Source organism: Quercus robur, chromosome 1 (genome assembly GCF_932294415.1).
Source record: "Quercus robur chromosome 1, dhQueRobu3.1, whole genome shotgun sequence".
Lineage (NCBI taxonomy): Eukaryota > Viridiplantae > Streptophyta > Magnoliopsida > Fagales > Fagaceae > Quercus > Quercus robur.
In genome coordinates, this window is record NC_065534.1 from 53,901,509 (window position 1) to 53,973,285 (window position 71,777).

Sequence of the window (71,777 nt, forward strand, 5' to 3'; positions counted from 1 at the left end):
AGGGTTTCCCCCTCGTGCATAGACAAGGATAGTAATGAACTAAGGGGTCGAGGGACTCTGGTGTTTGTGATAAAACGGGAGCAGAAAGCCTGAGTGAGCTGCTTGTAGGAGCCTATGGAATTTGTCTTCAAGCTGTTAAACCACCTCATCGCCATCGATCCCAAGCTGGATGGGAAGATCTTACACATTAGGGCTTCGTTTTGGGAGTAGATTGCCATTTTCTGGTTAAACTGGCTCACGTGCTCTACCGGGTCTGCTCGGCCATTATAGATGACGAATGCCGGCTGGTTGAAGCGTCGAGGCAGCTTAGCCCCTTCAATTCTATATGTGAAGGGTGATCTCGAAACCTGGTCCAACGCCTTCTTCATAACATCGTTCCTTGAACCCTTGCTGGACGGGTTCTCATATTTCCGTACAGGGCGTGGTTCCCTCTCGTAGGAAAAGGTTTCGCTTGGGGGGGTCCTTGACCTCCGTCGGTAACTTGCATCCTCCGCATTAGAAGATTCGTCTGAGTCAGAGTGGGATTTCTTTCGCTGCACACGTCGTAACTCCCTTTTCAGGTCGTCTATCTCCCCCTGCATGGCCTGATGACTATTTCGCCTCTGGGACACATGACTACCTGTGTGAGTGTGACTCTAGCTCGTCCGGATAGTATGCACACTTCCCTCACGATTCCCCCTGCCGCCTGGGTTGGTGGGGTTATTTTGCCTCTGGGACTCGACGGGTTGTGTTTGTTGGGAGTTTGCCTGGTGGGAATTCTCTTGGAGTGGGCCTAGTTCTGCCATACTCGACCGTTGTGCCAGCTGATGCTCTAGTTCTTCCCACAGACGGCGCCAATTGTAGTTGCACGATTTTTCTGGCCCAAACCCTTTTGATCAGGCCCTGGCCCAAAGCGCAATACACAATAAATGTTTGTAGAGGATGGGTGAAAGAACTTAGCCTCAGTGAACCTGGTCGGCCTTGGGTATGGAGAAGGTTGGAACAATGATAAAAACACCAGAATGAATATTCCCCAGAAGATTTTATTTCCTAAGTGATGAATACAGTTTTTTCCGTCCCTTCCTTTGAGGGATTCTATTACATTATATATAGCTCTATTATTCTTATCTGAACCTTACACTTGTTGATCATCTAAGCCCCCACTTGAGCACCTGTTCTATCAGACACCTTTATCATCCCCTTGTGAGTTGCAATGGCCAAGGCAGTACTGTTCAGGGGTCTTTTCCTCATTAATGCGCCCAAGAGGGTGGTTGTGACACATTTAATGTGTCGGTAGCTGCTTTCCATGAGATATTTTGGGTTTTATTCTTTTTATATGCTTGGAGGATGAGCTGCAGTGGTAGGGGCGAGCTCTTGGCCTGGACTTCGTAGCGTCCGAGGAGATGTTGCTCCTCGGACAGGTTTCTTTTACCATAGTTGGGCTTGAATAACGTTTTGGCTATGACTTCTCCTCGGAAATGATGCTTTTCGAACAGGCCTGTGTTTAGGTAGCCCATTGTTTTGGGCCGGGCCCCACAACAATCATCTAAGGTATCTAATCATAGCAATTGCATATTAAGAACAAGACATAATGAAACATACTAAGCATATTCATGCATCAAACAAAAACAAACTAATTAATGGAAAAAGAAAAGAAAGAAGAAGAACAGAATACCTCTTGCATGAGCGTACTCTTCTAATGAATGAATATTTTAGAAATCAAAGAAGTTTATTCACCCTTTTGAGGTCTAAAATACCTTACTTACAAAAAAGAAGTTCCTAAAGCACAAGTCTCCAAAACGTCTTTAACGTAAGGGGAATTGAAAAGACCTTAATTCTGATTTGTTTCCTCTATTTATAGAGGTTGGGATGCTGAATGAGATTAGATACGAATTGGAACACGTCCTTATCTCTAAAAAGTTGAAAAAGATAGGCTTTATCTTAATCAGGAAGTCACTGGGCTAGGCCGAGCTGCAAATTTGGGCCAATCCAGGAAGTGCCAATCGGAACTTGCCATGTGCCAATCGGCACTCGAAGAGTGCCGAATGGCCCTCTTGGGTGCCAGGCCCGCATTTGAGTTTTGTTCCAATTTGGACTCCTTTTTTGAGGATTTTTTAGCCAAGAATCGTACCTAGATGCATTTTTAATCCGTATTCTAAAAATTAATCCATTTTTCTCGATATTCAGGTCTTTAAAGTGATAATCATCTTGTAGATAAATATTCCAAAGAAAACCTTGATTTTCCACAACTTCTTTGTTATCTGATTATCCACTTTAGTCCCATGCAAGTAGGCCTATTTTTGACACTAACCAACAACCAATTACAAAATTATTTAATTAAATTTTATTGTTTAACCAATCAGAATTAATTTAAATTCATCATGCGTGATTGGCTCCACCCAAACAAAATGCATGCAAATTATGAAAACTTGATCATGTGTTATCTTTCAATTCGACAATCCGATTTGGAAATCGGACATATAGTCACGATCGTTAGAACCTCAAGATCATTTTTATGATATGCAATGAATGAATTAATGCATGTAATGCAACTCTAAATTTTGGGTATATGAATGGTCACTTTAGTCATCTTCCTAGATTAAATTATGGGTGCAAAATTGAGTGTCTACGGAAAGCATGCTAGGTTGTTAGATTTCCTGCTTTCTTTGTTTTTCTATTTAGAGTTTTTGGGTTAGGGTTTTAGGCGTGTATGCGTGCGCATGCTTTATGCATATGTATGCAAACTCGAAGTGTGTGTACGCATACAGTTGGGATATGCACGCATACCCTATGTATGTGCATGCACACTCGTGTCCAGAAACCCCAATTCACTTCTATTTGGTTATTCTTTATTTTCTTTTACATGTTTAGCTTCTGTTTAAGCCTGTCTTTCATATCTTTGGGTACCCGTTCTTCTGTTTTGTCTTGCTTCATGCATGTGTATGCAAACTCAAAGTGTGCGTACACATATAGTTGGGATGTGCACGCATACCTTATGTATGTGCACGCACACTCATGTCCAGAAACCCTAATTCACTTCTATTTGGTTTTTCTTTGTTTTCTTTTACATGTTTAGCTTCTGTTTAAGCCTGTCTTTCATATCTTTGGGTACCTGTTCTTCTGTTTTGTCTTGTTTTGTTTTGTTTTATTTTATCTTCTTAATGTTGATTAAGGTTTTAGATTGTTTGAATGCCATGAACATGCATATGAATATAAACATGAATTGATGCATAGGTGTAGTGTTGCAATGAGGTAAGTCATGCATAAATCACATGAACATGCATTCTAGCTTTAAAATATGAAGTTGCATAATATGCTTGGTTGAATAGCATGAGTTTTGATGCTTGGATGTTTAGATGATTTGTTCAGATCTGCCTTGAGATGTTTCTGCCTTTGGTGATGTATGCTTAATGCCATAATAGATGAATGCTAGGCTTGGGGATGATATGTCACGCTGTTTGCTTTTAGATGCATGTTAGTATGTGTGTGTGTGAGTTAGAATAACATGTTAACTATGCCTTTAACGAGATTAAGACTTGGAACACAATGAGTAGAGGCCGACCCACAAGTCGGGTGGGGTTAGGTGCCTAACACCTTCCCATACTCGTACCTAAACTTCAGACACGTGTTTTGGTAAAGATCAATCATTCGACAAGGGCACTATATTTATGGTTCCTAGACCTAAATTAGGTGACGACTCCATTTACACCCTTCACCGTGGTCCACCCTAGGCCAAGGCATACTTCCCACAATTTTTTTGGAGAAAACTCCTAAAAAAGACTCTGTTGCAAGCGCTTGCACCCACAGTAGCGATTCCACTAGAGATAGAGAGTTTGACTCTAATATATTCCTTTTCTTGATCTTGATAAAGGCTTGTTTAATATTGTTTGCACACACTTTCAATTGGTTCTTTTGTCCTTTTGCCATTGTTGGTGATGACTGGAAAGTGGGGGCCCTATTCGGGTCAAGACTTTCCGAAGTTCATCCCACCAATTCATGATCCGTGCCATTACCTATGATGGGCTTTGAGTACATTAACGACTTGCCACCAATCTATTACGGTCCGTAAAGGAGTTTGAAAGGCTGCTACATTGCCGTTCACCCTTGATTTTCTCATTCATATATTCTATAGAATTGTCAGTAGATGTAGAAGTGAAGCAATTTGGTGCACTGGCCATGTTATGTACCGTCTCTCACATAATAGTGAATCTTTACATATGGGTCTCTCACACATGACACAGGGAAACCAAACCAAATCTATATAAGAGATCCCATAATAAATAAATAAATAAATCTATATAAGAGGAATGTGTAATAATTTTCCATGGAAAAGTTTCCCCACAATGAGAGTAATAATTTTCACATTTACAAGTTGAATTTGAAAATATTTCAAGTTTCTATCATGTGGCTAAAATATGACTAACCACATTTGTGTGTTCTTTTCTTTTTATGAATTTTAATTAGAATTTTAAAGCCCAAAATAAAATGCCTATTATCAATAGAAAATAGAGAGTTTTCATATATTGAAATCTCCCTAGCACTCTACCTTTGGAATAGGCCAAATTTCCTTACCTTCAATAGATGTAAATAAACATAATTTGAGACAAGAGGAATAAATCATTTAACATTTTCAATTCATAAGGGAAAATAAATAGTGTATGACATTTATTTTTCTTTCTATTTAGTAGGTCTATACTTTGATACTTCATTTTGATTTTGGAAGAAAAGAGTGAGCAGGTTTAGTGAAAGCTAAAACATGTTGTAAAATTTCCTTTAATTTATGAGTGATACTAGAGATACAAACTATTTTATGAACTGCTGATGTGGCGAGTGCTTATTGGTAAATGAAAAAGTGATGTTAATGATAGGTCTAGATGAAAACCACTAAGTTAACCACTGTTGATGCCCATTTTTGCAAATCCATATCCAAAAGCCTATGAGGAAGAAAGCCCAATGAAAAAGCAAGGCCCAAAGGCCCACCAAGAAGACCAAAGAGTAAGAGAGGTCCAAAGAAAGAAATGCAAGGAAAAGCAATCTATAACAAAACATAAATCTGCCGCAGAATACAGATCTGCCGCATAATACAATTTCCTGGCAGAATGGCTTTGGCAGACAAAGACAAATTGAGCCCAAGATCCTTTTGATCCAGTCAACATTATCTAGCCCACAAAGGCCCAAATTCTTTTGCATAAAAGGATAAGCGTGAAAACTGATATGAAGAAGCACGATGAAAAGAAACAAGGAATGGCAGGAAGTGTCAGTAGCAGGAATCATGTGAAGGAAAGAAAAGCCAAACCAAAGGAAAATGACAAACGTAGCAGGAAACGAGTGAAGAAATAAGATAAAACACGCAGCAGACCAAAACAAAGCTAATCTGCTACGGCAGAAATGGCGTGGGAGGCAAACACAGAAGATAGCAGAGCAAGCACAGAAGGGCCAGGGCACTACCAACCTGTACCCAGCCAATAAAAGGGAGGTGGGCCCACGGTCAAGGGGATTTAGAAGGCGTGGTTTGGTGGTGGGGGGAAAAGGGGGTTTATATTTGGTTTCTTGCCGTGACTTCTTTTGGGGAATATATCTTGCTGGGATAGTATCTTACCCAAAAGAAGTAATAAATGGTTGGGACCATCTGATGCATGCCATAGAGCTAGGTAGTGAGGTAGAGGTATACAGCAGGAACAAACAAAAGGGAATTTTGTCGTGAAATGGGTAGTGGTGCAACAGATATGAACTGAACAATGGCAGTGGTCTGGGCAACCAATGGGTGAGTGGGTAATCTTGAAAGGATGTCCACAACAAACCAAAAACAGTTGGTGAAGCCTTAGGGGTAAAAGGGAGAAATCCCATTGCATCGGTTGGCTATAAAAGGAAGGTAACCAGGCAGAAAAAAAGGGAGGAATGGAAGAGGAAAAACAAAGGAAGAAAAGGAAAAACAAGGGAAGAGAGAAAAAACACTGAAAGAGAGAAACCCAATGGAGGGAAGCACTTAAGGGAGGAAAACCCATGATAAGAGAGTAGTAAGCACCCAGAGAGAGGTACCCAGGAAAAGGAAAGACCAAAAAGGGGGAACAACTCACGGCAGGAGAGTAATAAGAAACTAAGAGTAAAGAAAGAACGGAGAGAAAGAAAGAAAGTGGTAAAACAAAGAGAGAAAATACGACAGAAATAGGGGCATGCATCAATAGACCATCTTTTCCTTTCCTCTTAGCAAACCCACTCTTTGATGTCCCCAAAAGTAATAGCTAGTAGCTATTTAGGCCTATTCTCCAAAATGCACAATTTTGATGGCAAAAGCCTATGACAAGGTTGTTCAAGTTGGGATTTGGGTTCTTTCTTGGTTTACTTATCCTATAGGAAGATTCAATACTTGATTTTGATTACAAATATACTTAATTTATCTCATTATAAATTATATCTGCTGTATTTAGTTATTCTGTCGTAGAACGTTTTTATCATGTCTGCTGCATCAGTGGTCCTACTGTAGTATCTTTACTTTTTGTACTAGTTATTCTACTGTAGCACATTCTCATTATATTTACCTTGTTAGTTATTATACTAACTAAACATTTTCTGTGGAATCTTTCTTCTTTATTTGTTATTACCTTGTTAACTATGCCTTTAATGAGATTAAGACTTGGAACACAATGAGTAGAGGCCGACCCACAAGTCGGGTGGGGTTAGGTGCCTAACACCTTCCCATACTCGTACCTAAACTTCAGACACGTGTTTTGGTAAAGATCAATCCTTCGACAAGGGCACTATATTTATGGTTCCTAAACCTAAATTAGGTGACGACTCCATTTACACCCTTCACCGTGGTCCACCCTAGGCCAAGGCATACTTCCCACAATTTTTTTGGAGAAAACTCCCAAAAAAGACTCTGTTGCAAGCGCTTGCACCCACAGTAGGGATTCCACTAGAGATAGAGAGTTTGACTCTAATATATTCCTTTTCTTGATCTTGATAAAGGCTTGTTTAATATTGTTTGCACACACTTTCAATTGGTTCTTTTGTCCTTTTGCCATTGTTGGTGATGACTGGAAAGTGGGGGCCCTATTCGGGTCAAGACTTTTCGAAGTTCATCCCACCAATTCATGATCTGTGCCATTACCTATGATGGGCTTTGAGTACATTAACGACTTGCCACCAATCTATTACGGTCCATTTCGGACTAAAGTTGGAATCATGGCCCACCTAGTAGTGAGTGACCTATGATCTATCCTTTTTAACTTTAAAGAGCTTACCCACACATAGAGAGATCCTAGATCCTATCAAAAGAGGGTACCCTTTATATCTCTTGTTTGTTCAACCATATATCTTGTGTTCACCTAACTCTAAAGGACAAATAAAAGATGTAAAATTGAAAGGATCGCACAAAAGTTATGGCATACCCTAAGACATTGGGATGAAAAGAAAAGAAGTTCTCACATATAAGAGGCTTATCCCAAAATTCAAAGATATATCTTGACTTGAAAGGTTCATAAAATCATAGCATACTTGCTATCGTAATCCGACTTGGTGTTGCCAAATGCGGATGGCTATCCATCTTGCTTCTTCATTAATGGGGATCTTCTAGTGGACCAATTTCTCAGTGGCATTTTGATCACCATGTTCATGCACGACTATTTGACAAGTGACCTTATGTACATTAAAGTTCTTTCTTCATATTCGGTCATATGATGCTTAAATCCTCAAGCCTTCAATGATTCATTCATCTTGAAGGCCTCATTACTTCTTTGGACTTTAGATTCTTAACCTCAATTGATTTTTGAACCATTGGAATTGCTTGCTCTCACGTATTCAATTTGTGGATCACACTTGGATTGCAATATCTTGAATCATAGCTAGCACTCTCCACAAGTCATTACAAATGGGTATCAAAGCAAACTTGGTAACCACGTGTGGCTCAGGGGCACTGTAACACAACATGAACTCTATTGATGACGTTAATACTTTAAGTGGGGGAGATTATAATACCTCAAATTGAGTGGATCGAATTGTTTAAGTGTGTACTGTGCAGATGTACTATGAGTCCCAACATTATCGCTCCTTTTTTGTTTATCTTTCTCAATCCCAAGGGTGGGAGATAATCAAATTTTTATTAATGTTTTTTTCCCAATTCCAACATTATCGCCCTTTTGTGTCTATTTTCCTCTATGATATTATTAATATTATTTTTTTTAATGACTAAATTTTTGATAAATTAGATGAGCACATGTTTTTTTTTTTTTTTTTGGGTCTACTTTTAGGGCAATTAGATAGTGGTCATTAATTCACACTCATATACCCTTATTTTATTTATTTATTTATTTTAAGAGAAAATAGAAACAATAACTTCATTTCATTTAACTTGAAAGAAAACATTATAGAGTTTCATTGGCAATTATAACAACATTACATTAGGATGGTTCTCAATCCATACATTCTCTAAATTAAAAATAAAAAAATTTATCGCATTTCAGGCCATCCAATGAGCAGCTTCTTTACCCTGCCTTCTCACATGCAAGAATTCCCGTTGTCCTACTCCTCTGTCAGCAAATTTCACATCCTCAATTACAGAATATACTGAGGCTTAGCATTCCTCTTGATCATTTAGAACATTAATAACATAAACGTAGAATCTCCCTCGAATATGACATAATAGAAACTTGTTTCAGCCGCTAGAATGGTAGCTCTCCTCATAATTGCAAGACACAAATAATCTCGCGATTCAAACAGAAAGCCTCTTGTAAAGACAAGGCTTTGAAGCTACCTGCAGTGTCACTAACCAAATCAATATCTCTATGGACTTAAAGTATTTGAGCTAAACTAACATATAAATACCTGTACAAAATTACTCCAACACTAAGTATATGAAGCAAATCTAAACCTTGTTAAGAATCAAGGTCAAATTATCTTCATAATAAAATCTATAAAATACAAGTATCTTAGCAATTCCATATAGAAAATAACATAATAGAAATCTCTAATGACAAAAGGTCTCCAAATGCAATGAAAATTTCCAAGCATTACATAAATAGCTAATAGCCCAGTCTCTGCAACTCAACAAATATATGATTACATCAATTCTTCCCTCAAAGCTTTAAATCTCAAATATAGGAATGGGAGAGTTTGACAACTCGATTAGTAAGAAAAAACATGGTACTCAACAGGATAGACCACATCAAGTTGGATTAGTTGATGTGGAATAAGGACAAACATGATAATTTCTTTCAAATAGCGAATGGATGAATTATTGCTAAGGAGTCCCAAAGATCATGCATTCTAAAGTGGCTGTCATAGCAGATATAAATAAAAGATAGCAATAGGCTTGGCTTAATGAATTGAAATTCTAAAGTTTGCTTCAATTAATTGGCCGATCAATTTGGTAATACAAATAGAGATTAATAAATATATCATTACTCATGTCACCTAAAGTTTAAATTCTGTCTTCATATACTGATTGAATTATAAACTGAAGATCTATTTCAATTTATTCATCACAAATCGTTGAACAATAGGGACCTTCTTACATAATAGAAAATACCAGTGTTGAGCAATCTAATATATAAAGCTATGAATCTTTTTATGCCTTATTATTTTCTTTTGGATATCTATTTTAGGAGTTTTGAAGAATTTTGACAAGAAAAGGGTGCTTTTAAGAAGGCAAAGTCAATAAAAACTATAAACATTGATACAAAATCCTTGACGGTGCTCCCTAGATATTTACACTAACAAATATGAAGAACATAAGCTCATTGTCAAATCTCAACATGTAAAATACAATGACTTCGTTATGACATTACTTTTCCAGAGAAACTAACTTGGTATTCCAAACTGTGCAAATTCTAATAGGCTTGCACATCAGGAGTTCTTCTCTACAGGGAATGAATTCCTTAAATTACACAATAAACTACCTCTCTTACCTATTGAAGACCAAAAAGACCCTCTTGAAGCTTTCTTTGATATGGTAGCCTTAGGAGAAGTTCGCACTCTATGACCATTAAGCTTTCTTGCATGATTTCATTTTCTTTCTATGAGGTGGTGTCCTCTTTGCAAGATCTTCTAAGCACTTCACACTTGCTAGAGATATAAAAGACTGACAGTGATCCTAATTTTAAGGAGAGGGCACAAAAGGCAGTGGTTCGTCTCCATATGATTTCTTTACTTTTGTAGCTTATGGACTGAGGTTGATCTCTCAGATAATGCAAAATCAATTTGCTGCACATCCTGATGTATAGATATTTGGAAAGGGCATCTTATAAGTAATAAGTTTATACTTCAAAGAACGAGAATATCATAGACTAAAATTCTAGTGACTAATGCAACTTCACTGATATCAAATCAAATATGGTTAGTTTTTATGTTGGACTCTATCTTCAGCAGGAAAAGTGAGGCTTTATTATCAGAAATATCTTAGATCCAATAGATCCAAATCCATCCAAATATCAGAAACTGGTGATTGAATGCATCACTCTTTATTGATTATTCCTTATCTTTCTGTTGGAGTTGGATTCACAATACATGCAAATGCTCTTTTAGCTATTCAATGGATTTTGAATTTTCGACATTTGGTTTTAATTTGTAAATGAATAATAAAAGTATGTTGGGAGTCAAACCAACAGACATCAAATGGCTAAGATGGTTAGGTACTTAGATGATCGAGGTTGAACTACTAGACATTTGATCTAGTGGCATGTTATGTATGATTTATGCTTCAGCAATGAGAGGTCCTAAGGAGTTCAATTCTTAAAATTTTCAGTTTATAATCTGTCACTTATAATATTAGTGCCAACTATCAAAGTAGGCACACTATAGCCAGCTTATAACCTCTTTAGCTTGAGGGGTTAGTCACAATTCCGAGATCTCAAGACCCTAACTGAAAACACCAAACTGTGACATAGCTCAATTCTAAGAATATGAGCTTCATAACAAAGCTTCTCCTGTGAATACAAAACTCTATTTCTTTCTCAAGGAGAGAAATGTCCCGCTCCAATGTAGGAGTAGGAGTTTGCTCTTGCATGGCTTTAAGAGTGGAGAGAGTATCTTCACGCCTTTGCATGTCCTTCCTGGGTATTATTTCATTCAAAATTACTTATATAGTTTTATCATTACTTGATGCTGGCTTCACATTAGAAGATCCACTGGCACTACAGCCCAAAAAAAAAGCTCAAATCAACTCTAGAAAAAAGAATCCATTTATGCCAATCAAAACCATCATTCCTAAAACAGAGAAAGAAACTTAATTATGCCAATTAAACTACCAAATAACTTATCAGCTTGAAATGTGTAATTGCTGTCCACATATATATTATATAGCAGTTCGTAAAAAGTTGAGACGAGAAGGAATTGAACCTCAAATCGATTTTGCTGAGAGCAGTTGCTGCTGGTGTGGCATGTCCGGTGTTTGAGGTGTACAAATGATGTAAACTAAACAATACCGTTTCAAAAAGGACAAAATAATTTTTAAAAACATCTCTAAAACTTTTCTTTTTTGTATCCATTTGGTTGTGGCTAAATGACTCACTAGTACTTCACAAACTCAACAAGTGTTTTATGTGGCTAAATTACAGTGTTTATACAAAATAATTCATTTAGGTATGCTCTATGATGTGCAACTAATTTGAGTGAAAGTTCTGTTTAGTCATTCCCAAAAAATAAAATTTATTTAGGTCTTTTTCCCCTCTTTTAAGTTTTTGGAGTATTCATTTGTGCTTATTAGGACCTAGATAGGAAATCTAGACTAAAATTATTTTATAATTAAATTAATTTTCTTATCATGGTTATAACGCTTGCCCTATTAGAATTAACATCTTTTAGTGTTCACAGCGTTTTTTTTTTTTTTTTCAATCTGATAACCTTTCTTTTATAATAAAAGGACCAGATTATGTCATAGCATCAATCCATTAACAAAACACATAAAACAAGGATTTTAAGGGGGAAAAACTCTCAAACAATCTCACGTTGACATCGTGATATTTGTTAATCTCTCTAAACAACCACAAAGAGAAACTAATAATAATCTATAGAATCATTCAAAAAAAAAAAATGCATCTTCATTTTGCATTTTCTTCATCTTCTATAGTGATATGAGAGCTCATAGGTTCAACAATACATTTTTTCTTGCTCAAAAAATTTAAAATAAGATCAACTAAACAATGAAATAGTAAGCACCCCAACGTTTATGCTCTTTGTGGATCATCTTAATCTAAACTTGGTCAATTCCAAAACAAACCGATTCATCTTAGTTAAACGAACCCACAACTACAAAAGAAAAGTAATTGTTGGCTTAGTTAAACTTTGTCAAATTTCCAAAACAAACCAATAGCCCTACCTAAGTCTAGCTGCCAGTAACAATATGATAACTAGAGTTTGGCAACATGCTTAGCTTTCCAAACTTTATTTCATAGTACTCCAATAACTCAAGCCTGAAAACAAATACACGAAGAATGACTTAGCTGAAATTCAAAACTCGAGACTAAAAATAATGAAATCAGAAAATCAATAATAATATATACAATCATACAAAAGGAGCAAAAAGCATAATTAAAAAGTTTGGATCACAACAAAAATTAACAAAAACTTTCACACCTCCCAATTTACTTACCACCTCACACAAGGGTCATTAAAAGAAAAAAAAATTATGTGGGATCAGGTGTGAGGTGGTAGACAAATGAAGTGTTGGTGTGAAATTATTGTTGTAACTCTAACTTTATTGATTGATGTTGGAAATAAACACATGGGAACATAAATATATACCAAAATGACAACGCTTGAAATGGCGCATACTTATCATAAATACGTTTGACATCTTCTTTGGCATTCTCTTTCTTTGTCTTGTGAACCTGACACAGAATATATAGTAGTTATTAAAAAGACCATACAATTAAGCAAAGCATTATGATTTTATGGCATATTTACATGAAGCTACCAATATTGAAACTCTCAAAACCTGTTGTAAATGTCGCTTTGTTTCAGTATCCATCGGGACCATTTGATAAAATCCAATGCACATCATTAGTGTGGCACATGCATAAGGACCAAAGCCTTTGATTTTACTCAATTTGTCAAATATTTCCTCATAGCTGGATGTTTTCTTGAGCTTAAGCTTAAGCTTTCCTTCCTCTGCACGTTCAGCAAGTTCAAAAATGTGACATGCTCTATACCCAAGTTTGCAACGTTTTTTCAAGTAACCCGTCGTAAGGGTAGCTAGTTCTTTTGAGCTTGGAAAATTCCCTAATGCCTTAACTTTAATATTATTGCCTTCTAGAAGTTGTGAATTTTCACTGTTCTCATCCACACATTTGTTGACCTTACTTTGTTTTCGAGCAAATTTCTTTCTCTTTAACCCTTTCTTTTTGGGATGTTTGACTATATTTTCACTGTTCCAGCCATCAGCTAACTCTGCTTGAAGTTCACATAGAGCTCTAGCCATATCCAATGTCCTCGTCCACCTATTTGAATATCATGTTGTATAATACATAAACAGACACACACGTGTATTAAAATCTTACCCACAACAATTTTCATAACTTTCTTCACAATTGTTAACATGGTTTGTTTTAATTAGTGCATAATATAAGTTGTGTAAGCCACGTAAAAATAATGTTCCTCTTAAAACATTCTATTTAAGCAATTGTAAAAAATAATAATAATAATAATAATAATTGGGTCTATAGTATTAGTGTATTACTTGTAATTTTTATTTAAAGTAATATTTAAAAGAAAAGATGTGGGGGCCAATTAATTAGGAAGTATTGTTAAAGCAGTATTAACTGGGCCTATGGCCCTATCCGAGGAGGTCCAAATAAAATTATGAGGAGAACAGAATGAAGAGAGGAGTAGAGACAATATGAGATAGGTCCAATAAGCGTCCGAGGATAAAAGCCTTCTCAGCAACATGTGTCCGAGGTAGATCTGAGTGCCATATTATCACGGACTTACTTCGGAGTTACATCACAACTAAGGATGGGACATTGGACCAGGGGTAAGAAAAGAAAGGTGAACAAATATCTTCAAAAGCTGCTACATCCGCATTAAATGCCTCTCAACCAACTCTCTGGTCGCATTAATGTGGAAGTGATGCCTAAACAGTGATCAAGCAGTCTTACAGTTACTGGTTGATGGTTCTGGGAAGTGCTGGATGGGACAGGAAGGAGTTCGCCGAATCTAACCTACACGTGTGTGGTAAGGATGACACCAAGATTGTAGTATATAACATGGAAAAATGTACTGAAGAAGCAAAGAAAAAATCAAGAAAAAAGACTGGAACTCTGGTACAATTTTATTCAACAACATCATATGATACAAACTACTAAATCTATTCCGAGGATAGATTTTCTAATCTTACTTATGTCTAACCGTCTTGAACCGTTAAATCTAATCGTTTTTCTTCTGAAATAGATCTAGTTCTTCTATCCACGCTTTACAAATTTATTGTTTGAGCCGCTAGGGTTTGAGCCCAATCCAGTTTTGGGACCAATCCAATTTCAGTCCTTACAAAAGATATACGAAATAGTAATTGCAGTTTGACGTACTTTTTCTCATACAAGCATATCCTTAATAGTTGCACCACCTCTTCTTTTCTGTTCTTTTATTTTTATTTTTACTTTTTGTGCATATCAATTTATCCTTATTGGCTTATGGCAAAGAAAAATGCTACATCAACAATATATTTGTAACAATTTTACAACAAATCTTAGGTGACAAACTTCTATTAGTGGACAAAAAAGTAATTTTTATGATGGGTCTAAATTAGAACTAGTAATAGCATGCCACTTAGAATTTATTGTGAAATTTTTATGAAAATGCTGTGTGTAGCATCTCTTACCAACAAATCATTACAACAAAAGATATCTTTAATCCAATTACTAGGAGAAATTACACTTTAACTCCTAAATTATATCTTCTTTTACACTTACCCACTAAAATATACAACCTTTTACACTTATCCTCATAAAATATTAACTTTGTAACATTTTGCACCCCCACCCATGAGTATTTGTTTAGGGAAGTAAGTGTGTATTTTTATAGTTTATAAGAGTAAGTATAAAATGAGGTATAATTAAGAGGGTAAATTGTGAATTATCGTAGTTTAAAAGGTAAGTGTAAGAGAGGATATAGTTTAGGATGGTAAATGTCCATCCCCATAGTTTAGGGAATAAGTGTAAAATGATGTATAAATTAGGGAGGTAAAATATAATTTCCCTCAATTATTAAGAAAATTCTCTCCTAACTTTAACGACAAATGCTCGATACTTTGTCTGGTTCAAAAAAGACTAATTAAATAACAAATGATCTATATTAAAATATGATTAATAATTCAATGGACTAGTCTTCTTTAAATATCTTGAACTAACGTGGTTTTGTAATTAATATAGAGGCCTCATTTCATTCTATTTGCACAAACATTCTAAATCATAATATGACCATTATAATCAGAAAAAAAAAAATATATGGCCATTATAATCAGTCTTAGGGATGATTCTAAAACATAAAAAATAAAAATCAGTTTTACGGATACTTTACATAATCCACAAGCTTGATCTTAAATACCACTAAAAATGCGAATATTATGACACCACAAAAGGTTTATAAAACAACTTAAAAACTTCCAACAAGTAAGCACAATTAAATGAAAGATGCCATTGTGTAGGCATTATTATGTGAATATTTATTTTTGCACTAAAATAATGCTTGTATTCATAGTCATACAACGAGTCATTTTAAGAACGTTGTCTATCCATGCTAGTATATATTTTAATTTGCACTAAAATAAGCAGTTTATCCATAAATTGTTTTTGTGTGGTCAATTTCATTTTAATTAAGAACGTTGTCTTTCTATGTTTTAAAACATTAAAACCGAATTAGCTCTTTAGAATATAATAGTTCAAAATCCATAAATAAAAAAATAAAAAAATAAAAAAAATTGGACCTACAAAAGAAGAAGAACAAATCAAAAAAAAGAAAAAGAAAAGAAAAGAAGAACATATATAAAAGAAGAGCAATTGACAACGTAACTTACTTGCAGTTGCAAAGAAGGATGGACTTAACAGCATCTTCAAAGAGTGTGGGAGAACGAAAAAGTCGACCGAAACCTTTCTTCTTTGCTTCTGGATGCATGTTTTGAAACTCCCTCACGTTCCTTTCATCTCCTTCTGATATCCTTAGAATCCGACCCACTTGTTTCTGCCGAATTTATGCTAAAATCCATTAACATATTCATATATAATCACAATATGCACAACCAAACAATACATGAAAAATGTTAAAACTATTACAATTAAAAAAAAAAAAAACTCATAAATTGGGGGGTGTTGTAATGAAAGTGATTGGTATAATTTCAATAATATAAAATTATTTTTATTATTTAATTTGTAAAGATTATATAGTAAAATTTATTGTATGTATCTCTAACACCATTCAACAATATATATGAGAGAGAGAGAGAGTAAGTAGTATATACAAGTATAGCTTTCTCGTCTTCAAGAGAAACATTTTGGACATCATGAACTTGAATAAGAATAGAGCTATTGTTTGGAGGGTGTGAGATAGAAACCATGACAGAGGTGGTGGAGTTTGCAAGTCGTAATGGTCGTTGAAGAGTTTTAGTAGATGGAATCCATGAGTTTGGAGCCATCATGAAAAAGCCATGGTTGCACACGGCATCCTCTAGATTGAATGTTGTGATGCACTCCCCTAATGGCAAGTGCAACAAATGACAACTACCCATTTTTTTTTCTTTTTTCCTCTCCTATTTTGTGTTCTTAATTAGTTGCTTCCAAATGCTAGCTTTGGATTTGCAACACCACAACACTATTTTAGTTTTGGCTATTTGGAGAGGAGAGAGATCCATATATAGGCATATAGCTAAGCCTTTCCACCACTCTTTAGTTTTGTCATATTAGGAATTATTGTTTTTCTTTTCTTTTCTTTTACTCAAATGTGCATGTGTATTAGATATTAATAATCATTGGGGTTTTGGTTGGAAGGATTGGTCATTATTACTTGCATGCACAAGCTTTATCCTCAATCTAAATGGGTAAAAATAAAATAAAAAGTAAAATGAGTAATCATTGGAGTTTTGGCTAGAATTGCTTCCATATAAAAACAACTTCAAAATACTCTAAAAAGTAGAGCCAAAGTAATGTTAAAAAAAAATAATAATAATAATAATAAATAAAAAAAGAAGCAACGGTAAAACGTGCTTGTCACGAAGCTTGGTTAGCTCTCTTCTCCCAAAAAAAAAAAAAAAAATTACACGAAGCTCAACGTACACTTTCTTTTTACAAATCAGAACTTTCTATGCATGCATGGCCTAAGCTAGTTATATAGGAGTAATGCTTGGTTAGCACTTCAAAAGCTATGACATGGAGAAATATCTTGTCTATCATTTAGATTAGATGTCATCGATTTCCCTAGTAGCTTAAACATATCTTAACTTGGCGTATGAGATAAATAAATTAACAGTGAAAACACCAGAGAGTTAGTAGTTTTTGTCTAACCTCTAAGACTGAAAAGACATTGTGTTTATGCTGATCATGGCGTGGTGACCTTTCTAAGCAAGGAGGTTTTGCTTCAGCTTTTGGTTTAAAGGAGGATTCAGAGGAATTAGGTGACTCTTCATCTTCGTGATAGCTTCTATGATTTGAACTGTCACGGTCAGGATCTTTTTTTTTTCTTTTTTGAGAAACTCATGGTCAGGATCTTAATGATAATGACGATGATGGGTATCATCGCTGGACAAGAAAAATAAAATAAACAGAACAATATATGTAGTCAATGGCCCAAGACCTGCTGTTCCTTTCTCAATAATATAACCTAACCACCACGTAACTTAGTGTAGTAAAATTATCGTATCTATCTATTTTTACTACTCTATGACAAAATACTCCTGATTGACATAACACGATTTCCCTCTTTCACTTCAACTTTTTACTGTAACAACATTACCTTTTCTTTTTTAGTTAAAATGGAGTCTATTCAAATTAAGGATAACAAAATCTTATAAAGCCTTTTTACATGTAAATAGCACACTTAAAAAAAAATACCACATCCTGTTAGTTTTCCTTTCGTGAAAACACTATTTTGGTCGCTTTATTTTGGAATCATGGTCAATTTAGTTCATATTATTTTTAACTTACAAGTTGAAAATAAATTGATTGCAATATGAAAATTACAGGGATCAAATTGGTTGACTGTTACTAAAATGTAGGGACCAAATTGACTATGATCCAAAAGTATAAGGACTAAAATGGTGTTTTCGCCTTTTCATTTTTTTCCATTTTTTTTTTTAATTTTAAAATACAGACAGTTTCAAAGATAATATTCAAATCCTAAATTTAAGGTCTTTTTAATTTAACAATTTTTAAAATTATAACTTTTGATTTAGCCTCAAGTTCCATTTAAAAAATAAAAATAAAATTAAAGATATTATTTCTTTTTCTAAAAAATTCTTTCTTTTTTTCTAAAAATTATCACATATTCTATTTAGATATATCTCACACACGTTTGACACTTTTTTTTTTCCTAAAAATTAGAATATACTATATTTATCTCTATGAATACACATCTCCTGATCCCCTAAAATCAGGAAAATACTATGTATCCTTATTATTAGGGACATACCATGTATCTTTATCTTTTATGAATGCAAGTCAGTTGCTAAAAGATAACATAAATAGAAGCTCTCCCCCTCTCTCCCTTGAAGCAATTTAATGTAAAAATAAAAAATAAAAAATAAAATAAATAAATAAATAAATTTAAGTTCCTTTCTTTCTCTAAGGCAGAAGCATTCCTTTAACTCATTTCTATGATAATTATCTTAGTACGCTTTTTTTTAGAATCTTATTCTTGCTCATATGTATGAGTGTCTTTATTCTACATAGAATTTATAATTCTGAAATTTTTTTTTATTTTTTATTTTTTATGGTTGATTATGATTTGGTCTAGATAACATACAAGAAAAAGTAGTAACCATAAGATAGAATTGACCCTACCAAAAGTTAGGGATGAACATTGAGATCACAAAAATTAACTATGCTAATATAATAAATGGATTATGTAATGTCACATACAAGGTGCACTCTTAATATGCATGTGCTTTAGTGTGTGTGATTTCATTTCGTTAAAAGATTCTAAGTTTGAACCCTATTCTCACCACACAAAAAAAAAAAAAAAAAAAAAAAAAAAAACCCAAGAAATGTCGCAAGTAAATTGCCCAAAACAAAATTGTAGCATGGTGTTCATCCCTTTCATATAGGCAATTCTCATGTTAATTTTATGCCAGTAAAATAAATGTTTAATTGCAGTAATTCAATTAAGTGTTTTGTGTTTTTCAAGATACGATGAAATAGGTTCAAGAATATTGTATGCTGAATTAATCCCTTACTCAGTTACTCTTTTTGTTTTGTTTTGTTTGTTTGTTTTTTTTTTTTTTTTTTTTTTCAATTTTAATTAAAAGTTATTATTTGTTGTATTTATCCATTCTATGTATAAGGCACGTGGGTAAATAAGTTTTTTCTTCGGCGTTCTGTTTCGTAAGGGTGTAATTGTGAACTATAGAATCTCCACTTTTTTTTCTTTTTTTTGGTGTGTGTGTAATTTTTTACTCTTTAATGAGAATTGATTTGCCCATCATAGTGGCATGCCCTAACGTTAAAGGGAATGGAAATAAGAGAGCCAAAGAAGAATGAGATTTCAGTGGAAAACAAGGTTATCAAGCTTATTTTCATCGATATGTATATATATATATCTCCGTAAAGGAGTTTGAAAGGCTGCTACATTGCCGTTCACCCTTGATTTTCTCATTCATATATTCTATAGAATTGTCAGTAGATGTAGAAGTGAAGCAATTTGGTGCACTGGCCATGTTATGTACCGTCTCTCACATAATAGTGAATCTTTACATATGGGTCTCTCACACATGACACAGGGAAACCAAACCAAATCTATATAAGAGATCCCATAATAAATAAATAAAAAAATCTATATAAGAGGAATGTGTAATAATTTTCCATGGAAAAGTTTCCCCACAATGAGAGTAATAATTTTCACATTTACAAGTTGAATTTGAAAATATTTCAAGTTTCTATCATGTGGCTAAAATATGACTAACCACATTTGTGTGTTCTTTTCTTTCTATGAATTTTAATTAGAATTTTAAAGCCCAAAATAAAATGCCTATTATCAATAGAAAATAGAGAGTTTTCATATATTGAAATCTCCCTAGCACTCTACCTTTGGAATAGGCCAAATTTCCTTACCTTCAATAGATGTAAATAAACATAATTTGAGACAAGAGGAATAAATCATTTAACATTTTCAATTCATAAGGGAAAATAAATAGTGTATGACATTTATTTTTCTTTCTATTTAGTAGGTCTATACTTTGATACTTCATTTTGATTTTGGAAGAAAAGAGTGAGCAGGTTTAGTGAAAGCTAAAACATGTTGTAAAATTTCCTTTAATTTATGAGTGATACTAGAGATACAAACTATTTTATGAACTGCTGATGTGGCGAGTGCTTATTGGTAAATGAAAAAGTGATGTTAATGATAGGTCTAGATGAAAACCACTAAGTTAACCACTGTTGATGCCCATTTTTGCAAATCCATATCCAAAAGCCTATGAGGAAGAAAGCCCAATGAAAAAGCAAGGCCCAAAGGCCCACCAAGAAGACCAAAGAGTAAGAGAGGTCCAAAGAAAGAAATGCAAGGAAAAGCAATCTATAACAAAACATAAATCTGCCGCAGAATACAGATCTGCCGCATAATACAATTCCCTGGCAGAATGGCTTTGGCAGACAAAGACAAATTGGGCCCAAGGTCCTTTTGATCCAGTCAACATTATCTAGCCCACAAAGGCCCAAATTCTTTTGCATAAAAGGATAAGCGTGAAAACTGATATGAAGAAGCACGATGAAAAGAAACAAGGAATGGCAGGAAGTGTCAGTAGCAGGAATCATGTGAAGGAAAGAAAAGCCAAACCAAAGGAAAATGACAAACGTAGCAGGAAACGAGTGAAGAAATAAGACAAAACACGCAGCAGACCAAAACAAAGCTAATCTGCTACGGCAGAAACGGCGTGGGAGGCAAACACAGAAGATAGCAGAGCAAGCACAGAAGGGCCAGGGCACTACCAACCTGTACCCAGCCAATAAAAGGGAGGTGGGCCCACGGTCAAGGGGATTCAGAAGGCGTGGTTTGGTGGTGGGGGGAAAAGGGGGTTTATATTTGGTTTCTTGCCGTGACTTCTTTTGGGGAATATATCTTGCTGGGATAGTATCTTACCCAAAAGAAGTAATAAATGGTTGGGACCATCTGATGCATGCCATAGAGCTAGGTAGTGAGGTAGAGGTATACAGCAGGAACAAACAAAAGGGAATTTTGTCGTGAAATGGGTAGTGGTGCAACAGATATGAACTGAACAATGGCAGTGGTCTGGGCAACCAATGGGTGAGTGGGTAATCTTGAAAGGATGTCCACAACAAACCAAAAACAGTTGGTGAAGCCTTAGGGGTAAAAGGGAGAAATCCCATTGCATCGGTTGGCTATAAAAGGAAGGTAACCAGGCAGAAAAAAAGGGAGGAATGGAAGAGGAAAAACAAAGGAAGAAAAGGAAAAACAAGGGAAGAGAGAAAAAACACTGAAAGAGAGAAACCCAATGGAGGGAAGCACTTAAGGGAGGAAAACCCATGATAAGAGAGTAGTAAGCACCCAGAAAGAGGTACCCAGAAAAAGGAAAGACCAAAAAGGGGGAACAACTCACGGCAGGAGAGTAATAAGAAACTAAGAGTAAAGAAAGCACGGAGAGAAAGAAAGAAAGTGGTAAAACAAAGAGAGAAAATACGACAGAAATAGGGGCATGCATCAATAGACCATCTTTTCCTTTCCTCTTAGCAAACCCACTCTTTGATGTCCCCAAAAGTAATAGCTAGTAGCTATTTAGGCCTATTCTCCAAAATGCACAATTTTGATGGCAAAAGCCTATGACAAGGTTGTTCAAGTTGGGGTTTGGGTTCTTTCTTGGTTTACTTATCCTATAAGAAGATTCAATACTTGATTTTGATTACAAATATACTTAATTTATCTCATTATAAATTATATCTGCTGTATTTAGTTATTCTGTCGTAGAACGTTTTTATCATGTCTGCTGCATCAGTGGTCCTACTGTAGTATCCTTACTTTTTGTACTAGTTATTCTACTGTAGCACATTCTCATTATATTTACCTTGTTAGTTATTATACTAACTAAACATTTTCTGTGGAATCTTTCTTCTTTATTTGTTATTACCTTGTTAACTATGCCTTTAACGAGATTAAGACTTGGAACACAATGAGTAGAGGCCGACCCACAAGTCGGGTGGGGTTAGGTGCCTAACACCTTCCCATACTCGTACCTAAACTTCAGACACGTGTTTTGGTAAAGATCAATCCTTCGACAAGGGCACTATATTTATGGTTCCTAAACCTAAATTAGGTGACGACTCCATTTACACCCTTCACCGTGGTCCACCCTAGGCCAAGACATACTTCCCACAATTTTTTTGGAGAAAACTCCCAAAAAAGACTCTGTTGCAAGCGCTTGCACCCACAGTAGCGATTCCACTAGAGATAGAGAGTTTGACTCTAATATATTCCTTTTCTTGATCTTGATAAAGGCTTGTTTAATATTGTTTGCACACACTTTCAATTGGTTCTTTTGTCCTTTTGTCATTGTTGGTGATGACTGGAAAGTGGGGGCCCTATTCGGGTCAAGACTTTCCGAAGTTCATCCCACCAATTCATGATTCGTGCCATTACCTATGATGGGCTTTGAGTACATTAACGACTTGCCACCAATCTATTACGGTCCATTTAGGACTAAAGTTGGAATCATGGCCCTCCTAGTAGTGAGTGACCTATGATCTATCCTTTTTAACTTTAAAGAGCTTACCCACACATAGAGAGATCCTAGATCCTATCAAAAGAGGGTACCCTTTATATCTCTTGTTTGTTCAACCATATATCTTGTGTTCACCTAACTCTAAGGGACAAATAAAAGATGTAAAATTGAAAGGATCGCACAAAAGTTATGGCATACCCTAAGACATTGGGATGAAAAGAAAAGAAGTTCTCACATATAAGAGGCTTATCCCAAAATTCAAAGATATATCTTAACTTGAAAGGTTCATAAAATCATAGCATACTTGCTATCGTAATCCGACTTGGTGTTGCCAAATGCGGATGGCTATCCATCTTGCTTCTTCATTAATGGGGATCTTCTAGTGGACCAATTTCTCAGTGGCATTTTGATCACCATGTTCATGCACGACTATTTGACAAGTGACCTTATGTACATTAAAGTTCTTTCTTCATATTCGGTCATATGATGCTTAAATCCTCAAGCCTTCAATGATTCATTCATCTTGAAGGCCTCATTACTTCTTTGGACTTTAGATTCTTAACCTCAATTGATTTTTGAACCATTGGAATTGCTTGCTCTCACGTATTCAATTTGTGGATCACACTTGGATTGCAATATCTTGAATCATAGCTAGCACTCTCCACAAGTCATTACAAATGGGTATCAAAGCAAACTTGGTAACCACGTGTGGCTCAGGGGCACTGTAACACAACATGAACTCTATTGATGACGTTAATACTTTAAGTGGGGGAGATTATAATACCTCAAATTGAGTGGATCGAATTGTTTAAGTGTGTACTGTGCAGATGTACTATGAGTCCCAACATTATCGCTCCTTTTTTGTTTATCTTCCTCAATCCTGAGGGTGGGAGATAATCAAATTTTTATTAATGTTTTTTTCCCAATTCCAACATTATCGCCCTTTTGTGTCTATTTTCCTCTATGATATTATTAATATTATTTTTTTTTAATGACTAAATTTTTGATAAATTAGATGAGCACATGTTTTTTTTTTTTTTTTTGGGTCTACTTTTAGGGCAATTAGATAGTGGTCATTAATTCACACTCATATACACATAAAACAAGGATTTTAAGGGGGAAAAACTCTCAAACAATCTCACGTTGACATCGTGATATTTGTTAATCTCTCTAAACAACCACAAAGAGAAACTAATAATAATCTATAGAATCATTCAAAAAAAAAAATGCATCTTCATTTTGCATTTTCTTCATCTTCTATAGTGATATGAGAGCTCATAGGTTCAACAATACATTTTTTCTTGCTCAAAAAATTTAAAATAAGATCAACTAAACAATGAAATAGTAAGCACCCCAACGTTTATGCTCTTTGTGGATCATCTTAATCTAAACTTGGTCAATTCCAAAACAAACCGATTCATCTTAGTTAAACGAACCCACAACTACAAAAGAAAAGTAATTGTTGGCTTAGTTAAACTTTGTCAAATTTCCAAAACAAACCAATAGCCCTACCTAAGTCTAGCTGCCAGTAACAATATGATAACTAGAGTTTGGCAACATGCTTAGCTTTCCAAACTTTATTTCATAGTACTCCAATAACTCAAGCCTGAAAACAAATACACGAAGAATGACTTAGCTGAAATTCAAAACTCGAGACTAAAAATAATGAAATCAGAAAATCAATAATAATATATACAATCATACAAAAGGAGCAAAAAGCATAATTAAAAAGTTTGGATCACAACAAAAATTAACAAAAACTTTCACACCTCCCAATTTACTTACCACCTCACACAAGGGTCATTAAAAGAAAAAAAAATTATGTGGGATCAGGTGTGAGGTGGTAGACAAATGAAGTGTTGGTGTGAAATTATTGTTGTAACTCTAACTTTATTGATTGATGTTGGAAATAAACACATGGGAACATAAATATATACCAAAATGACAACGCTTGAAATGGCGCATACTTATCATAAATACGTTTGACATCTTCTTTGGCATTCTCTTTCTTTGTCTTGTGAACCTGACACAGAATATATAGTAGTTATTAAAAAGACCATACAATTAAGCAAAGCATTATGATTTTATGGCATATTTACATGAAGCTACCAATATTGAAACTCTCAAAACCTGTTGTAAATGTCGCTTTGTTTCAGTATCCATCGGGACCATTTGATAAAATCCAATGCACATCATGAGTGTGGCACATGCATAAGGACCAAAGCCTTTGATTTTACTCAATTTGTCAAATATTTCCTCGTAGCTGGATGTTTTCTTGAGCTTAAGCTTAAGCTTTCCTTCCTCTGCACGTTCAGCAAGTTCAAAAATGTGACATGCTCTATACCCAAGTTTGCAACGTTTTTTCTGTAGGGAATTTAACCAAAAATCCCAACCTGTGAGAAACAAAACAAATAGAGAAAACACACGTCAAAGAAAATAATCACACGCACAAGACAATATTTACGTAGTTCGGCAATTTGCCTACGTCCACGGAGTTGCAGGGATTTCACTATTATCAGGAAAAATACAATAGTGCACAAGAACACTCTCAAGAAACCCAAATCCCAATTACACCCTAGCACTCTCTTACAGAAAAAATAAGAATAGAAGCTGGCTGCCTCTCTTTTCTCTATTTTCTCTCATGCGGCTGCTCACTAGGTTAATTAGGATTTCTCTATATGCTCACGGCAGCCCTTAAAAAAAAACTATAATATATATATATATTAAGGTCAAAGCCGGCTGGAGTAATCTTTCCTATTACAAATAGGATTTGGTCAATAGTGACCGACGTGGGCTTGTGGCAATTCAAGCCACACGGCCCACTTCAACATTTTCAAGTAACCCGTCGTAAGGGTAGCTAGTTCTTTTGAGCTTGGAAAATTCCCTAATGCCTTAACTTTAATATTATTGCCTTCTAGAAGTTGTGAATTTTCACTGTTCTCATCCACACATTTGTTGACCTTACTTTGTTTTCGAGCAAATTTCTTTCTCTTTAACCCTTTCTTTTTGGGATGTTTGACTATATTTTCACTGTTCCAGCCATCAGCTAACTCTGCTTGAAGTTCACATAGAGCTCTAGCCATATCCAATGTCCTCGTCCACCTATTTGAATATCATGTTGTATAATACATAAACAGACACACACGTGTATTAAAATCTTACCCACAACAATTTTCATAACTTTCTTCACAATTGTTAACATGGTTTGTTTTAATTAGTGCATAATATAAGTTGTGTAAGCCACGTAAAAATAATGTTCCTCTTAAAACATTCTATTTAAGCAATTGTAAAAAATAATAATAATAATAATAATTGGGTCTATAGTATTAGTGTATTACTTGTAATTTTTATTTAAAGTAATATTTAAAAGAAAAGATGTGGGGGCCAATTAATTAGGAAGTATTGTTAAAGCAGTATTAACTGGGCCTATGGCCCTATCCGAGGAGGTCCAAATAAAATTATGAGGAGAACAGAATGAAGAGAGGAGTAGAGACAATATGAGATAGGTCCAATAAGCGTCCGAGGATAAAAGCCTTCTCAGCAACATGTGTCCGAGGTAGATCTGAGTGCCATATTATCACGGACTTACTTCGGAGTTACATCACAACTAAGGATGGGACATTGGACCAGGGGTAAGAAAAGAAAGGTGAACAAATATCTTCAAAAGCTGCTACATCCGCATTAAATGCCTCTCAACCAACTCTCTGGCCGCATTAATGTGGAAGTGATGCCTAAACAGTGATCAAGCAGTCTTACAGTTACTGGTTGATGGTTCTGGGAAGTGCTGGATGGGACAGGAAGGAGTTCCCCGAATCTAACCTACACGTGTGTGGTAAGGATGACACCAAGATTGTAGTATATAACATGGAAAAATGTACTGAAGAAGCAGAGAAAAAATCAAGAAAAAAGACTGGAACTCTAGTACAATTTTATTCAACAACATCATATGATACAAACTACTAAATCTATTCCGAGGATAGATTTTCTAATCTTACTTATGTCTAACCGTCTTGAACCGTTAAATCTAATCGTTTTTCTTCTGAAATAGATCTAGTTCTTCTATCCACGCTTTACAAATTTATTGTTTGAGCCGCTAGGGTTTGAGCCCAATCCAGTTTTGGGACCAATCCAATTTCAGTCCTTACAAAAGATATACGAAATAGTAATTGCAGTTTGACGTACTTTTTCTCATACAAGCATATCCTTAATAGTTGCACCACCTCTTCTTTTCTGTTCTTTTATTTTTATTTTTACTTTTTGTGCATATCAATTTATCCTTATTGGCTTATGGCAAAGAAAAATGCTACATCAACAATATATTTGTAACAATTTTACAACAAATCTTAGGTGACAAACTTCTATTAGTGGACAAAAAAGTAATTTTTATGATGGGTCTAAATTAGAACTAGTAATAGCATGCCACTTAGAATTTATTGTGAAATTTTTATGAAAATGCTGTGTGTAGCATCTCTTACCAACAAATCATTACAACAAAAGATATCTTTAATCCAATTACTAGGAGAAATTACACTTTAACTCCTAAATTATATCTTCTTTTACACTTACCCACTAAAATATACAACCTTTTACACTTATCCTCATAAAATATTAACTTTGTAACATTTTGCACCCCCACCCATGAGTATTTGTTTAGGGAAGTAAGTGTGTATTTTTATAGTTTATAAGAGTAAGTATAAAATGAGGTATAATTAAGAGGGTAAATTGTGAATTATCGTAGTTTAAAAGGTAAGTGTAAGAGAGGATATAGTTTAGGATGGTAAATGTCCATCCCCATAGTTTAGGGAATAAGTGTAAAATGATGTATAAATTAGGGAGGTAAAATATAATTTCCCTCAATTATTAAGAAAATTCTCTCCTAACTTTAACGACAAATGCTCGATACTTTGTCTGGTTCAAAAAAGACTAATTAAATAACAAATGATCTATATTAAAATATGATTAATAATTCAATGGACTAGTCTTCTTTAAATATCTTGAACTAACGTGGTTTTGTAATTAATATAGAGGCCTCATTTCATTCTATTTGCACAAACATTCTAAATCATAATATGACCATTATAATCAGAAAAAAAATATATATATGGCCATTATAATCAGTCTTAGGGATGATTCTAAAACATAAAAAATAAAAATCAGTTTTACGGATACTTTACATAATCCACAAGCTTGATCTTAAATACCACTAAAAATGCGAATATTACGACACCACAAAAGGTTTATAAAACAACTTAAAAACTTCCAACAAGTAAGCACAATTAAATGAAAGATGCCATTGTGTAGGCATTATTATGTGAATATTTATTTTTGCACTAAAATAATGCTTGTATTCATAGTCATACAACGAGTCATTTTAAGAACGTTGTCTATCCATGCTAGTATATATTTTAATTTGCACTAAAATAAGCAGTTTATCCATAAATTGTTTTTGTGTGGTCAATTTCATTTTAATTAAGAACGTTGTCTTTCTATGTTTTAAAACATTAAAACCGAATTAGCTCTTTAGAATATAATAGTTCAAAATCCATAAATAAAAAAAATAAAAAAATAAAAAAATAAAAAATTGGACCTACAAAAGAAGAAGAACAAATCAAAAAAAAGAAAAAGAAAAGAAAAGAAGAACATATATAAAAGAAGAGCAATTGACAACGTAACTTACTTGCAGTTGCAAAGAAGGATGGACTTAACAGCATCTTCAAAGAGTGTGGGAGAACGAAAAAGTCGACCGAAACCTTTCTTCTTTGCTTCTGGATGCATGTTTTGAAACTCCCTCACGTTCCTTTCATCTCCTTCTGATATCCTTAGAATCCGACCCACTTGTTTCTGCCGAATTTATGCTAAAATCCATTAACATATTCATATATAATCACAATATGCACAACCAAACAATACATGAAAAATGTTAAAACTATTACAATTAAAAAAAAAAAAAAAAAAACTCATAAATTGGGGGGTGTTGTAATGAAAGTGATTGGTATAATTTCAATAATATAAAATTATTTTTATTATTTAATTTGTAAAGATTATATAGTAAAATTTATTGTATGTATCTCTAACACCATTCAACAATATATATGAGAGAGAGAGAGAGAGAGAGAGAGAGTAAGTAGTATATACAAGTATAGCTTTCTCGTCTTCAAGAGAAACATTTTGGATATCATGAACTTGAATAAGAATAGAGCTATTGTTTGGAGGGTGTGAGACAGAAACCATGACAGAGGTGGTGGAGTTTGCAAGTCGTAATGGTCGTTGAAGAGTTTTAGTAGATGGAATCCATAAGTTTGGAGCCATCATGAAAAAGCCATGGTTGCACACGGCATCCTCTAGATTGAATGTTGTGATGCACTCCCCTAATGGCAAGTGCAACAAATGACAACTACCCTTTTTTTTTCTTTTTTCCTCTCCTATTTTGTGTTCTTAATTAGTTGCTTCCAAATGCTAGCTTTGGATTTGCAACACCACAACACTATTTTAGTTTTGGCTGTTTGGGGAGGAGAGAGATCCATATATAGGCATATAGCTAAGCTAAGCCTTTCCACCACTCTTTAGTTTTGTCAGATTAGGAATTATTGTTTTTCTTTTCTTTTCTTTTACTCAAGTGTCATGTGAATTAAATAGTAATAATCATTGGGGTTTTGGTTGGAAGGATTGGTCATTGTTGCTTGCATGCACAAGCTTTATCCTCAATCTAAATGGGTAAAAATAAAATAAAAAGTAAAATGAGTAATCATTGGAGTTTTGGCTAGAATTGCTTCCATATAAAACAACTTCAAAATACTCTAAAAAGTAGAGCCAAAGTAATGTTAAAAAAAAAAAAGAAGCAACGGCAAAACGTGCTTGTCAGATCAAAGGGCATCCCACATGTGTAATTCTTAACTACTTTCGGAGTATAAATAATGATATTTTTTCTTTTTATATTTATGGTAGGGTTCACTCATTAAATTTATAATTGGGTCTATCATGAATGTGAAAGAATAAAGTATCATTTCTTCGTAATCTAGGAGTAACTAAGAATTTTCCCACCCCACATTGGATATTATCTCTTAATTACCATTAAAAAAAAAAGAAAAAAAAGTGATAAACACAATCACTTCATATATTTATATATATCCAACCGAAATTTATTGGGTACCCTATCCAACAACCGTCAAATTTATTGGGTTACCCATTTTCGCTTGATTGTGTTTATTTATTATTTTTAATATTTTCTTTTCCTTTAAGGTCTTACTCTCTTATTGTTGATAGTGATTTCTTTTTTATTATTATTACTTTTTTGGAAAAAAAAAAAAAAAGATACTTTCTGTAATTATTATTATTATTTTTTGTGTGGAAAAGAGGAACATTTTGTTGATAGTCAAATTGATAAATTCTTTTTTGGAGGATTAAAATGGTAAGCGATATCAAAAAATATATATGAATTACACCAGTGTAAAAAATATATTGTCATGTAAAAAAAATTATTTTACATATATATATATATATATATATATTTTCTTTAATGAAAAGTATGATTATATAACACCAAATTCGATCCTATATACAATCTAATCTATGCAACCTTTCATCAATCTTGTGTAGAATCCCAATTTTATCAACTTTGGCGGCGAGTGTTATCAAGATTTTTTATCTAACATGATGATGAAATTGCTACTAGTAGGGGTGAAGTTGTTTGATCTCAATTTGTTGATTTCATGACAATTTAATATATAGTCTTCTTCATTTCTTTCTTCTCTAACATTAAGCTAAACTAACAATAAATTAGGATTAATGTTGTTGTAGAAAAACACTTTCGGGGGACTCCAAAGCTACACATCTTTCTTCATTACATGTTGTTGCAATCCTCATGTAGTGTGTGTATAAATATATAAGGGAACATAATCACCTCCATTTCAAGTGAAATGGAGACGGTCAATTTCATAGTTTAAATTTTATTTCTTGGATTTAAATTTTACAGACTAAAACGACATTTAAAATTTATTTAAAATTTTAAATAAAGTGTCATTGTATACGCTTTTAGTTTTTTTGTAAGCATAGCTCACATTATCTATCTGACCTCTAGCCAAGCAACCCACCCAGGCTATAGTTGAATAACTGCAATTTAGAAAGATGTATTTAAATCCACTATCTTTCAATATTCCACACGGTTGTTTCTAGAGTAAGCTGCTTTACAAAATTGTCAGAAATTCATAGGAATGATGGTTCTCAAGTAAGTTGGATAAAAAATTGGAAAATTGCTCTAGTTTATGTACCTCTAGTGTTCTCGGATGCATCTTTTTGCCACTTGAGCTGCCTATTTTCTCAAAGTGGTTCATGATTTGTTGTGCACGGTTCACCAAAAGTTCATCAAGCACGTGGATGCCTTTAATTATAACCTCTCTTTTGTATCATTAATGGTTTTTATTTATTTTAATTATAACCTCTCCCTTTTGTATATATAAACGAGTACCTATAGACATGAATTATGGTTATAGAATGTCCATGTTAAGGGAAAAAATTATGACCCAAGCAGTAGTTTCCTTGTCTGGTATCTGAGTAAGGATGGTTGAATTTCAATGTCATATATCATTCAATGGCCAAGAACAAATAGAGGGAGGGGGGAAAACCCTCTCATATATACTTCATAGTTCAGGGGAGGCATGGCCTATGAGTTCATTTATGCTGAGAGGAGTTATAATCAGGTGGGTTTGTGAGGTGATTTCAAATCAACGGATTTGATTCTTCTCCTCAAACTCAAATCCATGCCATCCAAACAGACAGATCATAAGAGCTTTTACTGACTCCAGAAACTAAATACAGAGTTAGCCGACAAGCCACAACAAACAAGTTAACACCGAATCTTATATAAATGTCATTTCCCATTTTCAATAAATTTTCTTCTTTTCCCCCTTCCATTAAACACAGAAAAGAGAAAGAAGCAAAAATAACTACAAAAGGCAAAAACAAGAATCAAGCAAACATAGCAACTACATACAGGTACGACTCATATATCATAAACCCAGTCTCAACAAAAATCCCAAAAATTCTGAGCATCAAAGCATGTACCCTGGACATTAATAAGTAGAAGCTAAGCGCATGGACAAAATGGATAATGAGGTAAACTATCAGTAGCTTGAGCTGTAGATATCACGGGCGGCCTCGAAGAGCTTCTCACTGAAGTGTGCCTCACGCCGGGAGCATTCAAATTCTGCTTGCTTAAAAGATTTCCACAGCTCCACTAAGTCTGCAACAGTGTCTTCGGGAAGGAAATCAGACTGGACTCCTTGTTCATTGATACGAGCTTCAAATCCTTTAAATATGATTTTTGACTTGTGAGTGGAAGGGCCATCACCATTATCAGCACCTTGTGATTGAGGTTGATGGGTCTTAGTTGTTTTCTTCTTCTTCTTCTTCAGAGTTTTGGCAGGCTGTTTGGTAGCATTAGCATCGGCTACAGCAACAGGAATACGGTTCTTGCTCTCGTTCTTCTTAAGTTCAACTTCTTCCTCTGAATCTGGTGCATAATCAAAAACACGTTTTTTCGTCGATGGGGGAGTTGAGAATTTTTCGCTGGCCATAGAGTTTGATGGAGAGAAAGAAACAAGTGTTTGAGAAGATTCTTAGAGAGAACTGCTGAAGCTGTTTGAGAAGAGATGAGAGGTCATTAATAAATAGAATAAATAAATTTAAAGAAATCTACTGCCTTAGCCCTTAGCCCTTAGCCAGTGATAAGAGTAACAAGTCTAATGATTAAACACAGCTAGCTAGCTCTCTTCTCCCAAAAAAAAAAAAAAAATTACACGAAGCTCAACGTACACTTCCTTTTTACAAATCAGAACTTTCTATGCATGCATGGCCTAAGCTAGTTATATAGGAGTAATGCTTGGTTAGCACTTCAAAAGCTATGACATGGAGAAATATCTTGTCTATCATTTAGATTAGATGTCATCGATTTCCCTAGTAGCTTAAACATATCTTAACTTGGCGTATGAGATAAATAAATTAACAGTGAAAACACCAGAGAGTTAGTAGTTTTTGTCTAACCTCTAAGACTGAAAAGACATTGTGTTTATGCTGATCATGGCGTGGTGACCTTTCTAAGCAAGGAGGTTTTGCTTCAGCTTTTGGTTTAAAGGAGGATTCAGAGGAATTAGGTGACTCTTCATCTTCGTGATAGCTTCTATGATTTGAACTGTCATGGTCAGGATCTTTTTTTTTTCTTTTTTGAGAAACTCATGGTCAGGATCTTGATGATAATGACGATGATGGGTATCATCGCTGGACAAGAAAAATAAAATAAACAGAACAATATATGTAGTCAATGGCCCAAGACCTGCTGTTCCTTTCTCAATAATATAACCTAACCACCACGTAACTTAGTGTAGTAAAATTATCGTATCTATCTATTTTTACTACTCTATGACGAAATACTCCTGATTGACATAACACGATTTCCCTCTTTCACTTCAACTTTTTACTGTAACAACATTACCTTTTCTTTTTTAGTTAAAATGGAGTCTTTTCAAATTAAGGATAACAAAATCTTATAAAGCCTTTTTACATGTAAATAGCACACTTAAAAAAAATACCACATCCTGTTAGTTTTCCTTTCGTGAAAACACTATTTTGGTCACTTTATTTTGGAATCATGGTCAATTTAGAGCCCGTTTGTTTAGGCGTATTGAGAGAGCTAAACGCCCGTTTATCAAATCGCAGAAATCAGCAGATGTTTGGCTGGGCGAAATTTGTGGGATTGCGTTTTTGAATCAGCAGATTTTCGCGTTTCAGGAAAGGCAATTTCCCGTTGCGATTTCGATATCGCGCGATTTGCAAATCGTGATTCCGCCAAAAATTTTTGCTGAAAACCAAAAATAGCCTTCAGTCTTCTCCCTTTACCGTTGCGTCTCCAGTCCTCTCCCTTCACCATATATATCATCAATCCTCTGCCTCAACGCATCAGCTTCACAAGGATTGGTTCTCTCTTCAACGTTTTTGCTCTGCTCTGTGTATTTCGTTCTTCATCGCAATTCCAGCCTTTCCAGGTAACTATTCTCCATTACCCATCTTTGAATTTATGATATAGATTTGGGCTTTTCGCATGTTGGTTTACACTATTTTAACTCAAAATATTAGAATTCAGAGATTTGTTGCTGTTGTTGTTGTTTTCGCTTTACTCCGTTTATCATCGTTCTGATCCACCAATTACAAAATCTCAGTAGATAGGGACAAATTTCTGGTTGATGTTCAAAGGAGATATGGATTCTATCTTCTTAGCATTAGATAATAACAATTACACAGTATAATGAATGTTTGCCTCAGAAGAAAATGTTGGAACACTGCCCTCTGTGGTTTGCTAGTTTTTGAATGTTTGCCTCAGAATAATCTTTTAGAAAAGATAAAATGAACTAAAATTCTTATGCTGTCTTTTGCTCATGGATCTCATAACTCTGCTTGGACACTCAAATTTTAGTGGCTGTAGTGATATATTAGATTCTAATGTGGCATTGCTTACCCTGTCTTGCATTTCAGTTGAATTATTCCTTTTGAGTGATTATTAGGGAAATTCAGTTGGGTTTTGTGCATTGAGTGGCTGTGATAAAAATTGGAGTTTTATGGTTCTGTTGTTAACATAAGTTGAAGTTTTTGGTGTCCTATTGCCATTGTGTGCTCTAAATCTTATGCAATCATCTTCACATGTCTCTTCCCTTGCTAATAGTACTGGAAATAATAATCACATTTTCATATAATCTTAGTCTTGACTCATCGACCAACTTATCAATTTGTCTAATTCAGGAATACAAAACACAGCCAAAGAATTTCTCTCCATTTTCAACTTTGTCACCATTCTCTGTTGATCAAAGCTTTTGAACTTATATATTTTATCACACAGACCATTTGTACTAACCATATTTTATCAAACAGAAACAGTTATTGTAAATAGATCATTTGTATTAAACCTCTTTTCTATGTTTATAACTGATAAGGTATCAAGATTGTGCTAGTCTTTCTTAAAGAACATCTATTTTGTGGAACACAATATTGTCCTTAAAACTTGAGGTGAAACTGTTTGATTCTTTGGCTGAACATTAATATTAACAAACTTATGTTTTTTTTAGATGGGTAAGCCATCCCAAAATAGCTCAAATGTTAGAGCTCAATGGCCATCAAGAGTAACAACTATCTTTTGCGAAGCTTGTGTGGATGAGGTATTTAAGGGTAATCGACCTAATACCCACTTTAGTAAAAAGGGTTGGACAAATATTATAGCAACTTTTGAAAAGAAAACTGGAAAGGAATATCCTAGGTCGAAGTATAAGCATAAATGGGATAGTTTGAAGAAAGATTGGGTACTTTGGAATAAGTTGAAGGGAAGTGAAACTGGATTGGGATGGGATGCAGCCAAAGGAACAATAGCTGCAACTGATGAGTGGTGGGAGAGGAAACTAATGGTATGTTTTGTATAACCCATTGTACATATTTTGTATTAGTAGATAAACCATACTATTTGAGTTATTAATGAAAATATTCCAAATTGTAGGAGGTTCCTGAAGCTGCAAAATTTCGAGAGAAAGGTTTGGAGAATATTGACTTATTAGACATTATGTTTAAGGACATTGCGGCCACAGGAGATTTAGCATGGGCCCCCACTTCAAGTGTGTTACCTGATGATCTTGAGACACCTAAGGAGGGGTTAGGTGATACTTCTGCTGACTCATCTTCTCCAAATGGTGATGATGACATTCATGAAGATGAGACTCCTAACCCCACACAACCACCTAACCCAACACAAAAAAAAGGAAAGAAGCGAGTTTTACCATCATCCACACAGAGCAAAGGGAAGAAAGGAGGAACGGCATTACAGTTGACACAACAACTTAGTCGTATCTGTGATGTTGTGGAGTTAAGGAACTCAGCTTTTTCAGTGGAGCCAAGTAGTACTATTCGTAATGTCATGGAACGCGTGTGCACCTTAGATGGCATTGAGAAGGGTTCTGAACTCTACCTTATGGCAGCACGTATTTTTCAGAAACGAGAGAAGAGAGAGATGTTTGTCGTGATGGAAGAACCATATTTACAACTTCAGTTTCTGCAAGAGGAGGCAAGATTGTTAGGAGGGCACTACTTTGGCACTTAGGGCGTTTTATGTTTTATCCTTTGAATAATGTTTTATGGAAGAGAGAGATGTTTTTCATGGTTTGTTGTTTTATCCTTCGAATAATGTGGTTGTTAGGGCGTTTTAACTTGTTGGGCTGTTAGGGTGTTTGAATCACAAAGATAGAGTATTACATGGAGGGTAATTTTTATATGGTGCTTTTGTAGTGAATCTTATGGAAGTTTCTGAATTTGATTAGAGGTCCTCAGTTTATCTAATATCTTTGATTGTTTAATGCATGCACACATATATATATATATATATATTTATTTATATAGTTTACCACTTACTAAGAGTAAATATATAGAAGATTGTGAGGATCAAGCCATAATACAGTCACTGTTCACAGCACCAATGCAGTCCTGGGAAGATTAAACATATGGTCATTCTATCGTGCTCAGCTATTTATATGCCTAAATAATTCTCTTAAATAGTGGTGGAATTAGATGTTTAATCTTAACTCTCATGTTAGTTGCCATAAAGGGCAAAACAAATTTAAACAAGACTCATGTTAGCCTCTGTTATTGAGCTTCCAAATTACCTACTGCATAGTTAACCGTGGGGGCAAGTATGATTTCCTTGTGTTCTCAACAGCTCAGTAGGATGCAGAAGTATACAGCCCCTACATATCAAATCAAATCACCTGGTTTCTCGATATATACAGCAAGCCAATTTGAGTGTTTGACTATGTTGACTCATATTAGCCTGTACTTGGTAGCTAGGGTGTGTATTTTAAATTTTTAACATGGTTCTTATCCTTATAACTAGTATGAGGAAAGGTGTAACAATGAAAGTGCATATATTCTTCTTTTCAACAGCTGAGAAGGAAGCAAGAAATTGAGTTTCAGATTAATTATTGTATTCCTTACTCTAGAATATGTGTTATGCCTTATGCTTTATGTAATGACTTTTAAAATCTCCTTTAACGTGGAGTTTTAATGTGCTTTGTAACTTGTATTAAATTGATTGTGAGATTCTTGACAGTGATGACAGCTCTGGTTGGAATATTTCTTGTATTAATTTGTCAACCACTATTACACTTGGAATTATGAATTTGAATTTGTATTCATTTTCTGCTTCTGCAGAAAGTGAGCATAATTGCTGCAACAATTACTAGCTCTGCTGAGAGAAGAACATTGTTTGCCCAGATAAATAGTTTCATTGCTGCTGTTTTGTCTTCAATAATGAAACTAGTAGGCCTTTTGAGTAACATTATAAAATACAACTCATTTAAGGCCTGAAAAAAGGACATGTATTGGGTTGGCAGCTGATGGATATATATCATGGAATCTATGTTTATATGCTGAAAATCTCTTAAATGGAATTTCTCTCTTTCTCCACCCCTCCTCCCTTTTTTATAGAGTTAACAAAGAAACAAATGTAGAAAAGAAGAATCTAAGGAGTATGCAGGTTGTATACCCATATTTTTTTTAGAATTACATAAGCATAGCATTTTGTCCTCCACTCCTATTTGGAGCTGGAATGAATACAGACTTTGGGAAAAAAATGAGCAAAATTTGTAGCTCCTAATCATGAGTACATCTCACAAACATAGGGATCCACTAGATTCCTCCATTTCTTAGTGGCGGAACCCACTTTAGACACATGAACCTGATTCTTTGGTCTAACATGGGAGGTACTGACATGATGGTTATTGCTATATGGGAGGTACTAACATGGGAGGTACTGACATGATTGTTAGACACATTTCTTTGATGCTTTGGTACAACTTTAGAGGTTCTGACGGTACCATTATTGCCAATATGTAGTCTTAAGGAATTTGGCCTATAAGAAACAAAGTTTATAATACTTTTGTATAAGGTAGTATTATTAGGAGGCTCTGACAATAGTATTATTGCCAAGTATTATTGCCATTTTGTATAAGGTGCTCCTAAAGTACTTTTTACCTAAGAACACATCCACTGTACGGTGCTCTTAAGATAAGTTGTCTTTAAGTTATACGTAGGGGGTTTTTGTCATAGACTAACTATGGGGGGTCATGACTATTAGGTAGGTACTTTTGTGGGCTTTTGTTGTATGATAGATACTTATTTTGATTTATCCAGTTACGTAATTTTAAATGTTTGCTCATTTTCTTTATTGTGATTTATCTAATTTGTTGCTATAATATTTTAGGTGACATTCCTATGGATTACAATGATCATATTGATAATAGTGATGAAGATAATTCTTATGATGTTGAAAGCGATGAATATGATGATGAGGAATTATATGATCTTGCTGTTGCTAGATGTCATGTTGCAGTGACATATTATATAAAATATATTGATAAACAATCTTGTAGAGATTCTGAACAAACTGGCTATATGTGGTTGATGGATTGTTTGACGGGTAATGAAACGAAATGTTACGAAATGTTTAGAATGAAGCCACATGTTTTCCTTCAATTGTGTAATGTTTTACAACATACATATGGACTTCAGCACACCAGGCATATTAGGCTTGAAGAGTCAGTAGGTATATGTTTAATGATACTTGGACAAGGAACTTGTTATAGGATGGTTCAAGAAAGATTCCAACATTCTGGTGAGACTATACATAGACATTTTCATAGAGTTCTGAAACGCCTTAACATAATGTCAATGGATATCTTCAAGCCTTCTGATCCTACATTTAGTGTAGTTCCAAGACATATACAAAAGAATCCATTGTACATGCCACACTTTCAGGTATTCAATTCATACATTCTAATTTGTTTATAATATTTGTTAGGATTATTTCCTAAGTAACTAAAATTTATATTCTATTTTAGGACTGCATTGGTGCCATTGACGGTACACATATCCAAGTTGTTGTTGGAGATGACAAGAAAGCTGCATATTATAATAGAAAGGGCGTGACATCTTTTAATGTGATGGCAGCATGCGATTTTGATTTACTTTTCACATTTGTTATGGCTGGATGGGAGGGTGCAGCACATGATACACGTATTTTCTTAGATGCTACCCGTCGACAATCTGTCAACTTTCCAAAACCACCACCAGGTATATAAATTTTTGTGTATTAAATATGTATGAAGGATATTATTTATGTACATCTTACATTTTTTTTTCTTTTACTAGGAAAATATTATTTAGTTGATGCTGGATACCCCTTAAGGAAAGGATACTTGCCACCTTATAAGGGACAGAGGTATCATCTTTCAGATTTTCGACGAGCTGGTTGAGGGAATCACATAGAAGAGAGGTTTAATTATGTTCACTCATCACTTAGAAGTGCAATTGAGCGAACATTTGGAGTGTGGAAGAATAAATGGAAAATTTTGAAGCAAATGCCACCTTATGACATTAAGCACCAAAGAAACATTATAGTTGCTACTTGTGTTTTGCATAATTTTATCAGAAAACATGATAGGGAAGATGAGGGATTCAATTGGGATGAACATGACTTGGACAGACCAAGAAGCAATAGTAGTGGAGAAGGTAGTAGCAGACAAGCAAACGTTGAAAATATACAAGATGAGGAGATGAAATTTGTTCGTGACAAAATAGCTCGATCCATTTGTGGGTTGTAAACAATATTTTTATTATTTCTGTTTTGGTGTTCTGGTTTTCGATTTTTCAAATAAGAACCTTTTTATTATTATAATGGATTGTCTAGTATTGATATTGTTGGCAATTAACATTTTAATATAATTATTTTCCTAATCATTTTAATATCTTTTTCTTGATGAGTTATTTTTATTATTTTAAATTTTATAAACTTCTCTCCATGAATTTCAATAATGAAAACATTATTATTATTGTTATTATTAATGTAATTGTTAAGCTTAATTACATATTTTCAATAATAAAAAAATGCTGATCATAGGAAAAATGACAATATAACCTTCAAAAAATAGTTAAGTCCTTTTTTGGAATTTACACTCAAAACAGCTATTTTTAAAACAGCTTATCCAAACGCTTAAATATGATTTTAAAAAAAGAAAACGCATATTTTCACATTTTTACCAAACACTTATCAGTGGTTTTTAAAATGGAGTTTTCAAAACGCACGTTTTAAAAACGCTAGTTTTAAAAACACACATTTTAAAACAGCTTATCCAAACAGGCCCTTAGTTCATATTATTTTTAACTTACAAGTTGAAAATAAATTGACAGCAATATGAAAATTACAGGGATCAAATTGATTGACTGTTACTAAAATGTAGGGACCAAATTGACTATGACCCAAAAGTATAAGGACTAAAATGGTGTTTTCACCTTTTCATTTTTTTCCATTTTTTTTTTAATTTTAAAATACAGACAGTTTCAAAGATAATATTCAAATCCTAAATTTAAGGTCTTTTTAATTTAACAATTTTTAAAATTATAACTTTTGATTTAGCCTCAAGTTCCATTTAAAAAATAAAAATAAAATTAAAGATATTATTTCTTTTTCTAAAAAATTCTTTCTTTTTTTCTAAAAATTATCACATATTCTATTTAGATATATCTCACACACGTTTGATACTTTTTTTTTCCCTAAAAATTAGAATATACTATATTTATCTCTACGAATACACATCTCCTGATCCCCTAAAATCAGGAAAATACTATGTATCCTTATTATTAGGGACATACCATGTATCTTTATCTTTTATGAATGCAAGTCAGTTGCTAAAAGATAACATAAATAGAAGCTCTCCCCCTCTCTCCCTTGAAGCAATTTAATGTAAAAATAAAAAATAAAAAATAGAATAAATAAATAAATAAATAAATTTAAGTTCCTTTCTTTCTCTAAGGCAGAAGCATTCCTTTAACTCATTTCTATGATAATTATCTTAGTACGCTTTTTTTTAGAATCTTATTCTTGCTCATATGTATGAGTGTCTTTATTCTACATAGAATTTATAATTCTGAATTTTTTTTTTTTTTTTTTTTTTTTTATGGTTGATTATGATTTGGTCTAGATAACATACAAGAAAAAGTAGTAACCATTAGAATTGACCCTACCAAAAGTTAGGGATGAACATTGAGATCACAAAAATTAACTATGCTAATATAATAAATGGATTATGTAATGTCACATACAAGGTGCACTCTTAATATGCATGTGCTTTAGTGTGTGTGATTTCATTTCGTTAAAAGATTCTAAGTTTGAACCCTATTCTCACCACACAAAAAAAAAAAAAAAAAAAACCCAAGAAATGTCGCAAGTAAATTGCCCAAAACAAAATTGTAGCATGGTGTTCATCCCTTTCATATAGGCAATTCTCATGTTAATTTTATGCCAGTAAAATAAATGTTTAATTGCAGTAATTCAATTAAGTGTTTTGTGTTTTTCAAGATACGATGAAATAGGTTCAAGAATATTGTATGCTGAATTAATCCCTTACTCAGTTACTCTTTTTGTTTTGTTTTGTTTGTTTTTTTTTTTTTTTTTTTTTTTAATTTTAATTAAAAGTTATTATTTGTTGTATTTATCCATTCTATGTATAAGGCACGTGGGTAAATAAGTTTTTTCTTCGGCGTTCTGTTTCGTAAGGGTGTAATTGTGAACTATAGAATCTCCACTTTTTTTTCTTTTTTTTGGTGTGTGTGTAATTTTTTACTCTTTAATGAGAATTGATTTGCCCATCATAGTGGCATGCCCTAACGTTAAAGGGAATGGAAATAAGAGAGCCAAAGAAGAATGAGATTTCAGTGGAAAACAAGGTTATCAAGCTTATTTTCATCGATATGTATATATGTGTATATATATATATATATATATATATATCTCCGTAAAGGAGTTTGAAAGGCTGCTACATTGCCGTTCACCCTTGATTTTCTCATTCATATATTCTATAGAATTGTCAGTAGATGTAGAAGTGAAGCAATTTGGTGCACTGGCCATGTTATATACCGTCTCTCACATAATAGTGAATCTTTACATATGGGTCTCTCACACATGACACATGGAAACCAAACCAAATCTATATAAGAGATCCCATAATAAAAAAATAAAAAATAAAAATCTATATAAGAGGAATGTGTAATAATTTTCCATGGAAAAGTTTCCCCACAATGAGAGTAATAATTTTCACATTTACAAGTTGAATTTGAAAATATTTCAAGTTTCTATCATGTGGCTAAAACACATTGAACAGCTTTAAAGCACAGCAGACAGCTTTAAAGTACAACAGACAGCTTTAAAACACATTGAACAGCTTTAATGCACAACAGAAAGTTTTATTGCACAATAGAAAGTTTTGCTACATAGCAAAAAAGTCAGTCCTGCGGTAGAAACTGGAGAAAAATTCCTTTTGCGGTAGAAACTGGAGAAAAGTTCCTTTTGCAGCAGAAACTGGAGAAAAGTTACTTCTGCGGCAAAAACAGAGGATAAGCATCACGTTCTGCCCACCGTAAGCGTGCTTCTGACAGACGAGACATAGTTTGCGCACAAGCCGGACCAAATTGAGTTGCAGTTGGACCGGTCTCAACTCCCTTACTCAAAATACTCGGACCCAATACTGCAGGAGGCAGCTCAGCCCACTTTAACCACAAAAAGGCCCACCACAACCACATCAACAGTTTGTAAAAATGTTGTAAAATAGTTTGTATCTCTAACATTAGTACATTACTCTTAATTTATTGCTAACCTCATCAATCACACAATAATGGAAATTTTAAATTTTATAGCAAAACTAAAATTGATTGTTGATGAAAATGTTGCTAAAAAGGAGGGATGATCATGTACTTCGAAAGTACTTAATAGTAATTGTTTGGATGAATTTATTTTTATTAGTTTTATAAAACTATAATTATACTTTTTTGGAAAATAAAATTAAAAACTTTAAAAGTGGTATGTATCATGTAAATCAACTTTAGAAGGGATAGGGTACAATTTTACCGTAAAATATGTAGAAATTCATAAATGCAAAATAAATAAATAAATAAAAATGACATCAATTTTACTGTAACGATTGTTTATAGGGTACAATTTTATAGTATATGATTTCTTGGTTTTATAGATTATAGTTGATTTTATATCATACTTATTTTTTATTATTATATTATACTAAACTAGTCGCTAACCCGTGCAATGCACGGGAAAGTTCTTAGAAATGCTAAATATTTTTTTTTAATCAAATTAAATGCATTTTTTGTCGAGAAATTTAGTCAACTTAAATGAACCTTTTCGCTTTGGATTTTATGGAATAACTCACACAAAAAGGAATATACAAATTTCATTAGGATTTGAGTTGGTCAACCAAGGTAGATGTGTGTGTGTGTCTATATATATATATATATATATATAGTGACCTTGTCAAATATTTCTTAATCTGCCAACAAAGCAAATTGTTGCTCTTTGAAGCAATTTACAATGTTCTACAATGTTCATTCTAGGCAGAAGCTTACATACTTTTTGTTGTTGTGATTTACAATTTGAGTAGATGAAAAATAATATGATGTTCTATCACTGGTTATTACCTTCACAACAAAAAGGGTAAATTTTCAAATCAAAAGATTACATATCACATTTAAAAGAAACACTAACAGAAAGTAAAATATATGACATGCACTAATAACAAATGATCATAATATTCAAAGAGTTTTGTAAATCAACAACAAAATCTTATTAAATTGCTGGGGGCAGCTTCACTAACTATATTTTATCAATAAAAATAATTTTCTTCATAAGACTTGTTTAAGTTATCATATTAAATATGAGAAAACAGTTGCAAGCATATTGTTGTTGACTCTACACTGTATTACAAAGAGTCTCTCTTGGATTGCTTCATTCTTCTCTGTGCTCTACAACTAAAGCTCCCCCATCATAAGCTTCCTACCTTGCAAAACTGTGCAGACAAAAGCAGAATCCCAGAATTTTAATTTCCTACTTTTGCAGCCCTCAACAAAAGTTAAGATTCATGATTTTATCAATATCTTGCATGCCTTTATTATTAAAATTCTCAATATATACACCATTAGCATAGATACAAATTGATTCAAAAGCAGCCTTATTTTAAAAACACCATAATACAGAAATACCACCAACAAATAATCATAATATTTGAAGAGAGATGAATGAAGCAAAATAAAAATAATTAAAATTCACAAAATGAAGAACCAAATATCAAGAACATAGAGGGAGATTGTTGGAAGCAGAATTAACAAACCTAAGTTAAGATTTTAGACTCGATTGGAAAGGAAGTAACTCTAAAAGTTTTAGCTCACCAAGCTTTCTTGCATTGTTTTATACCTCTTGGAGCAAGGATATCAAGGGAGTTACAAGATGAGGGAATAACAGACCAAACAAATTGGCACGTATATCAACCATCAATAACACACCCAAAATTATAAAAATCTAAATAGATTAAAATGTTAGATTGAGAAAGAACTTAACTGTTTATTTATAACTGCCAAAAATGTTTAAAGATTTCCAAAACTACTAAAGTTTGTCAGGGTTAACAAATTTTATACACCTATGGGAATCTAATTCTTTTCAATCCAGTCAAAGAATTAGATGAACAACCAAAAAGAATAGAAAGATATAATACCTGTTTTCAAAGTTTTCAAGGTCTTTAACTAATTCCTCATAAATTTACGTAAACATTCAAAAATTTGGGAATTTAGATTCAAATTCTGTAATAAGAACAAAACAATCGGGTATATTATCTTAAAGGTGTTGTCTAACACAGAAAAGATTGGGTTGCCAAGTTGTTTGGTTTTTCCTTTACCGATGATGTATGGTAGCTGTTTTTCCTTTCTTTCCCACTAACAAAAGTAGTATTGTTTATGAGAAAAGTTTGAGTTGAAGCCAAGAGAAGAATTTTTATAGATACAAAATATTCAAGGGCAAGTTGTATGATTGAAAACAAATATTTTACCTTCCAACCATTTAAAAGAAATATTTTACCTTCTCACAATGAATTATTGGAAAAACAACTAAAAACAATTATAATGAGTATAACAATCACAATAAAAAATATGTTCCAACCGTTTAAAAGAAATATTTCTTCTTGTGAGTGGCCGAATGGTACACCATGCCTTGCTCCAAGGGCTTATAAGGCATGCATGGGGCGCTTCTCTAACCGATATGGGACTGCACTCAAAAGTCTTCCCACACTCAGGGATGAGGACAAATCCGTGCGGGCTTGGCTCCCCAAAGCGGACAATGAGCTGAGTGTGCGTAGGAAAATCCCCCACATTTAAAAGCGCTTTTAAATGTGGGGGATTTTCCCGCGCACACTCAGCTCATTGTCTGCTTTGGGGAGCCAAGCCCGCACGGATTTGTCCTCGTCCCCGAGTGTGGGAAGACTTTTAAGTGCAGTCCCACATCGGTGTGAGAGACCGCGCCCCCGGCCCATTTTATGGGATGTTGGGCCAAACCCACGTGAATGGGTGGAGTCGTGTTATTGCCTCTCAAAATGAAGGTTCGACTAGATATATTTTTCCCTTTAGATTAAGGGTTTTACAATGGAGTCGCCACTTATTTAATTATTAGAAAAATAAGAAAACCATTAATGAAAATTCCTCATTTTATTAATTTGAAATTGAATTTACATTGATCATAGGAAAATTACATGGCTTTGGTCCTAGATACAATCTAAGATAAAGTACATGGTTTTGTTTCCTAGTTACAATCTAAAAATCAAAAATTACATGGATAAGCATTTGATCTACTAACCCTTGATCTAAGCTCGGAGGCTATGTTACAAGGTGGGAAGGTGTTAGGCACCCACCTTGCCCGGTGAAACCGGTCTTCTAGACTATGGTGGCCAACATTCATATCACATCATCCAATATGTCAATCAATTTGTATGTTGAATTTAATGTGTGTGCATGTGATAAACCCTAATTCAATTTATTAAGCATGGCATTTGGATTGAAAAATAAACTCTAGTGAATGTGTGTGGATAGTGATAACCTAGATTCAAGGATTTGAAAGAATTACTAAACAAACATGTTTTTCATATTTTTGATGTGAATTTAAGATTAAATCTAGTGATATGCATGAACATATGATGAACAACTAAGAACATGTGAAGAACACATAAGAACATTCAAACATATTCAAGGGAATTATCATGCTTTAATCTTAAATTCTCATCATGGCAATATAAACAAACAGTTAGGGAAGTGGATTATACTTTCATGCAAGATCCATATAATGGAGGAGAGGATTCTTGATGGAGGTCCTAAGGGTGGAGGAAAAGAAGAGCTAGGAGAGGGAGAGTGAGTCTCACTCAATACCTTGAGTCTCAGGAAGACCAAGAATAAAAATGTGATGAACAACTAAGAACATGTGAAGAACACATAAGAACATTCAAACATATTCAAGGGAATTATCATGCTTTAATCTTAAATTCTCATCATGGCAATATAAACAAACAATTAGGAAAGTGGATTATACCTTCATGCAAGATCCATATAATGGAGGAGAGGATTCTTGATGAGGTCCTAAGGGTGAAGGAAAAGAAGAGCTAGGAGAGGGAGAGTGAGTCTCACTCAATACCTTGAGTCTCAAGAAGATCAAGATATGACAAGACTACTCAACTTCACTATAACTCAAGAGAAGAGAAGAGATGGGGATTTTTTGTGTCCTGGAATGAAGGAGATGGGGGGTTTATATAGTAGTGGTGGAGGAAATATGAATGGAAGGCCATTTAATGAGGGTTGACAAAGAATCATGAACCTAGACCTCATTATGGGGGGTTTATATAGTAGTAGTGGAGGAAATATGAATGGAAGGCCATTTAATGAGGGTTGACAAAGAATCATGAACCTAGACCTCATTTTAGCCTTGGGGGAAATCTAGTGCATTAAGGCTGTGTTTGGTTCGCGTAAAATCATTTCCGGAAAATATTCTATTTTCTGGAAATGCTATTTTCCGGAAAGGAAAACGTTTTCATGTGTTTGGCTGTCACAAAATTCATTTTACGGAAAATTAATTTTGGTGTTTGGTTCATTTCATCATTTTACCAGAAAATGCATCAAATCCGGCAAAACGCTCGTCTGACGAGCGTCCGACGAGCGGCGCTCGTCGATCGACGAGCGCGCTCGTCGGACGAACGCGCTCGTCTCTCGTCGATCGATAAGCGCTCGTCGATCGCGATCGTTGATCGCGCTGCTTGATCGACGATCGCGATCGTGCACCGCGCCGCTCGTCCGCGCGGTGCGATCGTCGAACGAGCGGTGCGATCATCAATCGCGCCGCTCGTCGGCGCGATCGTCCCTCTCTCTCTCTGATCTGGGCTCTCTCTTCTCTCTCTCTCTCTCTCTCTCTCTCTCTCTCTCTCTCTCTCTCTCTCTCTCTCTCTTTTTCCGTAAGTGAATTGAAGTGAAAATGAAGGCAGAAATGGATTTCCATGGTCAAAGGGGAAATTTGTGGTCAACCGGAAATCATTTTCCGGAAAATAATGTTTTCCGTGACAGCCAAACGCATACATTTTCCGGAAAATCATTTCCGGAATCACTTTGAAGTCGATTCAAACGCAGCCTAAATGGAAAGATTTGTGTGAGTGAGGAGCAAGCCAAAATTCAGTTTTCCCGTAGCTGCTGGAACAGCCTGTAGAGCCAATTTCGAATAATCATATCTGACACAATTCTGATCGGAATTGTCTTGTTCTTGTACTCAAATTGAAGCCCCGGATGTCTAGTTTCTGGGAAATTTAATCTCATTCATAGATTCAAAATATTCTGAGAGATATCGATGAAATGGTGAGCAGAGGTCATTTGTTAGAAAATGTTTTCAGCACAATTAACATTAATAGGTTCCAAATTAGCTCCCAATTAACATTAAATGGTTCAAATCACTCCCATTTCAAACTTAATTGGTTTCAAATTTATCCTAATTAAAAGATAATTGCACAAATTACTCATTGAATAAATAATGTTTAACTATTTAGTTAATTAGGTGTGTGTAACCCTACCATAAAATATAGTCCTAACCAATCAAATTATGACACATTATCGATTTCAAATTGATTATACTTATAACCAATTGAAATCAATTGTTCTTAATCACATATAGTCAGACTCAATTTGTGATAGTGCATCTCAGCCATTAAAACTTGATTTGATGATAACTTTCAATCTAATGGTCCGATTAGGGCTTATGACCAGTCGATTTGATCATTACAATATCAAGATAATTTTGGTGAAATGAGATTAAGGATCTAATTACCAGAATCAAGATGTATATTTCCAATGTGAAATTATCCTTTTACCCTCCATGTGAGGTTAAATACGGGTTGCAAAATAGGGTGTCAACAGAATGCCCCTCATTGGTAGAGCTTGAAAAGCAAATGCCAATATATGAAAGAGACACCTAACTTTGCAATCAGTATTTAACTGTGGTGAATGTATGATGCATGTAGATAAAAATGCAAATGGTTATGTTGTGGATCAAAATGTGGACCGAATCTCGAGGGAGATTGCCTACGTACCTCTTGGTAGGGGGATCAGGTCCAAACGTAGTTCATGCATGCAAATTTTTTTTTTTGAATGAGTTCAAGACATGTTTACCGGTGGTCATGACAAAAATGAGGATTTTAGTCGTGCTTTCCAAAGGACCAACGATCTTGAATTTTGGACGTGCTTCCCAGAGGTCTGATAGATTTGAAGTTTGGATGTGCTTCCAAGAGGTCCAATGGATTGAATTTGGATGTGCTTCCCAGAAGTCTGATGGATTTGTGGAAGGTAGGAGAACTAAAGTCAATCCTATGGGTTTCGGGAGAACTATGGTCGACCCCTTAAAGGTAGGAGAGCTACTATTGATCCTACAGTGTATAGGAGAACTAAAGTCGATCCTATGGTCGATCCTATGGTCGATCCCTTGGAGGTAGGAGAGTTACTGTTGATCCTATAGTGTATAGGAGAACTAAGGTCGATCCTATGGGTTTCGGGAGAACTAAGGTTGATCCCTTGAATGTAGGAGAGCTATTGTCAATCCTACAGTTTATAGGAGAACTAAGGTCGATCCTATGAGTTTTGGGAGAACTAAGGTCAATCCTTTGAAAGTAGGAGAGCTATTGTCGATCCTACAATGTATAGGAGAACTAAAGTCGATCCTATGAGTTTTAAGACAACTAAGATCGATCTCTTGAAGGTAGGAGAACTACTGTCGATCCTATAGTGTATAGGAGAACTAAAGTCGATCCTATGAGTTTCGAGAGAACTAAGGTTGATCTCTTAAAGGTAGGAGAACTATTGTTGATCCTACAGTGTATAGGAGAGCTAAAGTCGATCCTATGAGTTTCGGGAGAACTAAGGTTGATCCCTTGAAGGTAGGAGAACTACTGTCAATCCTACAGTGTATAGGAGAACTAAAGTCGATCCTTTGAGTTTCGGGAGAACTAAGGTCGATCCCTTAAAGGTAGGAGAACTACTGTCGATCCTACAGGGTATAGGAGAGCTAAGGTCGATCCTATGAGTTTCAGGAGAACTAAGGTCGATCCCTTGAAGGTAGCAGAACTACTGTCGATCCTACAATGTATAAGAGAACTAAAGTCGATCCTATGAGTTTTTGGAGAACTAAGGTCGATCCCTTGAAGGTAGGAGAACTATTGTCGATCCTACAAGCTATAGGAGAGCTAAGGTCGATCCTATGAGTTTCGGGAGAACTAAGGTCGATCCCTCGAAGGTAGGAGAGCTACTGTCGATCCTACAATGTATAGGAGAACTAAAGTCGATCCTATGAGTTTCGGGAGAACTAAGATCGATCCCTTGAAGGTAGGAGAACTACTGTCGATCCTATAGTGTATAGGAGAACTAAAGTCGATTCTATGAGTTTCAGGAGAACTAAGGTCGATCCCTTGAAGGTAGGAGAACTATTGTCGATCCTACAGTGTATAGGAGAGCTAAAGTCGATCCTATGAGTTTCGGAAGAACTAAGGTCGATCCCTTAAATGTAGGAGAGCTATTGTCGATCCTACAGTTTATAGGTCATGCTATTATCTGGCTATATGAGGGTGCATATCTGAGATAACTTGTGTTGAATGAGATAAAGGATCCTTCACTTTGATTCCTACAAAAAAGCAAGTTTCAATTAGCAATGGAGTCATTCATTACAAGAAATTGGAAGCACTTAGCCAATGTCCCTAGTTTGGGGCATATTCCTTGCTTGGATGGAAGATGAGTTAATTTGATATTGCTACCATTGGGGAACATGAAAGAAGATCATGGTCCGCCATCATTGGTTCTTGCAAAATGGCTTTCTTTCTCTAGCTTGTTAGAAACCAATTATCATGAAAACATTTTTGGCCAATGCCCCTAGTGTGGACATGCTTGCAAAAAAATGGATTGATGTCTCAAATGAAAACATACTTCCATGCAAGAAGAACATATTTGCACACAATATAAATAGGCCAATGCCCCAAGTTTGAGCATACTTAATGCAAAACAAATGAGCTTAGCCTAACATGCACCTAAAAAATTTTGTCACATTATTTTGAATTTGTTCCCCAAGATTGTTTGGGTGATTGGGACCGGGCCTTTGAAAGGCTGCCTACATACCTTTCTCGTAGAGGATCAGGTCAAGACGTAGTTCAAGAGAACTAGATTTTGAAAAAGAATTTTTTTTTTTTTTTTTTTTTTTTTTGAACATGATGGGATCCTTTGAACAACCATTTTAGCAAATCAACGTGTTTAAGAATAAAAAAAATCTCTTTTATTAGGAAGGATCAAGATCATTAAACTCATGTAATCAAATTTGCTTCATTCTTTTGAACATCATCAGATTAAGTCTCCAAAGGCAATCAAGAAATGAAATGTGATAATATTTAGGAATCACATTGTTGGGTGAAAACAAGGAGAGTGCTCCAAGTTTGGAAGTCCTTTTGAGTCATTTTGAGGATTTGAGAATTTGAGAAATTTTTTCTCGAACATGTCATCCTGTGGGGTTTGACAATTTTAAGCATTTTTCCTTTTTAATTCAAGAGAAAATATTATTAGAGTTTAAGGTGCGCCTACAATTAGCAAGACTTCAAGGAGGTCTTATTCATGGGTTGTAATGTAGGCCGGGTTTGGGTTATGAAATGAAAGATATAAAAGGCTCAAAATTCCCTATGATGTTTCCCCCAAGTATACATTACTCAAAAATCAAGTATTGGAGGAGTTTTCTCATTTCATCTTTGTTATCTTCTCACTAGTCTTCATTGGTCACTTGTATCAACAATCGTTTTTATGCTCATTCCTCTTGAATCATACCTCTAGACTTTCATCTTGTAAAATTGTTCTCTTTTTAAGTTGCTTCTTCAAGTTTCCAACTTGGTAGGATTTTCCAAATTTTTTTCTTTTCTTCTTCTTCTTTTCTTTGGCCCTAACTTTTGCCTAGACCGCCCTTTTGGGTTTTCAGCCTAGCGGGCTCTTTTTTTTTTTTTTTTTTTTTTGGCCCTAGCTTTTGCCTAGACCGCCCTTTTGGGTTTTCAACCTAGGGGCTTTTTTTTTTTTTTTTTCTTTTCTTTCTTTTTTTTTTTTTTTTTTTTTTTTTTGTCTTTCATCTCTTGATTGAATGAACTTTTGGGGACCTTTTTCCCTCCTTGTATTTCTCAGTTTAATGATTTTTGGTCATTTTGATGCACTCTCTAGACTTCTTTCTTGCCTCAATGCACTTACACCTTTCTGTGCTTGATGAATCTTTTCCTTTTTTGATGAAATCTCTTTTAGATGAATCTTGTATTCCTCTTGGTATGATGAATTTTAGGCTCTTCAAACTTGATGCACACCTTTTTGTTTTTTTTCACATTTATGGAATTTCATTTCTCTTTTCTTGATTGAGTGAAAACTCCTTTTACTTTGATGATCTCTTATCTTTAGCTTAATGAATTCTCCACTTGTCTTTCATGTCTTCTAGGAGTGCTTTATCAATTAGCTTCAAAACTACAAGGTCGACTCCTCCTCAACATGAGATTTAAGCATGCATACTTTGAATTTTCCCACCCTAGGTTTAGATTTTAGTGGGTTCATGCAAAAAAGAGGCTAAGTGTTTAAAGGCTCAAATGGGCTAGCAATGGATAATGATCTTCTAGGTGTTAAGGTATAATCTTGTTTTACCAAAAACGGCCTCCTATCCCTAGTAATGCTTGCTTGTAGGCATAGTGACTTGAGCTCTTTTAATAAATTCCTCTTAAAAGAAAAGGTATAAATGCTCTATTGGAGACACGAAAGTTTTCAGAAATTTGGAATGAATGCATGAGCTTTTTGAATTTTCTGATGGATAGATTTTCTTTGATTGCCTTGTAAGACCATTTCTTCTTTTATTCAAAGTAATTTAGCAAAAGTGTTTACACGAATCAAATGAAATTAATCATTTCTCAGTACACGTTGATTGTTCAAGTCTTTAAACATCACAAAAAAGTTTTGTCCAAGGGATCCTCATGTACCATTTTGAAAAGGAGACTTGTTCCTTCTTTTTCTTTTTCTTTTTTTTAATTTTAATCTTGAAAGAAAAAAGAAAAAAAAAAAAAAAAAAAAAAAAAAAAAAAAAGGTCTTTTTGAAAAAGTCACTAGGAAGTTCAATGGTCCTAGTTCAAAGATTGTTTTGTTTTTTTTAATGACTTAAGGGCTCAATGCCCCTAGTCCAAAGACTTTTTTCATTTGAAAATTTTTCTCTTTTTTTGGGAAAGATTTGGAAATCTTGAATTTTTTTTTTTTGAATTTTTTTTGTTTTGTTTTGTTTTGTTTTTTTTGTTTTTTGTTTTTTTTTTAATATATATACACAAACAAAGCTCATTAAATGCTACATGAAATTTTTGAATTAAAAAAAAAAACATAGAAACATAGAATAAACAAACAAACTTTAAGCTTAACCATGATGTTGCAAACCAAATGTGGAGTAAGGCAAAGTTGGGCCACTTGCTTCTTCTTGGTCCATTTAGGATGCTTGAGGCTTGGTGTGCTTGAACCTTGATTATGATGAAATGGCTTGGGCTTGCACTTGGAAGGCTTGAACCATATGATCATTTGGTATTTGCTTGAAATGACTTGACCTTACACTTGGAAGGCATGTATCTTGTGAACTTTTGGCCCTTGATGTTGATCATGTGAATACACCTTTGATAGGCTCAAGTATTGGGCTTAGAATGATTCAAGAAACAATTTTCGGTTTCCATACCAAGTATAGTTCAATCACAGGCCTTTGGGCTTGAGTTCATTGATAGCATACAAGGTTCAAACAATTATGATGGTCTCAAGTGTTGGACTTAGGCTCATCATGGTTCAAACAACAGCCAAACACATGCATAATGCAATGCAATTAACATGGACCGACCTAAAGGTAAGTTCTATGGGTCATTACAACATGGGTAGAAGGCAGGTTAAAGGTCTCCACAAGCTAGGACGTCGTACCTCCTAACTTGTGATGCCAGGAGCGCCGTGTTGATCCAAATGGTACAGTTTGTCCTTATGAACCACCATGGCATAACCATGATGATCCTTGTCACGGTGGGTGGTAGGTTCACCACTGGGTATGTGAGTCTCAGGAAGACCACAATTCACGGCTAATACTACCAGGCTTCCGGGCTTGCACACAAATAAAATAAATTTCATTCAAGCAAATGATGCATGACATGCAAAATAATGACATATTAGACATACTATATACAAAAACGCAATAAACAAACAATGACATGGTTGGCCACCATAATCTAATTGAAGCTTAGCCCTCAATATCCCCAGTGAAGTCGCCACTGTGAGAGACCGCGCCCCCGTTTTTATAGGAATGTTGGGCCAAACTCATGTGAATAGGTGGAGTCGTGTTATTGCCTCTCAAAATGGAGGTTCGACTAGATATATTTTTCCCTTTAGATTAAGGATTTTACAATGAAGTCGTCACTTATTTAATTATTGGAAAAATAAGAAAACCATGAATGAAAAATTCCTCATTTTATTAATTTGAAATTGAATTTACATTGATCATAAGAAAATTACATGGCTTTGGTCCTAGATACAATCTAAGATAAAGTACATGACTTTGTTTCCTAGTTACAATCTAAAAATCAAAAATTACATGGATAAGAATTTGATCTACTAACCCTTGATCTAAACTCGGAAGCTATGTTACAAGGTGGGAAGGTGTTAGGCACCCACCTTGCCCGGTGAAACCGGTCTTCTAGACTATGGTGGCCAACATTCATATCACATCATCCAATATGTCAATCAATTTGTATGTTGAATTTAATGTGTGTGCATGTGATAAACCCTAATTCAATTTATTAAGCATGTCATTTGGATTGAAAAATAAACTCTAGTGAATGTGTGTGGATAGTGATAACCTAGATTCAAGGATTTGAAAAAATTATTAAACAAACATGTTTTTCATATTTTTTATGTGGATTTAAGATTAAATCTAATGATATGCATGAACATGTGATGAACAACCAAGAACATGTGAAGAACACATAAGAATAATTAAAAATATTCAAACATATTCAAGGGAATTATCATGCTTTAATCTTAAATTCTCATCATTGCAACATAAACAAACAGTTAGGGAAGAGGATTATACCTTCATGCAAGATCCATATGGTGAAGGAGGGGACTCTTGATGGAGGTCCTAAGGGTGGAGGAAAAAAAGAGCTAGGAGAGGGAGAGTAAGTCTCACTCAATACCTTGAGTCTCAGGAAGACCAAGATATGACAAGACTACTCAATTTCACTAGAATTCAAGAGAAGAGAAGAGAGGAGAGGGGGGTTTTTTTTGTGTCCTGGAATGAAAGAGATGGGGGGTTTATATAGTAGTGGTGGAGGAAATATGAATGAAATGCCATTTAATGAGGGTTGACAAAGAATCATGAACCTAGACCTCATTTTAGCCTTGGGGGAAATCTGGTGCATTAAATAGAAAGATTGGTGGGAGTGAGGAGCAAGCCAAAATTCGGTTTTCCCGTAGCTGCTGTAACAGCCTGTAAAGCCAACTTCGAATAATCATATCTGACACAATTCTGATCGGAATTGTCTCGTCCTTATGCTCAAATTGAAGCCCCGAATGTCTAGTTTCTGGGTTAATTAACCTCATTTACAGATTCAAAATATTCTGAGAGATATCGATAAAATGGTGAGCAGAGGTCATTTGTTAGAAAATGGTTTCAGCACAATTAACATTAATAGGTTCCAAATTAGCTCCCAATTAACATTAAATGGTTCAAATCACTCTCATTTCAAACTTAATTGGTTCCAAATTTATCCTAATTAAAAGATAATTGCACAAATTACTCATTAAATAATTAATGTTTAACTATCTAGTTAATTAGGTGTGTGTAACCCTACCATAAAATATAGTCATAACCAATCAAATTATGACACATCATCGATTTCAATTGTTCATAATCACATATAGTCAGACTCAATTTGTGATAGTGCATCTCAGCCATTAAAACTTGATTTGATGATAACTTTCAATCTAATGGTTCGATTAGGGCTCATGACCAGTCGATTTGATCGTTACAATATCAAGATAATTTTGGTGAAATGAGATTAAGGTTCTAATGACCAGAATCAAGATGCATATTTCCAATGTGAAATTACCCTTTTACCCTCCATGTGAGGTTAAATACGGGTTGCAAAATAGGGTGTCAACAATCGGTTAGAGAAGCACCCCACGCATGCCTTATAAGCCCTTGGAGCATGGCATGGTGTACCACTCGGCCACACATGATTAATCATTAGGCCGACTCTTAGGCCTTATAAGCCCTTTCTCTCAGTGCTTATCTCTCCTTTTACCCTCCACGTGCAGGCCAGATGGTTGGTGTTGATACTTATCTCATCAGCACCTTCCTGAAGTCTATATGTAGTAGCTGTAAGGCTAAAACACACTGTTTAGGTATCACCTCCACATTAATGCGGTTAGAAGGTTAGCTGCAAAGCATCTAATGCGATGGTAGCAGCTTTCTCCTTAGATATTTTAAGACTTTCCCCTGTCCTACGTTTTTGTAATGCTTATCCGTATCAACAAATTTCCTAGAACGTTCCCCTGGACGGCAGACCACCACCTTGAACCTCGGCTTTGGTTAGCCGAGGAGGCATTCATCCTCAGACCATTCTTATGGGTTCTTATAACCAAAACTAACTTCTTCATTTACCAACACGGACTCTCCTGACAATGTTTACCCCTCCTTGGATGACTTCACATCCTTAGATTAGGCCCCAGGCCCAATATATACATAGGTAATGAGCTCCTGGGCCCAATACCCCTACAATAGCCCCTCAGAATTCTTCTTTTTGGCTCCTCAGGAAGAAAAGAGGATTTCAATGTAATGATAGTTCCTCCGCGCCCATTTTATATCACCTCTGACGGTACAGATGCCCTTTTTAACTTCTTAAGGCTCGCTCCTGATGCTTCAGTATTCGAGACTCTTCCTCATTAAATTTTTACAGCTTTATGTTCCCCACGTTCTACGGCGCAATGTGGATCCAACGGCTGAGGGTTCTGCTGGAACCTGGGCGGGAATTTTCCCACTCCTAACTCCCTTCTTGATATAAATACCACTCAAATCACTCACTCACCTCATCTTAGCATTCATTTCAATCTAGCCCACATACATTGAATCTGCAAACTTCCCTAACTCACTCGTGCCCTTACAAATACCAAAAGCCTGTCCGAGGATACTTTTCTTTTTTCTGTAAGTCTTCATAAATCTTTTCACTTTATCTTTCCATATAATTTTCTTTTCTTGGTGTCTTTTCCTCCTCGACTCCTCTTCCTTCTTATTATCTTTTCAGTACCTCTAACTCTTTCTTAGGAATAGGTAGATTCAAAAGTTTGGTAGACTCTGAGGGGAGTTTAGAGAGTTTCAGAGCTCAATATAGAATCCCTTCAGAAGTAGGCATTAGATATTGTAAGGAAGGGTAGTGGTTTGAAGAAAGGCGAGAGGGAGAGGAAGTAATCCCAATGATCACCTTCATAGAAAGGGGGATGAGAATCCCTATGGGCACGGTCACTGGGGATTATCTTAGGGCCCATAGGTTAGCTCCCACCCAATGTGCCCCTAATATGTTTAGAATATTAGGCTGTGTAGATGCCCATAATGAGAGAATGAGCTTAAACCTCACCCACCATGATATAAACTGGATTTACAACCTCCACCACCTAACCAGGTAGGGGTACTACCTAAAATCTAAGTACCCTGAGATCAGACTCATCTAATGCCTTCTTGACTCCAACAAAGGCCTGAAAAGGACTTTTCGATCCTATTAGGGGAGTGGCACGATGGCCTCCCCTGTCCGACGACAGAGGGGAAACTAGGTGGGGTTATAGGTTTAGATTTGTAATTTCAAAGTTACCTCTTTTCTCTTTCTCTTTCGTTTGTGTCTGTGCATGAAATTCCCTTTGATTTGCCTTATTCTTTACTAATGATGTTTTTTGTCTTTTCCAATGGTTTTGCAGACAAAAACGCTGCCATTCCCAACTTCAGTCTTGTAAACCGGCAAAGCTTGGACAAAATTTTAAAGGCCGAAGTGTTTGTCCACACTGACGGTCAACTAAGGGCGGCCCACCTAATCTTGGACTACATCCCAATTTCCAAGAGCTTCCAGGCGCCAAAGTGTATTATTAAAGCTAGGGATCCTCGGTTGCACTGGATTAGTGTAGTTGCTCCCAACTTTCTCCTCACCGGCCCGTTCCAAAAGGCACGCTCACCACTGAGCCAATACCTGAAGGCATACCAAAGGTAGCCTTGCCACCATAATAGACAATCGGAGTGGCCACTTCTTCTCACCTTGCCAACACAGAAGAAGAAGAAGAGGAAGAAGCAGTCGAAGTATCTGATTCCGAGGACGAGTTTAAAGTCTTCAATCAAGCTTTATCCCCAGAAACTTCAACTTTTGACCTTGGCCATCCATTCACCCCAATACTTGACAAGATGGGGATTCAACGTAAGCCAAGGTCTACCCTGCTGGAATTGATAAAGTCCCAACCGGGGGGGAATGCGCTTGGGAAGGCCACCCAGACTAGGCTTCCCACCCCTCCACCTGCCCTACCCCTCAGATCTGAACCTGCTGACTTAAAGAGAAAAAGGGGAGCCAAAGGGCAAAGAGGTGGTGGAAGTTGTAAAAACCCACCCCTCTCAAGAGGATGAGGCTTAGAGAGCGGCCAAGCAAGCCAAGGTGGGGTAAAAGGGCGCCGAGAAGACGGGTGATCCTCAGGTTTCCCCACCAGCTTGGACCCCCACACTAATGTTGGATGGGGCTCCTCTTCCAGCTAGTGCCTCCATCAGGGACTTCCAAGGAGGGATGGTCGGCTATGTGGCCGACGTGGTGGAGTAGGCTCTGCTGCTCCCCGAGGACATGGCCGAGCTCCGGTCCATAAGGAGGCACGAGGTCTTCCTTAGCCTAAAAAGGTATCTTGCCATGGTATGTTCTCTACTTAGCTCCTTCTTCTCCTTTCTTTTCCTTTACTGCCTTCCTTTCTTTCTTTTTCTAATTTATGTTTCTTTCCTCGGCAGGCTGTTCAAGCCTCCTTCCAGGTGGAGGAGACAACCAATTACTGCCACCGGCAGATGAAGGAAGAGGAGGGAAGACGCAATGCTGCCGTGGAGGCCTTTGATGCGGCCGAAAAGAGCATTCAAGAGCTCAAGAGTAGGCTGCTTGAGGAGGAAAGGGAGAGAAAAAGCGCTACAGCTGCCCTGGATAGCGCTAAAAGGCAGGCTGAAGGCCAACGGGTGCTCATTCACAATGCCGAGGATCAATAGGCCGCCTCCAAAGCACAGATCATCACCCTCAAGAAGAAGCTAGAGGAAGCCGAAAAGGCTAGGAAATGAGCGAAGAGGGCTCGGGATCAGGCCGAGCAAGAGGGATACGACGTCGAAATGGCAGAGACCGAGGAAGCCCTCAGGGCTAAGGTCTCGGGGATATGTAGGAACTAATGCTCCCAAGTGTGGAATGAAGCTCTCAACCAGGCTGGGGTTGAGGCTTCATCTGTACTTACGAAGGCAGAGAATGTATACTACCCCCTGCCATCCGAGAGTCTATTCCTTCTGACTCGAGGACTGAAACCACCTCCGAGGTGGTAGAAGTTGGCAAGGACAGTACAACCAATGTTCTAACCTCTTCTAACAAACCCTCTGAGGAGGCCGAGCAACCCGGGGTCACAGAAAAAGACAAGAACGCAAACCAAGAGTGGCCCTTGGTGCAATGAAACCCTTAACTGTTAGCCAGGACCCTTCTGCCGAGAAAGAAGCTCCTAAAAAGATGGAGATTATCCTAGCCACTCTTCAACTACCTGCCATGGCTGATCCTACAAGCAAGGGCCCCGAGGCCTCAAAAGCAACATCCACCCAGCTTGTCAAAGGCCCTCCCAAGGAAAGACTTGTAACGAAAAAGAAATAAATTTTAGTGTAGTTCTTTCTTTTGTGTTTTTCTTTTCTTTTATTTTGCTTGTAACTTCTGTTTTGGCTTTCCAAGTTTGTAACTAAGTTGCCCCTTTTGTACTTAATCTGCCTTGCTTTAAGGCTTTAATTAATAAAAGTATATGCACATTTTCTTTCTTCTTATGATTCTCATACCAGTGTTGATATAATTTCTATCTTATCTAACACTTAATAAGCGTAGTAATGAGGTAAACCTCTTCTCATTAATCTATATAAGTAATAGGAAAGTTATCCCATCTCATAGGGTCAGCAGCAAAACAAGTCAGATATACTAAGTCCATCATCTCGGCAAAGCATAATTTCAACTTTAAGGACATACATAGTAATTTAGCCTACATACGGGTTTTAACTTACTCTGTTCCTTACTCATTAGCAAGTTTAAGGACCATAGGGATAATCAATTCTCAAACAATTACAGGTATACCTGTAAATGCTTTAAGTGATGCTCATGAGCATCCACTTGAGCCTACTATCACAGTGAAAATCTCAGCCGTTTAGAGTGATTGATCATTTTTGGCATTCAAGTAATCAATAAGAAGCACTAATTTACCTTAAGCATGTAGTCCAAGGAGTCTGAAAAAACTAAAGCTTTGGCCTGACACTTGGTAAAATGATAGGAAGTATTAGTTTACCCAAAGCATGTGGTCTGAGGAGCCAGGCATAGCTGAAGTTCTGTTTAATACTTAAATGGATGTTAGGGAGTATTAATTTACCCAAAGCATGTGGTCCGAGGATCCAAGCATAGCTAAGGTTCTATTTCATACTCAAAAAAGTAACTTAATATATCAATTTACCCAAGGTATGTGGTTTGAGGAGTCAGACATGACCAAGGTTCTGTTTGATACTTAGAAAGATGTCATTTAAGTATTAATTTACCCAAAGTATGTGGTCCGAGGAACCAGGCATAGTTAAAGTTCTGTTTAATACTCAAAAAAGTAACCTAACATATCAATTTACCCAAGGTATGTGGTCCGAGGAGCCACACATGACCAAAATTCTGTTTGATAATTAGAAAGATGTCATTAAGTATTAATTTACCCAAAGTATGTGGTCCAAGGAACCAGGCATAGTTAAGGTTCTGTTTAATACACAAAAAAGTAACTTAACATATCAATTCACCCAAGGTATGTGGTTCGAAGAGTCAGGCATGACCAAGGTTCTATTTGATACTTAGAAATATGCCATTAAATATTTATTTACCCAAAGTATGTGGTCCAAAGAACCAGGCATAGTTAAGATTCTGTTTAATACTCAGAAAAGTAACTTAACATATCAATTTACCCAAGGTATGTGGTCCGAGGAGTCACGCATGACCAAGGTTCTATTTGATACTTAGAAAGATGCCATTAAGTATTAATTTACCCAAATTATGTGGTCCAAGGAATCAGGCATAGTTAAGGTTCTGTTTCATACTCAGAAAAGCAACTTAACATATCAATTTACCCAAGATATGTGGTTCGTGGAGCCAGGCATGACCAAGGTCCTGTTTGATACTTAGAAAGATGCCATTAAATATTAATTTACCCAAAGTATGTAGTCCGAGGAACCAAACATAGCTAAGGTTTTGTTTAATACTCAGAAAAGTAACTTAACATATCAATTTACCCAAGGTATGTGGTCCGAGGAGCCAGGCATGACCAAGATTCTGTTTGATACTTAGAAAGATACCTTTAAGTGTTAATTTACCCAAAGTATGTGGTCCGAGGAACCAGGCATAGTTAAGGTTCTGTTTAATACGTAGAAAAGTAACATAACATATCAATTTACCTAAGCTATGTGGTCCAAGGAGTCAGGCATGACCAAGGTTCTATTTGATACTTAAAAAGAAAATAATATGAAGCTCAACAAATAATGTAATAAACGAGAATGTGATAGGGTGGACTTTTATTAATAATAATACATTTTCAAGTTATTTACATTCTAGGGGCGTAGTACAACATTCTCGTCTAGGTCTTCAAGATGATACGCACCTATTCTGGCCACCGAGGTGATGCGATATCGCCCTTCCCAATTGGGCCCTAACTTTCCCCATGCTGGGTTCTTTGCAGTACTCAAAACCTTTCTTAACACCAAATCTCCAGGTGCTCGTGGCCTTAGCTTTACATTAGCATCATACCCTTGCTTGAGCTTGTGTTAATAATATGCTAATTGGACCATGGCACTTTCTCTTTGCTCTTCAATTAAGTCTAGGCTCTTTCCTAACAGCTTGTCATTGTTGCTCAGGGTGAAAGAACCCGTTCTCAGTGTTGGGAATCCAGTCTCTAGAGGGATAACAACCTCGACACCATAAGTCATTGAAAATGGAGTTTCCCCAGTGGACCTTCGAGGTGTAGTCTGGTATGTCCAAAGGATGTGTGGCAACTCTTTTACCCATCTTCCTTTTGCGTTGTCCAGCCTCTTTTTAAGCCCACTCACTATGACCTTATTGACAGCTTCAACTTGTCCATTCCTTTGTGGATGTGCCAGGGTGGAATAGCTATTTATTATGCCCAAGTCTCAACAATACCTCCTGACGGCTTTGCTATCGAACTGAAGACCGTTGTCCAAGATGAGGGTACGATGGATTCCAAACCAAGTGACAATATTTTTTCAAAAAAAATCTCTTGGCATCCACATCCCTGATATTTGCCAATGGTTCAGCTTCAATCCACTTGGTAAAGTAATTCATGCCAACCAACAAATACTTCTTATTCCCTGCTACCTTAGGGAAAGGACTTACAATGTCCAAGCCCCATTAAGTAAAAGGCCAAGGGCTGGATAGAGGATTAAGGACTCCTTCCAGTTGATGAATGTTTAGTGCAAATCTTTAACATTGGTCACACTTCTTCACATACTCTTGTGCTTCCCTCTACATATTTGGCCACCAATATCCTTGATTGAAGGCCCTGTGAGACAAAGATCTGCCTCTGTGTGGCTTCCACAAATCCCTTCATGTAATTCTTCTAGGAGTAGCTCAACTGTTTCAGGGTGTATGCATAGCAGATATGGGCCAGACAAAGATCTCTTGTACAACTTTTGGTCCTTGGACAGCCAAAACCGAGGAGCCTTCCTCCGTACCTTGTCGGCCTTGGACTTACCCTCGGGCAAGACATCCTCCTTAAGGAATAGCACAATAGAGTCCATCCAGTTTAAACCCACCCTTATTTGATGAACCTAAATCCCATCTCCCATCTCCGAGGATGTTGCCAACGTGGCAAGAGAGTCAGCATGTGTATTTCTACTTTTAGGGATTTGTTACAGATTAAAAGACTCAAATCTAGACTGTAAGTGTCTTACCTGGTTCAAATATCCCTGCATTCTTAGATCTCTAGCTTCCAACTCTCCTTGAACTTGGCCCACAACCAGCCTTGAATCAGAGAAGATTTCCACTACTTTTCCACCCATTTTCTGAACCATGGTCATCCCTACCAACAATACTTCATACTCAGCCTCATTGTTTGTGGCCGAGAATCCCAATCTCAAGGATTTCTCAATTGTGATCCTTTCTGAAGATGTCAGAACTAGCCTCACTCCAGATCCTCTGTGGTTCACTGCACCATCAACGTATACTTTCTAAGACAAAGGTTTTTCTAAGGAAATTGCACCAACCGATTTTCCATCCATGTTCTGCTTCTCTATTCTCTCATCTAGTGGGGTTTCGGCAAACTCGGCCATAAGATCGGCGAGGACTTAACCCTTGACAGAGGTGCAAGGCATGTACTTGATATCAAAAACCCCTAGGATCGTACCCCACTTGACAATCCTTCCTGTGTAATCAGCACTCCGAAGTAGAGATCTAAGTGGGAGTTGGGTCAGGACAACAATCGTGTGTGATAGGAAGTAACGGGGGAGTTTGCGCGTAGCATGCATAACTGCCAAAATGGCCTTCTCTAGAGGTAGGTAACGGACCTCGGCCTCATGCAGTGATTTACTCACATAATAGACCGACCTCTGTACACCACTATCAACCCGTACAAGTACCAAGCTTACTGCATGGGAAGCCACAACAATATAGGCAAACAAAACCTTTTCCACCTTGGGTCTGGACATAATGGGTGGCTGAGAAAGATACTCCTTCAACTACTGGAAAGCCAGGACACATTCCTCAGTTCCTTCAAATCCCTTCCACTTATTCAACAATTGGAAGAAAAGTCTACACCTATTCGTTGATCGAGAGATGAATCAGTTTAGAGCAGCAGTCATCTCTGTTAGCTTCTGGACCTCTTTGGGATTCCGAGGTGGCTGTAGATTATTGATTACTTTAATTTGGTCAGGGTTTACTTCAATTTCGCGGTGTGTAACCATGTACCCCAAAAACTTCCCTGATCCGACCCCAAAAGAACACTTAGAAGCATTGAGTTGTAGCTTATGCCTCCTCAAGATCTCAAAGATATTCCCGAGGTCGTTAATGTGCTCAAATTCCAACATACTCTTGACCACCATGTCGTCTATATATACTTCAATATTCTTTCCCAATTGTGGCTCAAACATCCTAGTCATCATCCTTTGATAGGTAGACCCTGCATTTTTCAATCCAAAAGGCATCACCTTGTAATTGTAGTTTCCAATAGGAGTGACAAAATTTGAGGATAGCTTACAGTTGCGTCCACTAGTTGATCAATCCGAGGCATGGGAAAGGGGTCCTTTGGACAGGCTTTGTTCAAGTCTGTGAAATCCACACACACCCACCACTTCCCATTCTTCTTCTTTACTACCACTGTATTAGCCAACCATTCAGGGTAGAATACCTCTTTGATCGCCCTAGCCTACTTGAGCTTCATCACCTCGTCTTTGACAGCATCAGAATGATCCTTAGATGAGTGCCAAGGTGGTTACTTTTTGGGGGTGACAGATAGATTGACATTCAAATGATGGTAGATGGAGCTTGGATCCACCCCTGGAGCTTCGTAAGTACTCCACGTGAACACATCAACGTTCCTCATGAGAAATTCTATCAGTTCTTCCTTATCCTGAGGAGGTAGCTAGGCTTCAACCTGAAAAAACTTCTCCGGATCACCACCCATAACAATTTTCTCCAAATCCTCACATTTTGCCTCCTCGGCTGGCCCATCAACAGGCAACACCAGAGACTTTGATTGCTATAAGCCCCCCTTAGTAGAGGCCGATGACTTAGCCTCAGGCTGATGCATAATTGCAGCCACAAGGCACTGCCTAGCCATGGATTGACTCCCCATGAACTCCTTAATCCGATCCCCTGATGGATACTTCAATTTCAAATGCAGAGTAGAAGAAACGGCCCCCAGGGCATGAAGCCAGGATCTGGCCACAATGGCCGTGTAAGGAGAGTATGCATCCACCACAATGAAGTCCACTTCAACCACTTCTGAACCCGCCTGCACGGGCAACCTGATCTGACCCTTTGGGATGACAACCTTCCCGTCAAAACTCACCAAAGGTGAATCATAGACTATCAGGTCCTTAGGCTTTAAGTTTAGCCCCCTGTACAAGTCAAGTTACATAATCTCTACACCACTGCCCTAGTCTACCATCACCATTTTCACATCATACCCTCCTATTCTGAGGGTAATCACCAAAGTATCATCGTATGGCTGGATGGTTCCTATCTTGTCCTCATCAGAAAAACTAAGTATCGGTTGGATCTCCATTCTAGCCCTTTTCGACGCACAATCAGGGTCCCCGGCTGGTAGCTGAGCTACAGACATCACCCTGGAAGGATGAGAAGCAATCCTCCCAGGCGCAGCAAAGATGACATTAATTATGCCTAACGGGGTCCTTGATGAAGCGTTCCCCTGAGCCCCTGACCTTGATTGGTCTTTTTGTCCGTTGGGCCGATACAAAAACTGTTGTAACCTTCCCTCTCTGACTAGTTGCTCCAAATGGTTCCACAGAGTCTTGCAGTCCTCGGTGGTATGCCCCTGCTCCTGGTGGTATTGTTAATGGAGGCTTTAGTTGCACCTCAAGGGATCTCCTCCCATTTTTTTTGGCCATTTGAAGTATGGCTCATTCTTAATCTTTTCCAAGACTTGATGTACTGGTTATCGGAACACAGTGTTAACCACTTGAGGAGCTGTAGATCCAAATTGTCCCGCAAAATCCTTCCGGGGTCTGTTATTGTTGTATCTGTCCGACCTGAAATCCCTCCTCTTTTGAGGGATAACCTTACCCTTCCCCTTGCCTTGCTGTTGGTCTTCCTCAACCCACTTGTACTCATCAATGCGATCCATAAGCTGACGAACACTTCTTATCGGCTTCTTGGTCAAGGATTTTCTCAAATCATGCTTGGTGGGCAGTTCGACCTTGAATGTTCTTATAGCTACATCATCAAAATCCCCATCAATTTCATTAAACATCTCCTAGTACCTGTCCAAGTACGTTTTTAGGGTCTCACCTTCTCGCATGAACATGGACAATAGAGAATCTAAAGACCGAGGAACCTTACTACACGTAATGAAACGAGACCCAAATGCTCGTGTGAGCTTCTTGAAGGAGTCAATAGAACCTACACCTAGACCATCAAACCACCTCATCGCCACAGGCCCCAAGTTGGATGGAAATACCTTGCACATCAAGGTCTCATTTTTGGGGTGTACAACCATTCTCTGGTTGGAGTGACTAATGTGCTCCATAGGGTCTGTACGACCGTTGTACATGGTGAACGTGGGCTGAGTGAATTGCCAAGGAAGTCTCCCTTCCTCAATCCTGCATGTGAAAGGTGATCTGGAAATTTGTTTGAGTGCTCTGTTCATCGCATCATTCCCTAGGCCTTTGGAAGATAAGTTTCTGTTTCTATGCTCATGGTGGTAGTCCTCATCATACGAGAAAGACTCAATGGGAGGGGTCCTTGATCTTTGCCTATAACTACCATCCTCTTCATCGCCAGAAGAGAAATCAGAAATGGAAGGAGTTTGCCTTCTCCATTCGTGGCGCAATTTCCTATTTAAATGATCAATCTCTTGTTGCATGGCTTTGGTATTTTTCCCATGAGAGAGGTGGCTACCACCCCGAGAATGGCTCTTACTAGTATGGGTAGTATGTACACTCCCCTCCCGGTCCCTTCTTTGCTCGAGATTGACAAAATGATCTTCACCTTGGGACCCCATAGATTCTGCCTAGTGTGGACCTGAACCTACCATAGTTGGACGTCAGGCTCACTATAACACCAGAATTCCCCACAGACGGCGCCAATTGTAAGGACCGGATTTAGGTTCCTGGCCTAACAGATGGATGGATTCAGGCCCAATAAGTCCAAAACAATGAATTTATAGAGAGTGGATTAGAAAATTAGGCTAAAATGAGTTGTAAAACAAATAAAGTAGGCTCAAATGACAAGAACAAGAAGATATATTGATTTAAAGTAAAGAAAATCGTCTTTTTATTTTAAACCAATGTTATTAATTTCATTTTGGACCTCTGTGGGGCCAGGGAACTTATGATCCGGCCCACGCTCTATTTGGGCCCAGGGCCCGTGCCGAGGAGGGTATTTGCCAAGGACGAATAGGGAAAGGCCGAAATGCCAAGGGCACAGCCGAGGATGACCCTGTCCTCGGCACTCCAAGACTTAAAAGGGAAGAGCAACATTTCGTTGAAGACTGCCCCCAAAAAGCCCCCTGCAGGAGATGCGAGTAGAATGGGACCCACGTGGGGGTACGGTGCGAAACTGGTTCAAGGTAAATACGTCCCCTCCGCATTAAATGCACCCGCCAACGTCCTAACCATATTCATGAAAAAAGACGCCAGAATAGGATGACTTCGATCATCGCAACTAACAAAAAACAAGGGGAGGCAGCTGATGGGATAGGTACTGAAGTAGGCACCTGCCTGATCAACAAGTGGAGGGCTAAGATCAACCAAGAAGGGCTATATAATGTGAAGGTCAATGCGCCAAAGAGAGGCTGGGAAAAAAAGGCCAAGAACCAGAACCTCCCAGACCGCCTCAAGGAGAAAGACTCCTCGAGCGAACACGGCCTAATTCTGTACGAACAAGACGACTAACCGCCATTCGGTGACCAAGGCCTAGTTTTTCAAACCCACGCTCTACAAATGATATTGTTTGGGCCCTCTTTACATACGAGCCCAATATTATCTTAGGGTTGTCACGAATTAAGTCCTTACAACCTCGTTTTGGTTTGTTTATTGAAACGAAATATTTTAGTATCGACCTGTTTCAGCGTACCGTTTTAAAATGTTTAGGAATTCCTAAACACACACACACACATATATATAACATAAAAGTGTCGATTAAAGAAGTGTTACTATTATATAAAATAATGAATTTAATTTAATTTTTCTAAAAAAATTAAATAAAGTGGGATTAAAAAAACATTTATTATAATTTTTCTACAAATAAAATTCACATTTTGGATAATTGTAAAAAAATACAATAAATGTGAGAGTTGAAACACTTATTGCATGGAAAAAAGTTATTAATATTTTAATTAATATATAGATTTTAAATAAAATTAATAAATGATATGTCCACTATTTTCACAACAAATTCTAAATGATAGGTTATTACTGATTGATATAGGTAAGCTAAAAAAAAAAAATAGTAATAAGTTCAAATTAAAACTAATAACTATTTTCAACTTATGATTTAGTGTAAAAATATTTTAAAAAGTATTATAAACATAACATTCTTTTAATAATAATACAATTTTTTAGTATAAAATTATAAATAATCATTAATATATACATTAATAATATTATATACCATTGTATCTAGACATTACCTAGGTCTGACACTTGGGCTTTTTATTTATTTTTAATTTTTCTTTGTCATTTCCAAAGCTGAATAACGTTTGGCTTAATTGAAACTTAAAAGAGGACTAGACTCTGCCCTCTCAAAACTAAAGTACTTAGTATTAAAAATATATATATATATATATATATAAATATATATATATATACTAGACTCTAAAAGAAGACAGTAGAAACTAAAAAATTAAAAGAGTAAAAAGAAGGAAAAGAGGGAGAAGAAGAATGGGAGAAGAGAGAAAGAAGAAGAAGAAGATGATGATGAAATGGAGAAGAGAAGAACAAGAATGGCAGCCAGCCATATGGTGGGGATCTCAGATTTATGGGTTTGTAGTGTTTTTTTTTTTTTTTTTTTTTTTTTTTTTTTTTTTTTTTTAAGTCAAACTCTGACCCATTCTTAAAAACCAGAAATCAATTTCTATGTAAAGTTGATATTTTTGTGCATGTCTTAGTGAAACCTTGCTTGTATATTGTTCTGTTTATTTGATTTTTGTTGTCCAGCGATGATACCCATCATCAAGATCCTGACCATGACAGTTCAAATGATAGTAGCTATCACGAAGATGAAGAGTCACCTAATTCCTCTGAATCCTCCTTTAAACCAGAAGAATTAGAAGAGGCAAAAGCTGAAGCAAAATCCAATGAGTATTGTTACGATGATGCGCTCAATGAGTTCCTGGCTATGTCATCTCCATCTTCTGCTGAAACTGAATACCATCCTGAAGAACTTGACTCTTCACCTAAGCGCTCAATCAAAAAGGAAGCTATAGAGGACTCTGACTCCAACTCCGAAGACAATGGCAAGAATAAGAAGAAGAAAACGACAATGGTGTGGAGGGAAAACGACACGCTTAACCTTCTCCAATCCTTGTATAAATACGCTGAGAACAAGCGTGCTGATCCAGTTGCTGCAACTGCAGACATGAATAGTTTTTATAACTCATTCAAGAAAACTTTTCACTGCAAAGTTACGAGACTTCAGGTGGCCGATAAAGTGAGAAAACTGAAGAAAAAGTTTAAGGATAATCTTGAAAAGAAAGGGAAAACTTTTTCTTTTTCCAACCTCCACGAGAAAAATTTGTATAAACTATCTAAAAGTATATGGGGATTGCGAAGGGATTCGCGTGAAACCAAATGCGTGGTTAATAAGAAGTTGAAGTTTGATTTTGAGGGTCATGGTATGGAGGCATTTGTGAAAAAGCGTGGACTGAGTTTGAGTAGCTTTAAAGACACTAAGAAAAAAACGTCTTTGAAGGAAAAGTGGAATGAGTTTAAATTTTCTGAATTGGAGACAACCCGCAGGCAGGCTGCATTCGAACGAGAGCTCTACGAATTGGCATTGGATGAATTGCCCTCGGGTTCTCTTTAATTAGTTCATGGCACTATGGAGGGAATGCTAATGTTTTGTGATCTTTTGATCTTCAACTTTGATGTTTTGTTGCTTTTTTGAACTGTATTTGATCAAATATATTAGCAATTGCACTTGATACGGTTGTTATTTAGTCCTGGACTAATTTAAACTTTTGTTATTTAGTGCTACTCTTGCATTGCAATCAGTAGTAGTCATATGTACTAACTCCTACATGTGTTTATATGGAACTATATTTTGCTTTTGCCATTACAAAGTGTTACTTGCATAGTAGACAATGGACAAATCAATTTGGATCAAAGAGACAAAATAAATTCTGATTTATCTAGGACTAGGGACTGAAATGAAGAGGCAGAGCTGATTGTTGTGGTATCTAGCTGTTTGTTATGGTGTCCTGCTTTATCCATTTGAGGCTCTTGCATAATGTTATCAGTTGGTGCTCATTGCAGTAAAATTATCAAATAACTTCTATAGCCTAGCCAACCAAAAAAAAAAAAAAAACGTTTTTGTGTTGGGATTTTTCTGGATATATTTGGTTTAACAGTTTTATGTTGTAAATCATCATTTTATTAAAAGTTTTTAATTATAGAATTTGACTTTTTAATACTTTCACATACCAAAGTATCATGTGCCATGCTAATTATGACATGTTTGTTGTATTATTATTATATGGGAAGGGCCTTGCCTTGAAGATCCTCATGAATAATCTACTTTGGCCTGCTATACTCTTGCAAGTTGAAAAACAATTGGTTGACCAACCATTGCTGATGTTTGAAGGTAGAGCTGTGTGTTATGTTGGCCTGCTTTATCAATTTGTTGGCCCTTTGATGCTCTTGCATGATGTTATCAGTTGGGGCTAATTACAGTATAGATTTCAAGTAACTTCTATAGCCTGGCCAACTAAAAAGAGAGCTGCCAAAAAATTCTTGTGACTCAAAATACCCTTAAATGGAAGTACACTTGAGCTTCAAGTTGCTACCCCAAAGGCAAGTTCTGTTCATAGCTTAAAAGAATTCTTTCTTTACATGGATTACCCTCTTGATGTTACCTCCTGTATTGTGTTCCAAATATTTGGTTTTATAGTTATCTATTTCCATTATCTTGTGATTTAATTTTATTTAAAAAGGAAAAAAAAGAAAAAAAAAAAACAGCAATTATATACTTGGTCCTTGTGAGTAATTGGTTGAACTGCAAATAATTGTAATTTATGTTGCTTGGTCCTTGCGACCAAGTGTTATGAAGTGTTGCCTAATTGCTGTGTTTGTGCAATTGATTGTGCACTCTTCATATTAGTTCAGTTATGTTGGAGGGTAAACTCGGCACTTTTTTTGCTCTATTTATAGTGTTCACTACAATTTTCCATAGATGCATTCCACTTAAAATCAAATGGAAAGAAGAAAATTTGGGCCCTTTTTCCTAGAGAGGTCGCCTTCTTTTAGGGCCTATAAAAAAAAGGCATTTGATTATTTTTTCCCTTCACTGCATCAACCCTTTTGAAATCTGAAAATTGATTCAATGATTTTTTTCAGTTGTAATGTTGAGGATCTTTGAGGCTATGATGAATTTTGTTGATTTTGTTCAGTTTGGTTGATTAGAAAGCTGTGAAAATTTCTCTTTTTGGTTTTTTGATTTTGTACAGAGTCCGCCATAGCAGGCCTGTAATAGTAAAATTAGGCACTTTTTAGTGGAGGGCTTTTTGTTGTTATATGAAACTTTCAGATCATTATTTTTTGTTTCATTTAAACAATTTGATTTTAGAAATGAAATTATGTTAAGAACTCCTGGTGTGTGTGTGTGGCAAGTAAGCTCTCGTTGAGTATTATTGATTTCTTTCCTTATAATATTTGTTGTTGATGGATTATCTACTATCAATTGAAAATATTTAACAGTAATACTTCTTCTTCTTCTTCTTTTTTTTTTTTTAAGCTATCTACTTCATTTCTCATGTGGATTTTCCTTTTCTTTTCCCAGAAACTTTGTCCTTTTTTTTGTGCACTTGTTCTTTTATGTGACTATTTCTCTGTTTGGCTGCAAGGAAACTTGAGGAAAGTTAATGTAGAAAGGGTGCAATGCTTGACTAATATGGGATGAAATAGTAGTTCCAGACTTAGTTACTGGGTTCCCTTAGAAACAATAAAATTTGTTTTCTTATCCTATATTTTTCATAGAAACTGGACAAGTGACAAAATTCTGGGGGTTTTGCTTTTATATGGTTTGTTTTCAGAACACATAAGGACAGCTCAAGCAAACTAGTTGTGTTTGGCTTTGCTGGCAATTCATTTCCTTTAAATATAATGCATTTTCCCCATGAAAATAGGAGGAGCTTATTGTGGGTTATGTTGTTTTGTATATGTGTTTTTTAAAGGCTCCAGTTGGACTTATTGTGGACTGTTAGAGATGACAAACTACCT

At 36.0% G+C, this 71,777-nt stretch overlaps 5 protein-coding genes and 1 long non-coding RNA gene across 14 annotated transcripts; 3 read left to right on the plus strand and 3 right to left on the minus strand.

Annotated features, from left to right (window-relative positions):
* Positions 1–9,668: 9,668 nt before the first annotated feature.
* On the minus strand, positions 9,669–29,322 carry LOC126691841 (uncharacterized). 8 transcript variants are annotated; one of them, XM_050387085.1, is made up of 6 exons: positions 16,424–16,768; positions 15,983–16,146; positions 12,911–13,412; positions 12,718–12,803; positions 12,293–12,386; positions 9,669–10,188 (listed from the first exon to the last, which is right to left on the minus strand). In XM_050387085.1, exons 1-5 carry the CDS (start codon positions 16,688–16,690, stop codon positions 12,299–12,301), a joined length of 1,107 nt encoding a protein of 368 aa, XP_050243042.1. In that variant the 5' UTR covers positions 16,691–16,768; the 3' UTR covers positions 9,669–10,188; positions 12,293–12,298. The 8 variants fall into 8 exon arrangements, 7 of the variants coding, with proteins under 7 accessions (XP_050243042.1, XP_050243090.1, XP_050243068.1 ...); XR_007644852.1 differs by lacking the exon at positions 9,669–10,188 and adding an exon at positions 10,209–11,108 and having other exon boundaries at positions 12,752–12,803; XM_050387133.1 differs by lacking the exons at positions 9,669–10,188; positions 15,983–16,146; positions 16,424–16,768 and adding exons at positions 25,781–25,945; positions 28,521–28,684; positions 28,979–29,322 and having other exon boundaries at positions 11,998–12,386; positions 12,911–13,241.
* Positions 24,061–25,505, minus strand: LOC126691874 (uncharacterized). Its single transcript, XR_007644854.1, has 3 exons — positions 24,974–25,505; positions 24,811–24,866; positions 24,061–24,449 (listed from the first exon to the last, which is right to left on the minus strand). It is a non-coding gene; the product is annotated as an uncharacterized LOC126691874 (long non-coding RNA).
* A 5,593-nt stretch (positions 29,323–34,915) lies between the features above and the next one.
* Positions 34,916–36,092, plus strand: LOC126714359 (L10-interacting MYB domain-containing protein-like). Its single transcript, XM_050414477.1, has 2 exons — positions 34,916–35,286; positions 35,376–36,092. The coding sequence occupies exons 1-2, from the start codon at positions 34,954–34,956 to the stop codon at positions 35,970–35,972; spliced, it is 930 nt and encodes a 309-aa protein (XP_050270434.1). The 5' UTR covers positions 34,916–34,953; the 3' UTR covers positions 35,973–36,092.
* A 1,847-nt stretch (positions 36,093–37,939) lies between these two features.
* Positions 37,940–39,557, plus strand: LOC126714367 (uncharacterized). Its single transcript, XM_050414490.1, has 3 exons — positions 37,940–38,680; positions 38,764–38,995; positions 39,074–39,557. The coding sequence occupies exons 1-3, from the start codon at positions 38,138–38,140 to the stop codon at positions 39,175–39,177; spliced, it is 879 nt and encodes a 292-aa protein (XP_050270447.1). The 5' UTR covers positions 37,940–38,137; the 3' UTR covers positions 39,178–39,557.
* Positions 39,558–64,360: 24,803 nt separating this feature from the next.
* LOC126713192 (uncharacterized) lies at positions 64,361–64,945 on the minus strand. Its single transcript, XM_050412883.1, has 2 exons — positions 64,791–64,945; positions 64,361–64,721 (listed from the first exon to the last, which is right to left on the minus strand). Exons 1-2 carry the CDS (start codon positions 64,943–64,945, stop codon positions 64,361–64,363), a joined length of 516 nt encoding a protein of 171 aa, XP_050268840.1.
* A 3,232-nt stretch (positions 64,946–68,177) lies between these two features.
* Positions 68,178–69,499, plus strand: LOC126714372 (probable transcription factor At2g01370). 2 transcript variants are annotated; one of them, XM_050414503.1, is made up of 2 exons: positions 68,178–68,323; positions 68,499–69,499. In XM_050414503.1, exons 1-2 carry the CDS (start codon positions 68,223–68,225, stop codon positions 69,364–69,366), a joined length of 969 nt encoding a protein of 322 aa, XP_050270460.1. In that variant the 5' UTR covers positions 68,178–68,222; the 3' UTR covers positions 69,367–69,499. The 2 variants fall into 2 exon arrangements, with proteins under 2 accessions (XP_050270460.1, XP_050270469.1); XM_050414512.1 differs by having other exon boundaries at positions 68,178–68,302.
* Positions 69,500–71,777: the final 2,278 nt, after the last annotated feature.

Bases quoted from the DNA above. Each gene is read 5' to 3' on its own strand.
- LOC126691841 (XM_050387085.1), bottom strand. From the start codon at position 16,690: ATGGGTAGTTGTCATTTGTTGCACTTGCCATTAGGGGAGTGCATCACA. The intron at 12,804-12,910 runs GTTTTGAGAGTT...ATTCTGTGTCAG, and splicing joins CAAAGCGACATTTACAACAG to GTTCACAAGACAAAGAAAGA. The intron at 12,387-12,717 runs GTATATATTTAT...ATTTGTTTTCAG, and splicing joins TTTCAAGCGTTGTCATTTTG to GCTTGAGTTATTGGAGTACT.
- LOC126714359 (XM_050414477.1), top strand. From the start codon at position 34,954: ATGGGTAAGCCATCCCAAAATAGCTCAAATGTTAGAGCTCAATGGCCA. The intron at 35,287-35,375 runs GTATGTTTTGTA...TCCAAATTGTAG, and splicing joins GGTGGGAGAGGAAACTAATG to GAGGTTCCTGAAGCTGCAAA.
- LOC126714367 (XM_050414490.1), top strand. From the start codon at position 38,138: ATGGATTACAATGATCATATTGATAATAGTGATGAAGATAATTCTTAT. The intron at 38,681-38,763 runs GTATTCAATTCA...ATTCTATTTTAG, and splicing joins TGTACATGCCACACTTTCAG to GACTGCATTGGTGCCATTGA. The intron at 38,996-39,073 runs GTATATAAATTT...TTCTTTTACTAG, and splicing joins CTTTCCAAAACCACCACCAG to GAAAATATTATTTAGTTGAT.
- LOC126713192 (XM_050412883.1), bottom strand. From the start codon at position 64,945: ATGTCTGTAGCTCAGCTACCAGCCGGGGACCCTGATTGTGCGTCGAAA. The intron at 64,722-64,790 runs GTATGATGTGAA...TGACTTGTACAG, and splicing joins ATTACCCTCAGAATAGGAGG to GGGGCTAAACTTAAAGCCTA.
- LOC126714372 (XM_050414503.1), top strand. From the start codon at position 68,223: ATGGGAGAAGAGAGAAAGAAGAAGAAGAAGATGATGATGAAATGGAGA. The intron at 68,324-68,498 runs GTTTGTAGTGTT...TTTGTTGTCCAG, and splicing joins TGGGGATCTCAGATTTATGG to CGATGATACCCATCATCAAG.